Source organism: Cygnus olor, chromosome 23 (genome assembly GCF_009769625.2).
Source record: "Cygnus olor isolate bCygOlo1 chromosome 23, bCygOlo1.pri.v2, whole genome shotgun sequence".
NCBI lineage: Eukaryota > Metazoa > Chordata > Aves > Anseriformes > Anatidae > Cygnus > Cygnus olor.
The window spans coordinates 5,502,861-5,574,195 of NC_049191.1; the positions used below are offsets into that span (position 1 = coordinate 5,502,861).

Below are 71,335 nucleotides of genomic sequence, written 5' to 3' on the forward strand. Positions count from 1 at the left end.
GGAGAGGCAGGAGCTCTTTTGTTGTTTTAAGCGAGGAGAGGCAAAAAGGGAGGAAAAATAATTGTTAATTAGCTTAGTTCTGCTTTATCTGTAACACAAAACAAAGTATTAGTTACAGAAGTAATTCTATGCCTGATAATATATCTTGGCCCTCCCATCACTGGAGAGCATTGGAAAAACTTTCCTTTCTGTTTATACTTGCAAATTATTTATGGCCCAATCCTATGTTGTGTTCCTTGAGGAGGATTTTACTGTGTGAGGTGGGCCTGCTGACACAAAAAGGTTATCTTGGGTTAAGGTTTTCCATGAGTAAGGACCATAGAATTGAGAAATATGAAGATAAGTACCTGGATGCTTGGTTGGTTGGTTGGATAGTTGGATGAATGGACAGGAAGATTCTAGGAAAGATAGCTAGGGAAAGATATATAATGATATGTTTTCCATAAACACTGAAAACAGGAGCTGCCGTGTCTGCTTGTAGGGGCAGCATCTTTGCAGCATCCAGGAGAGCTGCTCTGAAACACAGAACCTGGTTGTTTAAGACACCGTGTCTGCTAGGTCCTTCCTTGAGGTGGCTTGCAGAGATTTCAGAGTGATGCTTGGTATCTCAGCCCTTCATGGCCCAATTTGAGTTACTGGCCCCTAGGCATGGCCTAGAAAGAAAAGGGCTGGGGCTGGATTCAGTCCCAAAGACATGAACAATATTGAGTTTTATGGTGCAAGTTGTTGGATTAAACTGGCAATGGGACAGATTAAACTGGCAATGGGACAGGATGCAGTTTTCTGTGCAGGTAACAATCCAGCCCTCACTTTACATACCTTTATCCCATTACCAAAGAAATCAGCCAAATGGGTTAAACTGTGGAATGACAATGGTAATATTTAATCACATAGAGATGTGATGTCATGGGTGCTGTGACAGGAATTCAAATCAAATCCATCTTTTAGTTCCTGAGACTGCTAAACTTAACTTTCAAGGCATTTAAAGAATAAATAGGCATGTAAGAAAATTAAATACAGGAGCTCATTTCCATGATTGGCAAACTGATTATAGCTGGGGGAAAAAAAAAAAAGAGAGAGAGGAATAATGGTGTCATCATCAGGTGGAAGTGAATTGCCTCTGATCAGCTGATAGATTGAAGAGACATAGCAAACTAAAGGGGAAAAGAAAAAAGAAAAAAGGAAAAAAAAAAAAAAAAAAACACCAACAGAGTAAAGAAAATGAGGCTCAGAAATATGTCAGGGGTCCTGGCCATTGTATTGCTCAGGGACTAGATGAGTGGCAGACTGTATGAAGATGACAGAAACAGCAGTTTTACTGGCCAGAAAGATCCTATTCTCTTTGAAAACCTGTGTCTCAAGGCAACAATTTCAACATAGCTACAGTCTCATCTGGTTTCTGAGAGTAGTAAATGAGGCTCCAGTTACCCCCAGTGGCTTCATCCCCCACCTTACCTGTTGAGATCAGCCCGCCAAGCAGTGAGGTTTCCAGCCCCTGAGCTGAGGTTTGCCTTGCTTCCTCTGCATTTCTCAAAGCCCATTTTTCCCCTGGATTTCTCTCCCCTGGCCAGGGATTGCTGTTACCTCTTCCCCTGACCTTGCCATGTAAGAAAACCACCTCTGACTCATCCCAGGATATGTGGTGCTGGGAGGGTTTCTGAGCCCAGTCCATTTCCCAGTGAAGCCAGTAGGGGTCATGGTAAGAATTGTTTAATATTTCCACAACCTTTGATGTTTTCTGGTCTATATTTGAAACCTAGTTGTAAACAGAGAGGGAGAGATTAGGATCAACAGCTCATTAAGTGACAGCGAGAAGAACTGAAGCATAGCCTTGTTCATTTGTCTGCGACCTCCAGATCTTCTCAGCCACAACCATTATGGGTTCATTATTCCTGACTCTTGGAGACGAACCTTTATAGCCCTGAATGTTCCCCCTTGTTTTCACACCTGCCGCCTGGATTGCTACTCACTCGCTTCCTCACCAGCAGCTTGTTTGTGTAACACTTTCTATCTGCATGAATACAGGACCCTGGCTTGCAGATGCTTTTTTCTTGAACTAACTGTAGCACCATGCTGAAACACAATGTTATTCAACAGCAAGGTGAGATTCTGAACTGTCAGGAGCTCAGAGCAGGCAAACCTTGGTGAAACAAGAAGATGAAAACCAGCACACGCAGATTCTTTTCTTCTGCTGACTGTGGCGTTTTTTTCCCCCGTTATAAATATATTCTCTTTAAGATGGAAAGTGATTCTGCAAAACCAGGAAAAAGATTCCTCAGATGGCAGTAGAGGAGGCTCAGTTGCCCCGGGTGAGGTGTTTAGACGTTAGCTGCATACATCTGAAGGAGTCATGATAAACTATAATGAGAAATAGGCTCCAGTGCTGCTTTGTCTCACTAAGACATGCACATTTAGACAACCCTGACAATTATGCCCCGTGGTGTCTATTTCTATTGAGAAACAGATGTAACATGAGAAGCTCAAGCTCAGAGGTCTAGATTTTAAATGTGAATAATTAGACAATGGAAATCTTATCCCTGTAAGTACAGGAGTTGCTAGGGATTACTCTGGGATCTACAAGCTGTACACAATTTGACTGAGACAACTAGGTTCGGCTATCAAAAACTGTCTGTAGTCCTTGAGATAATGCTTGGGAACGTGTGGCCTTATTCCTCCAAGTCCATGAGTATAATGATTGATTTTTGTTGTTAAATATTTCTGTTCTGAGAGAAGGGTCTCAGTATCTCTATGGACCTGTTTCTTCTCTAGCGTTAAAACAAAAGGTTGTGGCTTGAGACGGAGGCTTTCCTACCCACCACCAAGACTATGGAGAGGTGTTGTCAGGCAATTACATCAAACTTACGTAAAGAAATATGTTTAAAATCACTTTTAAAAATTTCAGCAAACTTTTAATATTTACTCAGAAAACATCTGCTATGGTTTCATTTCTGAACAGGCCAAGTTATTCTGAAAAGCTTTTCACATAGTCTCAAGTATAAATATTTTGATACAAAAAATAAAAATAAGAACCCCTCCAAACCCAACCCCTTGTGCTCACATTCAACGGTGCGCCATCGTGGCATGCATAACCATGGCCTCTTCTCTCCTCTCTTAGCCAGACTGCAGCTCTAGAAGACAGGCAGCATTAGATGCTTCTGGCCCACACCACTTTCTTTTTCTTTATTTTTTTTTTTCTTGTCAGCATTGGGAGTCCAGGAAAGGCAGTCCAAAATGTGTTGAGATGAACTTACTGGTTTTGAAGATGCTTAGGGCTGTGGGCTAAGGAAGGAGCTGTGAGCCTCTGGTCACCACTGCGATGAGAGCACCCTTTCCATCAGCAGGCAGCAGCTTCAGCAACAGTTCCCTGTGTTTTAGGTGCTAAAGACGCTTCGGAGCTTGAGTTGTGGATGTGGAGACCAGAGAGCTGAGGAGGAGGAGCACATCTCCTGGGGCTGGTGTTAACAGGACTGCCTTTGATCTACAGAGCCATGGCCACTGGCTCATTGCACGTTATCTCAGGACTTCACCAGAACTGGCCTAGCTTGGACAGCTGCTAGTTCATCGAAACATTGTGAGGGCATTTGCTAGTTAGGAAAGCTGAGCTTTTGTACTTTCTGTATTTTACAGTAGCTATGGATAAACCCAACTAGCAGCAACATCCTATCCTATCCTATCTGCAATGCACACTTAGAGATCATTACTATATTTCACCTACTTACAGACAAATGCTTCATGTTTATAATAACAAGACAATCAACTGCTAGGATTGACTTTTTACACTCATCATCTGAGTTGATTTTAAGTCACTTTGACTTTTAAATTAAATTACCTCATGCATAGAAACAAAAGATGCAGAAGAACACAGCAAGGATTCACAGAACTCTTAGTCAAGTACCTTTAAACACACACATATATATATTAAGCTTTAAATCAAAAACAAATCTTCCCAGGTTTTTATATATGCACTCTACATGATGCAGTGAACATTAGCATGGTCTAGCTCTCCGTCAAACACAGTGCTCTGCCTGTTATACAATGTCTGCTCTACTGTTATACTTTTTCCCTTTTAAACAAATGCATGTAGACTAGACTCTTTTAAAAATACAAGCTGGCCATAGCACTGTGGCTGAGCTGCCCTCCATACAAAGGAAGGAGTTCTAGTTTTGTTACACTTGGAAGGAGAGAAATAATACTCTTTCGGGGTCTTAGATGATCTTGTTCTCCAGGGCTTCAATCCTTTTTGCCACAGCTTCCAGTAAACAAGAGTTAAGGAGAAGAAATGACAACGCACGTTGGTGTTTCATGGCCCAAGTCCTCCCCTAGCTTACAGAACAGATACCTGAGCTGCCTGGCTGGGAGCAGGTAGCAGAGGAATCCCAAAAATCATCTCTCTGGCATTTCTCCAACTGTTCAGGCTGAACAGTTTTGCTGTATGTTTTTTTTTTTTCTTTCTCCAACTTTTACTGAAGTTAAAACATTCACACATGCACACATACTCACATGCACCTATATAAAACACTATAAAAGGAAGAGTAAAAAATACAGGAATGGTTGGAGTGTCTTTTGAGAGGTTGACAGAGAATTCCTGACCTGGATCAGAATGGGTTGCATGAAGAGTGGAGCAGGGTGCTTTTCCTGGAGTTATACCGTGTCGCAATTTTCTGCTCTTTTCACTAATTGCTTTTTGTGATGTGCCTGGGAGCGGCAACCCGCTGGGTGAGAACTGCTGATTTACTCTGACCTTTTGCATAATATAAGTCACGGATTTCACTCAATTTGACTTAAAGAGGAGAAAATATACTGTGTAACTGACATAACAAACCACAGAAATGTGTGTATAAATTAGAACATTGTTTTTAAAATGGTATGTAATGAAGATTGTCCCTAACCCTGTTGTGAGTTGCTCCAATGTTTCACTAATTCCTTTCCTCATGAGAAGGTTGAATCTTACTCACATCTCTTTTGCTTTTCCTTATTTCTCTTCCCACCACTTATTTCTGGCCTTTGTACAATATGACAGAACCTGGCATGACAGAATACCATCCCAAAAACTCAGTTCAGGTGGGATCCTACCCACCTCCCCAGAGATGTTTGCAGTGAGCAGTTATGTGGGAATTAGTCCCTCAGGATGGAGGCTTAGCCATCTGAGAAAAATTGGACCTATACAATGCAATTTGCCTGACTTTATCCAGACCACCAACAGTATCGACAGAAGTGTTGTGCTGTAGATGACCCTCCTTCCCTCCAGTTCTGTGGAGAAATTCAGGCAGCCAGCTCAGATGCAAGCATGGTAGCCATTTACCATCATATAAAAAGAATCCCACCCATGGAGCTTTAATGACTTAGCAGCTGCATGCATGCACCAGTGTTTTCTTCTGCTCACAGTCCAGTGTTAGCTGCTGCTGCTCTCAGCCCTCACATTCTGGCCTGCTTTGCAGGACCTGCAGCACGCAGAGGCAGCAGCATTATCCCATGCAGGAACCATGCTTCCATACTTCTCTCATTGGCATCATTTAAGCATCTTCCTAAAAACTGACCTAGGTCTTGGTGCCTGCAGTTCATTACTGATCAGCAATGGGTTGGCATGTTCTGCTTTGGCTCTATTGTTTTCAGCCTATTCTTATTTTGTGTCAGGACAGAAGCTTGCACTCTGGTACAGGGACTCTTCCTGGTAGACACTATCAGAACCCAAGGGTCTCACTTTCCAGCTTTCTGACCATGTATCTGAGATTCCCCACGTGTAGGCTTTCCCCACTGGTCCCTCCAGAAAGCCTGGCCCAGCGCACTAGGTTCTGAACAAAGACCGCTTCCAAAGGATATATTTCCTTTGCAATGAATTGATGAGTTCTTCTACTTTTGTCTGGAACTTCACAATAGATTTACATTCACATGGATCTTCCTCTGTGGACCAGAGCATCAAGAAGAAGTGTTAAGTGGTACAAAAAAAAAAGAATTAAAAATTACTGAAATGTGAAATAAAGCAAATCTTATATTCTTTATCACAAACACAAATGAAATCAAAATACCATTCCTTCTAATTGTCTGACTGATCACTTCTGTCTTTAAGCTCAGTAGTCTAGAGACTCTCACATTTCATTGCTATATAGGGCAGGCTCTGTGCAAGAAGTCTTTCCTGGACTTCCAGTTTCTTGAAAACCCACTGATGCTTAAAGTGTGCCCCAAAAATTTGAATCTGACAAAATACAGGGCTCCTCCAGTGAGGATGAGATGCCTGAGATTTGTGGGTGGCTGGGGTTCAGGTAACCACCCAAATATCAGATGTCTCATGACCTTTCTGAGTAATCTGCAAACTTGATACCCTGAGAATGGAGCGTTCATTGTAACAATCATCTGAAAGGGGATTTTTGTCCTTTTGTTTCAATCTTCTAGGCCTTGTTGCTCTCTAAATGCTGCGACTAAATCCTCCTCTCTCCCAAGTCCCCCACTCTCACCAATGCAGATTTTCATTTGCAGCTTCTTCCCGATGTTGCTGATGGTTCTGAAGTCAGCTGTGTAGAAGTAGTGCTCAGCTACTGGTTCTGAAGCGATTTCCCTCAGCTCATCCTCCACTGCGTTACCAACTCCCACAGCAAACATCCTAAATCCTGCGAGCAATAAGAACTGGTCAGTTGGACAGCCGTGGAGCATCGTGCTGCTATGGCACCAATCCCCATTAGTGTTTACATCCTTGCCTTCCTTCTGCACCCCCAGCCTCCCTGAAACTCTGCAGATGTTAATTGGGAAACTAACTCCTTTACCCTCTACTTTTACAGACTTATTTCAGGTCACCCAGAGTTCCAAAATATTTTGCAGGCAAAGTTTTACTAGAATTATCCAGATAATGACCACTATCACCACAAGAACGATGTTTTAGAGACACAAGAAAGGACAGATCATTATAACACCTTGACAGCATCATGCATCCAACTAATATGGAAGCAATGATACAGCAAAAGGAAATGGTGGAAGTTTTCATAATAGCCTCCAGCCATCATTATCAGCCTATGTAGTGGCAAAGTCCCCTGTGCAACAGAGACCTGCAGGTTCAGTAAAATTGTACCTGGATGGCTTTCTAAAATTGCAACTCATATTTTCTATCACGAGCAACCCGTACTGTGAGTTAAGGACATGTGTCCAGGTATTGTGCTTCACTGCCAGAGGCTGAGTACCACCTCTGGTTTAAATCCAGTTTCTATTGAACTGCAGTTTTCCCCTTGACTTGAATGATAATGCTACTTAACACCTGTTTAGAAATATTTGTCTCTACTTGTCCAAGTTTAGGTCTAGACTTTGGTAATGCTTTCCTTTCCTCCCCTTTTTTCATAGTCTTTCTGCCTCTGATTGTGTCCAGTTATTTTTCCCAGAAGTTCAGTGCAAGGAATGTGTTTGGAATCTAGTTGTAAGTATCTTGTTATTTATCCCAGTGAAATCACTTAGTAGCAGCTGTTGGGGATGTCTGCGTGGGGAGAAGAGAAGAGGAAGAAACAAGGCCTGAAGTCTTGTTTCTATGCATGCAGTTTAGAAGGACCTTTTGTTTTATGAGAGCTGAACAACCACATAACCTGTCAACTTGTTTTGTAGACATCAGCTTTTCCTAAGCTTGTACTTGACCTGCATTGGCTATGTGCTAGCCCTTAGTCACATCCAGTGGTTGAGACCAAACTTAAAAGGAAGTGAAGGATTTAACAGTTCATGAAGGTATTCATATGGGCTGCATCCATTTAACAGTGATGGCAGAAGACTGTGAACCTGTTCAGCAGGAGGTCAGCAAAGAGGCAGATCTCAGATATACTTGACAGTATTTAGACATATAACTATATCCATATGTAGCCGTTGTACTCTTTTAATGTTCCAGAAGAAACTGAAGAAAATTTCTTATTAGCGTGTCTGGGTGTGTCTAGGATTTGGGCAGAGAGTCCACATTTTCTCCCTCAATATGTGTTTCTGCTTTGTTTATTTATTGTTTCTTCTTTTTCTTTTACAGGCCTTAAGGCTGATACAGCCAAACCATGCTTGGCCCTGCAACTCCTGTTATTCTCCATGTGGCTGTCTGCTGGTTGTCTTTGCCTTACTGTGGGTGCCACCGATGGTGACTTGAATTTGACTAATAACAGCAGATAGATCCTCAGCTTTCCCCTGAAGTTTCCTTCTCATTTCTGTGAGATGCTACACCAGTGTGTATCCCATAACAAATGTATGAAACCCCATTCTGTCCAGCAGAGAGACATCCTGCAGATTTAGATCAGACACAGAGGAGCTGTGGGCGCAAAAAGCAGCTGCTGGCAAACCAAGGTTCATCTGAAGCCCCAGCCGGAGCTGCTCCAAGTTCTGTATAAGTGTGCAGGGACAGCCAAGCAACATCTGGGAAAAGTTGCTCTATGGTATCCTGTTTCTATCCTAGGTAAGAGACACCTGGTAATGAGTGATGCCTAGATTGATACTAGATACAGTGCGTGGTTCAAAGGGAGAAACAAACCACTAAGAATTCAGTAGACCTACCTAAATCTTTGGCTTTCTTAGCAGCATCGGTGATGTAATCTTGTGACCGTCCATCGGTGAACACTATGCCCACCTTCGGGACCCCAGGCCTTGCGCCATTGGCAATGGAAAAGGAGCTGTCAATGAGGTACTTCAGAGCCTGGCCAGTCATCGTTCCTTTCTCCATGTAGTCCATTTTCTTGACCGCTGCTTTGATGTCCTTCTTGTTCTTGAACTGCCCCAGAGGAAACTCCTGCCTGACAGAACTGGAGTACTGAACCAGGCCAACTTGGGCCTGTTTTTCTGACACCTCCAGTGACTCCACGATCTGGTTGATGAATTTCTTCACCAGCTCAAAGTTCTCAGGCCTTACACTCTTGGATCCATCAATCAGGAAAACGAGATCCAGGGCAGATCCTGACCCACCACTGCAAGCTGAAGCAAAATGTGAGAAGAGGGAGAAAGAAGACAGCAACTAGGACTGCTTAATTATGTAGGAAAATATAAACCTAGTACCATTTTATTGCTAATGAAATATGTTTGATCAATCAAAAATCACCAACAGTTCACATTTGTGGTTTCCTTCCCTGACTTTTCTGAGCAGAACATGTCTGCCATGTCTCAATCTTATCCCTACCCCACCACTGCAGATCGCAGCTCAGCTCAGTGCAAATGAAAGTCATTACGTACCGCTGCAGGTCTTCCCATCATTGTTCAGCGTGAAACCCTCTTTACAAGCGCACTTGTATGATCCTGGGGTGCTGATACAGATCTGCTCACAGTCGTGGTCTCCAGTGGCACACAGGTCTGACACCACTGCAAGTAAAGGTGCAGATTAAAATCAGAGACCTTGCCAAGGCTTCGCAACCCAGAGCCGACATAGCCCATGAAGAAGGCATGATATTTATCCTATACACTGAGTGATAACTAAACCCACCCTGCAGCCATACAAAGCAGCAGGAAGTCATTACTCTTGGATAGTAATTGAGATATAAGAAGGAAGGAGAAATTGTGACAAGTCTCCCGACTCCAAGACACAGCCAGGACTAGAAATAGTCTCCACAACAAGGGCAAAAACCATCTGTCTGTCGGGCATATCATAATCTACTTCAGTCTCCAAAGCTACAGGATGAGATTTGGTTTCCAAACTACCATCCGGGCTGGCCAGTACCCATTTTCCCAGCTACATAGTACAGTTATGATTAGTGAGTTCAGTGCCAGGTACAGCTGTCATTCCCGGATGGGCTTCATGTCCAAACATACTTGGAATTCACTTCAGAGCTACCTTCACACATACAACTTTCAGATTCACTCTTTACAAATATTTCTGCCTGCTGATCTTAACCTGGATCTGACTCCTATAAGATGCTGAGCAAACAGAAGCTGAACTGCAGCAGTTTGAGCCAGCAGCACTCAGTGACTGACAGCACTGTCATGGCTACAGCAATGATGATGGAAAACAAATCTGAGGCTAAACAGATCTGGTTGCAGCAAATTTATTCACAAATACCAGGGAAATCTGTGCAGAAAATGGAGCACTTCTGGTTTTATTGCAATGATGGGAGGTGGTGTGAAGTCTTTCAAAATTAAGGGGATACTGCTCATTATTTCTTTTTGTTTGTGTTCTGCTCTACATGTATTTTGTACTTTTGGCCTTCCCAATTCATGCACCTGCATATTGTGCCATATAACAGTAGCTGATATAATTAGGAATATTATTAGCTATGCAGTTGGCTATAACACTGGGCTCTCAGGTTGAGTTCTTTGAAGGCTACAGAGATCTTATCAGTCTAACTAGTAGCTGGATCATTAAAGATCTCCCTTTTTCTCATGTGTTTGTTGAGCATTATGGGAAGCAGCTTGGACAGTGCTGCACAGCTCCTCCTGCTTCCACTGCACACTGCTTCCACAAGCTGTGCTTTGCAATAGCAGGTGGTGTTTGGGTACATCTCCAAGGACAGTTTTGTGCAGCTGCTTGCATAGCATGATAACAACCAACTTGGCAGTTAATATGGTGCTGCTGTCTGTTAGCTGTAATAATCCTTAGCACAGTGCTTCCCTTGGATTCATCTCTGAGGGTTTTTACCATGGGGAGAACTTTGTCAGCTGCATGTTACAAATTTGAAAAGCGAGGCCCAGAAAGGATTTTTTTCCCCTCTCTTTTTGAATGACACCAATGCCAGAACTTCAAAACACATTTTCAGGCCTCTCCGTCTCTGGCTGACTCCTGACTCCAGGGCAGCCAACACAAACTCCCACGAATATTCATGGCCTGGATTCCACCTTCTTGAATATTGCCTCTGCTCCCCTTAGTATGTAGTATTTGTTCCCTTCTTTCATGAGCTTCTGCTGTGGTGACACCTCATTATAATATATGACTCACTTTAAATTCAAAGTTTTCCTCCTTCCTACAGAGGATGAAGTTTTCCTTGACAAAAAGCTGCTCCCCCCCATCATTTGCAGGCTGAAAGTTGAATCATGAAATTTTACACCTCTTGAAGTCAGTCTCAGAGAGTTTTACAGGTCCATCTGTGTGTACGTGTTTACAATGCTCTGCCGTAGGCACTGTGGTGTATTGCACCTTTTAAAAAGTGTTGCCACACGTCTGTGCTTTGGCAGGATGGGCGTGTGAAGCCCCCAGGCCACTCTTGCTGACACAAAACGGGTATTTATAGACCACCTCCTACAGCTTCTGGGTATGTTCGAAAGCAATAAAGCTCTCTCATTCCATTCACTGGTTCATGTAGGAGTGAATATGTGTTTGTAGGATAGTCAGGCTCTTTTTATATACTATGCAGATAGGTATTAGGTACTGTACCAACCAGGAGAGTTTCCTGCTGCACAGGGCTTGCAAAAATAACAGCACAATCAGGCAAAGGTGGCTCAGTCTCCAGCAGGCAAGTGAAACCAGCCCTTGCTTAACAGGGAATTCAGAAGATACTGGCAGGGGAAATTACCAGCCAGATCATCAGCACTGCCCAGCTAGGTTTAAACATAAGGGCAATGATTTTAGCTATTTAAAGCTCATGTTTTCCAGGTTCTTTTTCTCTGCCTCAAGCAGTATATGTGTACAAACTCTTGGGTACAAATGAAGTCTGGAGACTTCTGTAAACAAAACCTGAAATTCCCTAAACAAAGCCTCAGACTCTTGAAAAGCAACCTCAGAGAGCACCTCTCTGCCATACTGATTTGTTCTGCAGACCCAAGTCCTTGGAAAAAGGAAGCAGATGGGTGAAGGATGATCACATGTGACATTTCTGTGAAAAGCTTGCTGGCAGCCACTTGCACTTCTTGGCTAGGAACCCGGGGGTTGTGGCAAGGACTTACCACAGAAAGCTTCTTGAAACTTGTGGGTCAGCTTCTCTATAACACTGTAGCTCTCCACATAGTCCACGTGGTCATCCAGGGGCTCGCTAGCAATTTGCCGCAGGGTGTGCATGTCCACCCGGCCAACCCCGATGGCAAAGATCTCGATGCCAGCTGCTCTGGCCCTTGCTGACACATCCTGCACTCCATCCTGGGGACGTCCGTCGGTCACGACAATCGCCACCTGCACAGAGAGGGGCAAAGACCAGTTGTGTGTGTGAAATGGGCTCAGTATCACTACTGCTTGTGGAACAGCCTGGATTAGTAAAGAAGGGTTCACATTTCTAAAATTAAAGAAAAAAGGAAATGGCATCTCCTCCCCCTCTTCCTGTTCTTCCTGAGATCACACAAGCCATTCTTTTCATGTGCAGTTTGTTTCTTCCTGAGCTGGAAAGGTTAAACTGCCGTGGACCTGACTTTTAATTAAGGGACATCTGGTGCATCTCGGCCCTAAGGAAACCAAAGTAAAGGTTACATTCTTCATAAGCAAACTAATGCTCAAGCCAAACTCTAACTATTTTCATGAACCCCCAGCTGACACTAAGGGCACCTCTGGGACTTTTGTAGCATCTTTGTCCATCTAGGAATCTCAGAAGTATGGTAAACTAAGGAGGTTAAGGCTTTTCCCCATTTTATGGTTGGAGAAACTGAAGCAGAAAGAGGGGAAGTGATCTGTGTAAGGCCACACCATGTGTCGGTGCCAGGCATGATTTCTGATTTCCCATTCCACCACAAAAAGCAGTGGTGAAATCCTACCCCTACTAACATCAGCATTAAAATGACAGCTGATATAAGTGGGAACTGGATTTCACCATGGATGGTGACACCCTAAACCAGTGGAAAGCCTCCAAGAGTCCTGCTCCTGTTGCTAGATTGCCTGTTTTCCTCTTTATTCTTCTTCTGATAAGTGACATTGTCACAGAACCTTCATTTCCATTCTTTGGCAATTCATCTGCTCCTGCCACTTTTCCTTACAATTGTTTTATTGTGACACCGCTGTCAAGTCCCAAGCAACTAATTGGGATGTAATGCAGTATGGAGAAACATAATGAGCAGTAGAAAAAAAAAAAAAAAAAAGAGAGAGAGAGAGAAACAGAGAGAAAAGTCCGTCTAGCAGCACCAATGGGTTTGAGTGAGCTATCGTCAGGTCACCAAGGTGGTATTTGCTGTTGTCCTCTAGGCCATATATGCTCTCCATCTTTCTGAAGATGAAATCAGGAGACCCATCAGCTGCTCAGCTGGGACAGCATGATGGCTGTTTTGCACCCTTGGGTGGGAGAAGAGTCATCTTTGTAAGGTCAGGAGTGGAGTTCCCTGCCCCCTGTTCCCATGGGGCCCTGGCCATGCTGCTGAAGTGGTTCCTTGCCCTCTGCCCACTCGTCTGCAGAGGGATGGCTGAGCGCTGCACTCATCTGCCCCAGTGCATTTGCAATGCTAAAGTAACCTGCTGCCCATTCAGAGCTTTCCTTCTGTACAAAAGATGGGTGAACCTGGAAAAATGCAGAACTTTCAGTCTGGTGAAGGGCTGCAAGCTCAGGTGTTCATCTACTCTTCCTAAGGGCTACAAGATTAAAAAAAAATCATGGACACTAGGATTCTGCAATTGAATGCTTCTAAGAGAATAAATAAATAAAATACATGGAAGTATTTCTCCTTTGCTCATGACCAAAATAGGAAAAGAGTCACCTGTGGCAGCTGTCAGTGCTCATACAGGCGAATGAACGTGGCAAACACAGACTGATCAAGAGGAACAATCGTGTTATTTCAGGAACAGCAGCCATGCAGTCGTGCTTTCTGCCAGGAGAGAGAGCCCTTGGCTTAGCAGCGGGCTGAGCAGCTCTGAGATGGGGCTGCCAGTCGGAGCTTAGCAAAAGCCTGTCAGAAACAAGATGTACCATCAAGTCGCAGCTGCGAGGAGCTCTGCCCTGTGAACAGGTCTCGGTCAGCAGCTGTGTATTCTTCTTGCAGTGTTTGTCACAGGACAGAGGTGTTCCATGTCCTCCTGGCATTTCTCTGTCTAAGTAAAGTGATTCTCCGAGTTTAATCAGTTCCTTAGGTTCTTCACATCAGGGTGGAATCTCTACATAGGCCTGAGCCCCAGATACAACCCAGGAGATGTCCGGTAGCAGCATCCACATCTGGATCTGATGGGAAAGATTTTCGTAACGGATCTGTGTGAAAATCTACAGTGCAATCAATATTCATGCTGCTTTCTGACCTGCTGTTGGAATTTGGAAAGAATAGAATTTGGAGGCACAAAGAGTCTGGCACTGGGAATTTAGCAGCAAGCCTATGGCTAAAGTGACTAACAGGAGTCAGACCCAGCACCAGCCAGCCAGGGAGACTTTCTGGGAGCTTGGACAGGACCAGGTGCTTACAGAAAGAGTGTGAGAAATAGAAACAAATTTAAAGTGATTTTGCTATTGTATATATTTATATATATATCTTGATAATCAGGAAATCCTGATTTTTCCCAGGATTCCCCTTCTAGACCTTTGCCCTCTCTGCCAGCTTCAGGCAGAGTTCCAGCATGAAAAAAAATCACATCCTTTTGTTTTAAACCTACCTCCAAATGATTTTCAGTCACAGGATCTCTGTAATTCTCTGTGTTATGACCTTGTCTCATTTAAAAAAACTGGAAGTCCTGATATGTGCCTTGTTTGGAAAAGAGCACGATGGGTCAGAAGCAAGGAGAAACCACCACGCCTGCAGCTGAGGTTGTGCTGGGCTCAGCTGGTGGCCGTGTGGGAAGAAATAAGAAAGGGTGAACTCTCTTTTCTGTCCCAAATAGCTGAACAGGATCTCCAGTTTTTCCCTAGGGAAACTCAGAAACTTTTGCTTTTTGAGGTCAAATTTTTATTCGTTTTAACACCACCTTTCTTTTTTTTTTCTTTCTGTGAATTCCTTACTTTCTGGATCCAGAATCTCCGTCTTGTGTTACTTCTCTCATATAGAAATCTCCTATGTTCTCATGACACAATTTATTCTCGGTTAACTAAGACACTAGAGTGTTCACGGGCATCCCTAGATATTCATATTTCAGGGCAGCCATGTGTAGGCAATCCAGCAGCTAATGAGGGAGCTATGTCTCATTATGCAGTGTATTACATGAATGTTGTAACAGCAGTGAAAGGGGAATTGGGAAGAAAGCTGAATAAGCCCCTGATTTTCTCATCAATTTGACAACCTATTTGTTGTTCTTCCTAAAGAAAGATAAAAGTAATTGGGCACCCCTGTAGTTTTGATAGAGGTATAAAGAGAGTTTACTTTGAGCTCTTGCAGAAACAAATAGTGTTTTTCCCCATCCTGCAGTGACATTTGCTGCACAGAGCACAGCAAGACTAAATGATCTTGTGATGCGTTGGCCAGCCCCACGTGGTTGAAAATCCTCGCGCCAATTTTCACAAGGTCTTGCTGGATTTCTGCCGTGTGAAGGAACAAGGACTGTGCTCAGCATTTCTGGAAGCTTCCCCTCCCTAAATTACTGCGTGGTCTATTCATCATCCCAGCAGATGATGGGGCCATCCTGAGAAGCAAGAAGGTCAAAGAAGGGAAAGAGTTTGCTGGACTTACTTTGTCAAGCTTTCCAACACCTTGGTCTGGAAGTACTGACCAAGAATTAATGGAGAAAAAAAATAAGCTTTAAGTAAATGGCCTTTTTGTCTGTCAATACTCAACAACTGAAATGTTTCAGTGGTCTGGCATTCAAACTGTTGGGATTTTTTTTTTTGTGGAAGGCGAAACATTTTCTCTGTTCTTGTTTAACTTTTTTTTTTTTTCATTTCAATCATATTAAGAATTTCTGAAAAGCAGAAATAGATATTATCACCCAGATAGTTTTGTTGTTGTTGTGGTTCAGTTGCCTAGTTTTGTGCTAAACAATACCCAGAAAAGAAGATTTCCCATAACATTTTTCTTCTGGACAGAAAGTCACTGTTTGTATATGGCCATGGATAATCCTTCTTAGAGGAGACCTGCAGCCCCCATCTGCTCACATTTTCCCAGCACAGGGTGCTCTGGCCAAGCTGGGCTCTCGGCGAGGTGGCAAGAGGGCTCTGCTGGGGAGCTACCACCTTCCCTTCATCTCTCCTGGAATGGTTTCACTGGAGGAAAACATCTCTTGCACGCAACATCTGAAACAGCTCTTCAGTTAAGTGGTCCATGGAGAAAGAGGGCAGCCCCGAGCTCACTGAGAAGTGAGTCTTTTCCAAAGCCTGCAAACGGTGGGAGTGGGCAGCCTGTACCACTGCTGCCTTGCCTTGTGGCTGGTGGCACGGTTGCTGCTGCTGGGGAAGTGGGGAAATGCAAAACACACCTTGGCAGCTGCAGGAAGTTGTTTGTACCTCCAAAAACCAGCAGATTTGAGTGAAAGGCTGATTCCACACTTGATTTCTTTGAAGTAGTTGAATGAGAACAATTAGTCTTGCACCTAAAGGATTTTAAAGCTCTTTACTAAAAATTAATGACAATAGAATATTAATAATGCCTTGCCATATTGCAATAATTTCTTTCAGTGAACCTCAAACCACTTGACAAGCAAAAAACATTACTCCTTTTGAATAAAAAGCCATCAGGCCCCTGAGCTGCCCTGTGAGAGCTGGGTTATTGGATTTTGCAGTCAGTGACTCCTAAGCCCAAGGAGTGATGTGATGGTCAGATGAATTTTGCTGAGGCTGATTGCCGATGAAACTTAGGGAAAGCTTCTCGAAGTGTAATTTTCTCAGGTTATCACTCTTGGTTTTCTTCCTATTGTGTGAAGCCAGATTTAGACTAAAATACAGATAATTTCCCCACTGTGTGCCCCACAATGAAAGACAACATGAGGATGGATTCATTCACATTTGCGAGTTGCCTGTGGTTCAACAGGGTGAAGGAGCACACAAGAAAATTAACTGGATCATCTTTTGGGGTGATGGTCTCATTTTTCAGGGGTGTCTTGTGAATTCCAGTCCAGTAAAGCTTTCAGGATGCTGTTTTTTGGAGTTGACAGATCATTATAGGTGCCTGTTTTACACTTTCCAGTATTATTTTTAACTTGCCATCCCTGGGCATCTTTCCATGTACTGCTCTGCCTTCCCTAGAGCATTACCAGCAGTAAGGAAATGGAAAGCGTCCGACGTTCCAAAAATGTTGTAATCAGGAGAAAAATCCCAAGCTTCCTCGCTCCAACAGCTGGGCTGCTGTCCAGCTGGTGGAAAGCTCTCTCTACTTGCTAAAGCCTTTGCTTATTTTTCTGGTCTGGTCTTATAGTAGAGAGCCAGCGGAGCTGGCACAGGACAAAAAGGCCTAGGAGGTTCATTTACGATGTTTAGATAAAACATATATTGAAAATAATATGTATTTTCCCCATGCTCAGAAGAGAGTTTTCCTGATGACTGTCACTGGGCTGAGGTCTGGTTGCCTTCAGGGCCAAATCTGGAGGGGGTGAGTGAGGTATCTGTAGAGTATTTTTTTTAAAGGGTGAGCTTCCTGAGCAGGGAAACTGGGTCAGGAGCAGTGATGGAGCCAGGTGTGGAATTAATCTGATCTTATACCACAGCCTTAAATGCTAAATAGTCATTAAAGCCAGTGTACAAGAAGGAAATACCCAGAAAGGAAAACATAGCCATTAGCCAGCCTACGAAGAACTGTGAGAGCAGTGGAGGATACAGAAACAGCACTTAGCTTTATATATGCAGCTGAAAGGGCCCATTTCAAAGGAAACTTTCAGAAGGTTGTCTCACTTTTCACCATGGTGGATTCTGAAGCGTTTTTATTACAGTGCATTGGGGAAGATGACTGATAATCTCAGTACGTTCAGGCCTAGGAAACCTGGCTGAAACGAGCATTTCACGGCAGCATGTTTTGGAAGCCGGGAGCCATGTCCCACAGCACAGACACTCCAGTCAGGGCGGAGAGCTGGTGAAGCTGGATTAAATTTACACCAGCAACTTCTGGCCAACTCTGCGCCCCATGCAATCAAAGCATTTAACATCTCAAGGATGTCTCAGTATCTTCCCACACAAACAGAATCACCTTTTCTCCTCTCTGATTTTTCCAACCATACCCCTTGAAAGAGGGAGCTTCCAAGCAAAGGATAATCTCCTTACCTTATTAATATTGGGAGACCTCAGCCTGGCCCCTTCTGAGTCACTAAAAGCCCGGCTGATGGCAAACTGGATGGCCAGGCCAGTCATAGTCCCAGTGGAGAGCGGCTCTATCCTCTGGACCGCCTGCAGGAGCCCGGCTTTGGTTTGGTGTGTCTTGAGGGAGAACTCGTTCTTGACGGCGCTGGCGTAATTGATCACACCCACCCGTGTGGAGTTGGGGCCCACGTCCAGTCCCTCGATCACCCGGGACATGAAGACTTTGACTTTCTCGAACTCCTGTGGGCGCACGCTTCGAGAGCTGTCGATGACGAACACCAAGTCGGTGGGTTTGGTTCGACACAGGGTGCCTGGAAAGGATGAGGAGGGAGGAGAAAAATAAAAGAAAAAGAAGAGAAAAATCTACCACGAGGGGAAAAAAAAAAAAAAGTCTTCTTACAGCTGAGGACCTGCAAGCTGCAATCTTTTCTCTCCTTTTCTTAGAGAGGCCCACTGAGACCAGTTAAACCTAATGTTTCTAAATGTTCTTTTCCCTTTCATAGAAAAATGTCTGGAAGAACAACACATTTACCGGTTGACAACATGTACTTCTACAGCAGTGAGCTGATGAGATACCAGCTCTGCGCTTGTGGGAACAGGTTGCCCACTTGTAACACCAGGCTGCTGCTAATGTCGACACGAAACTTAATTCACTCACAGCAGCACGGAGGGAGGAGGAAAGCTGTGAGCTGGAGCCCGTTATATGCACTTCTGCATCAAAGAAAGTCTCAAAAGAAGTTACTGCGTTTCGGACATGTATAAGCAAGCTACATGGACATTAATTAATGAGCTTGTGCCTTTGTCATGCTTGACCAGAAGCAGGCATTAAACTCAGCAGTTCAGTTTCAGTTGTGAAGCAAGAGTCCCAGATTAACTAACGAGCATTACACAATCCAGTCTCATGTTTTTCAGCTAGTGGCACTAATAAGGAAATTCTGTAACACAGCAAAGACCAGCACGGTTTTGTTTCTTTGAGCTGGTGAGGGAGAACACAGCAGAGATGTAGAACCACATCATTGATAGGTAATCTCTACAAGCCCATAGTAAGGCATGAGTGTCCACTGTAAAAAATGAATGGATAAACAGGAAACATTAGCAATGCAAACAGCTGACTAATATTTTTCTTTTTTAATTCCTCATTTTCATGCTTTTTTCCATCTTAATGTTCAGCTGTGGCAATGCATAAAAAGGACTGATATTTTTTATGAATTTCTGAATGAATTGCCCCATTTTCCCCACTAGACCTATAACATTCTGATATTATTATTATTTTTTTCCTATCATTTAGCCTGTCTCTGCAGGGATATCAAGTGCTCTGCTAATATTTGATTTCCATAGAGAGGGATGATATAGGTTATACCATAAAAGAGGTTTCTGTGGGCAGATTTTTAAATGCGAGCTTTTGGGCCAACAAATCTGTTCCAAATTATGGCATAAATATTATAGCTAGTCCTCAGTGTGAAATCTAATGTGGCTTTCAGTCTTTAAGACACATGAAAATAAATACCCTGTGATATATCCATAAAGAATATAATCAGGTTAGTTTCCTGAGAGACACTAATGCTGAATCTGCTTCTGGCTCCCAGAAAAGGTCCCTCTAAATGATGCTGCGTGTAGAAGAGAAGCAGGCAGGGGTTACTTCATCAGATGCTCTAGTTTCAACTAAAATGCAACAGAACCTTTTCCTATATGTGTGACTTTTGCTTTGCAATAATAATTCATTGCAGAGGAAGGAAAAACTCAGATGGCAGTCCATTTTCTACAGTACTGCAAATCCCTTTACCAGGGGTTGGTTATGCCCATTTTACAGGAGATAAATGAAGATACAGAGAAAGGCTCAAGGTCCTGCAGTCAGCTCCTCCAGAAATAAACTACAGATTCCCCTTTGCCACTGTAGCTAATGCATCACATCCATTTTTAGGGACAAACCAAGGAACAAAACTAATTTTTTCCCTTAGGAACAATTGGATCCTATAGAAGTTTTGAAGTATATTTTCTTTTAGCATAGGAGCTCTGTGATTTTGCTCTAAATAACATTTTAAACCTCTTTTTATGGGAGTGAAGTATATTTCAGGGAAATGAAGAGAAAAAGAAGTTATAAGACATCAGGAGCTTTGGGATTTCAGCCTGTCTGGTCACAGCTGCTGTGCACATCTGGATCTGCAGGACAGGCCTGCGTTATCTCCAGGAGGTGACAGTCAGGCACGCTTGTTCCGAGTGACATCTTGACTCAACATAGTTTATTTTAAAGCAGAATTAAACCAGAAGTAAAATCCTCCTCTAGTTTTAAAAATGTCCACACTTGAAGTTATTCAGGAATAGCTCAACTTCATGCACTGATTTAGCAGAAAATCTCTCTTAGGGCACCTTTCCCCTATTGATTAAGAGAACACGACTCTTGCCTAGTAATTCAGAATGGAAAGATGTTTATTTTAGAAATAGTGATGGCTCACAGTAGGGCTGGGCTGAATGGCTGCTCTGTTCAGGTTTTGGCTTCAGTAGTGCTTAGTGGTTCCACAGCAAAGATAACTCTCCCTTTCCAAGTTTGTAAGAAAAATCTGGTCAGTATATCAGCAAACTCCCCTTCATAAGCCACAGCCTGCCCCTATCAGAGATGTTTCCTCAGTACCAGGCCACCAGCACTTCCCTTCTGAGTCCAGCACTTGCTGACACGAATTGCGAGCGAGGATTTAGAGACACTGGAGCTGCACCCTGCAACCTCAAAGAGCCGGTGGCTCCTCTCCCACCTGGCTGCTTTACACCCCACTTGAAATACAAACAGAGACTGGTTTTGCTCAAGGATGGCTGAAGTAAAACCTAGGAAAGGCCTGGCCTCAGGAACCCAGCCCAGACCTTCCAGCTTGGTGAGGTTAACCAGAGCTGGGGGGGTCTGGCCAAGTCCTCCGCAAGCTCCTGGCCAAGCCAGCCCTCTGCAGAGCTGCACTGAGGAGAAGCTGTTTCGGGGGGCATGGGGGAGCCTCCTCCAGCCCAAAGCAGTGAGCCCCAAAGCTGCTGCAGTGCTGGGGCTAGGGCTGACCTGATGCCACCTCTGCGCAGCATCCCACTTTTACTCTAAAGCAATGAAAGAGGCAGAAGGAACTGCATCTCCAGGTTTTACTGCCTTGGGAAAACACCTGAGAAAGCTCCTCTGCTTCCTGGACTGATGTTGGGTATTGTTTCATCCTTCTCCTTGCCAACAAACCCGTCCCAACCCTAGGCAGCTGGTGACCAGCAGCTGGGGACAGACCCCCCAGTTCCCCAGGAGCTGCTCAGCTCCCACTTACCTCTGGGCTGCGGAGGTGCCCCCCAAACTCCATAGCTCTGGAGGAGAAGCAGCAAAGACAGCAGCACAGTGGAGAAAATCCTGTCCATGGCTGCGGAGGAGCCGGAGGCTGGATGCGGAGTGGCAAGCAGGAGCCTTGGCCCGGAGGTATTAACCTGCCCTTCCTCGGGGAGGCATGGGGCCAGCCCCTGACACGTGTGAAGTGCCGGGGGGGCACCGAGGGGCAAGCAAGAAGGACTGGGAGAAAATATTGCACGAAGGTGGGGAGGAGGTGGACGTCCAGCCCTGCCGGCCCCCAGCCCCTCCACAATGGCTCCATTGCTCGGCGAAGGGGATGGGAGGCTATAAAGGGACCTGCAAGGGCACGGTATGTGGGGAATCTGGGACTGTAACAGTGGGACCAGTGAAACCAGCCCTGGGGAACTGGGGTTAGCCTGTCAATCACCAGCTCCCGTCTGCATTTGCTGAGCTTTGCCACTGTAAGCAAACGCCCTGCGGTGTGTCAGGCTCGTGTCCTTCCTGCAGCAGAGCCCGAGGAGGGGGCGGCGGAGGGAAGGGGGATGCAGGGAAGGGGGATGCAGTCGCACAAATCATCGCTCAGTCCCCATGCTGGCCAAGAGCAGGGCTGGAAACCAGCCTGCGGGACCGGGCACTTTGCTTCCCTGCCTTAATTTGTGGGTTAAAGCCCTGTTGAGGGAAGGGGGAGAGGAAGAGGAGAGTGAGACTTGGGCAGGCACAGGCAAAATGCAAGATGGAGAACAAATTTCTTCCTGCGGGGAACAGTCACTTCTCTATGAGGCTGTGCCCCTGTGCCGGAGAGCAGGGGGAGAGAGAGAGAGAAAGAAGTCAGTAGTCTAAACTAGATAAATAGACAAGGAACTCAGGATAGACAGGCAGATTATAAGTTTGATTTATTTTTAACAGCAGAGCGTTCAGGTCCGTACACACGAGGGAGATACAGCTCCTGCCACAAGAAGCCAATAATCTGAATCAACAAATAAGACCGATGATGCTGCAAGTGAGCAGAAATCCAATGTCTTCTTTATGGAAGAACAGCAGGGAGATTTTGTACTAGAGTAAGATGAATTTAATGATGGATCCATCACAAAGCAGTGCATCTATTTTCATTTTATTAACTGCAGTATTACACTGCTGTCAGCTGATTAAAACCCTTCCACTGTGATGGATTAGTCTTTGCTCACCTTTCAGCTGCACCCTTGGAGCACTCATCCATTGCATCTGCATTGTGTTAGTGCAGTGCCATGGCAAACTACCTGTAATTCAAAGGATAGTTTCCCTTCCCTTATTCACAGTCTCTCTATACTCCAAAAGTGCTTCAACAGAGACTGAGACTTCCCGGAGAGAAGGGCTCTTGATTAGGAAAGAAAAGGACCTGCCCTTAGTGCAGTTGCCAGACTATTCTTAACTCTTCCAACATTAAAAGTGTTAATTAAAATATTAAAATATGGCTATGTTTTCATGCAAAATCAGCACGGATTTGACCCACTGCTATCCCAGATACACACAAACACAGCCAGGGACATGCTTTCCAGCCTCTCTGGAGCTGGCTGGAACTTTTTAGCCTGGAGGAGCAAATGCTTCACCTGAACTTTTTCTTGCTCCCATTTCACCTCTTTCTGTCACTGAGGTCCGGAGCCACCTTCCCTTTTCCAAGCTTGGTGGCATCGTGTTTCATTTGGTTCCTACTTCGGAGGAACCCCTGGGATTAAAAGGGCTACTGTGTAGGATGTGAAAATTGCAAAATATGAGCATGGATTAGTATAGAAAACACATGCAGACCTTCACATGTACATGTGCATGTACAAAGAGCCCTGCATAAAACCTTGACGTATAAATGCTTACATATCATATATATATATATGAAAATACATGCAATACATACATTATTGCTTGTGTGTGCTTATATATATACAATTGTATGTGACATATATGCAGACATGTAAGTCTCTTCCATTCATGCTTTTTGTGGATGTGTTTATACATACATGGGTGCAAGTAGGCATAAATCCTACGCACTGATATCACTTGTGTGCTCATATGCATACAGACACATTTGTCCCTCAAATATACAAAACAGATAGAGGTACACACACACATTTACAATTAGTAGGGAACAAAGTGAAAAAAAAGCGTAAAATCCTGGAGATTTTGCCTCCAGCCATCTGTGATGGGGTTTTGCCCGTTGCTCTGCCATGCATACAAGGCCCTGTTGGTGCAGACAGTACTTGCTTGCCATGAATAGGGATCATTCAGAGCCCTCCATAAATGAAGTCTCTATGGCTGTTCTTGCTGAGGAAAATATAAAGTTTCTCTGTGTCATTTTGCTGCTAATTAGCAAAGAAAGATAAATACATTTCAGGTGAATATTTTCACTAGCAGAGGTTGGGGCACACAAGCAACATTAAAGCTTTGAAAATAAGGCAAGAGGCAAAGGTGTGCTGGATACTATAGGTCTGCATTTATACCTCTGTAAAAGCAGTGTTTATTTTTAAAATATGAAACATAATTTTTCCCCAGGCCTCTGAAAATGAAAACACTGGGTTCAATATTTCAACAGGAAAATATGCATTTAAAGCTCTTCCCGAGCCCGCTTGCAACGTAAACAGACGAGCCATTAACGGCTCACGCTGGCCCCAGAGCAGCCCTGCCCTTCTGCAGAGCTGCAGTTGGAGGCTTCTCGTGTCCCAGTGCGAGGAAACGCCGCTCTCCCCACACCTTCTGCATGTCCGAGTCCCTCGGCTGAAGGAGCACTTGTTGTACAGCCCAGCTCCCTGCTTCTCTTCCTCTGCTGGAGAATCCTGGGCCTGGCTCGCTCCTGCCAAAATCAAGTGCTTCAGCCTGGTGGCAAACTGTGTAGCCAGGGAGACTTTTTCCCCCCATGGTCCTGTTGTGTTATTATCTGAGTGCAGATGGAAGAGGAAAGGCACGTAGGTGCTTTGTGTCATGGCAAGGAAGGGGACAGGGAAAGGCAACGCCTGTACCCACGTGAATTTTCTGGCTTGGGTTTGCAGCATGTTCCCTTGCTCTTCTGTGCTCAGATTATGGCCCTGCTAGGACTATTCTCAGGCTGGAGGTGACGAATGTCATTTTTGGAGAAATCTCCAATACATGACATCTCTCTACAGGAATGATCTGCTGTGCTCCACCAGCAGCGGCTGGGCGGAGGGGCTGGAGGTGCTGGGGCTGTCTCGTGACCGCTGGAGTGAGGCTGTGCTCGCTGATGCCCATCAGGACTCGGATGTGATGAGTTGGCTGCAGAACCTGGGTGTCATGGCACGGATGAGACACACTTAGCAACACAACAGTGTGAAGCTCACTGTCAGTGCTTGAACCACTGGGAGACTTCAGCTGGAAAATAATAAAATTGGAAGTGCTTAGCCGGGTGGAGAGCTTTGCACTGCCGTAACAAGTGACACAGCCAAGCTATAGCCAAGGCTTCTGCTTGCACAGATGAGACCGAATTAAAATCAATGCCTTTCCAGAGGCAGTCAGGGACAGCAGGAAGAAATTAGGAGATACAGCTTGTCTTCCCCAGTGTGACAGATCAGGAAAGGCAGCATCATCCTCTGCACCCAAGCAGGAGATAGGTTTTCCTTCAGTGCCTGGAAACTCTGCATGATGCTCCAGCACACTGCAAACTCATTTGTGGTTTGCTCCTTGCGCTGTGCTCTCCTCCCCATCGTCCCTTTTTTTTTTCTAACTTCTTTTCCTGTTTCCTAAAATTCCAGTCCTATACTACCCTGCTTCTTGGTGCCTTCATTCTTTCTCTATCAATATGCGCATAACATTTCACAGGAGTGTAGATCAGATGGAAAAAGCCAAGAAAAATGACATTTTAGTTCTGATAATGCAGAAACACTTTGTTTTGATTTGGCATTTTACTTTTCCAATTTCTTTTGTTCAAGTTCTCTTGTAAAACGGTATTTTAGTTTTATATTTACATGTTTCCAATAAATACACCATTAACACATTTAGTATGGTAGTATAAATGTCACGCTGCAATGAATGGAAATGACAAAATCAAAATGAATCAGTCCCTAAGTCACTTCCATGTAAATGACCCAGTAGAAGGGGGTGGTTTTCTGTGCGAAAAAGGAAATCAGACCTCTGGGATGTGAGGACATTTCCAAACTTCCGCTAGGGTTCAGACAGAAGACATTTAAAATGTTGGATTTTCCTTAAAAAGAAAGCACAGTGTTTGTAGCCCTGGGCTGTAAATTCCTAGAGGGAATCTGGCGATGTGGCTAAGTCTCGCAACTAAGTCACGCCAGTTGGCCATGGAGGCAGCGGAGCAAGGAGAGCACTTGGGAAGAGACAAGCAGCCAAATCCTGAGTAGTTTACTGTTGAGTTTTATTTCACTCTAAACAAACGTGGTGGTTGTAGTAAACACAGCTTTCTTGCCCGCCAGCCACCAGAAAACTCCTACGTTTAGCAAAATACTCAGCAATTTTTCTGTCTTTTTCAGGTTTCCTTTGATGTTCCTATGTGAGTGTTTCTGAGATGGATTCACAGCCTCCATTTTTCAAATACTCAGAGAAACAGTGACAAAAGCTGCCATTTAGTTAAAGCTCCGGTTCCCATGTTTTATCCCCACAGTGTTTCTGTATGAGTTACGGGGAGTGGAGGACTCCCTCCCAGTCTGCTTCATTATCAGAAAAGTTATTTACTGCACCACCACTGTACTGCAGAAGTGATATTTACAGCAGTGGGATCAGTATAAAGTATAAAACAAATGATGTAAAGGGTGAAAGACTTTGGAGAAATGAATGGCTTTAAATACAGCCCTTTTGACAACTCAAGATCAAAAGAACCACTGTTTATCCTTTAAGCTGCAAATGGCTGGCAAATATCCTTGTGCTCTGATGCTGTAAATAGTAAATGCTGTTTATGGCTAGTCAATGTTTATGTTTTATGGGTCACATTTATTTCAGAGGGATTGTTTTCATTTGCCATGTTAACCTTGCCCACATCCCCCTGAGGCCAACATTACCTCCTGGGCGCTATTCCTGGCTCTCTTGGTGACCACCACCTGCAGTGCTTTGGGCAGATCCCTTCGTGCCGTGACTTTTCCACCTGGGCAGTGCCACCTATGCTGGCCTGGCCCAGAAGGCTCTATCTGTCCCTCTAAACTGCTTGAATGAAGCAGCAGGATGAAGATGAAGGTCACTCTGTGGGCAGCTTTTCTTCTCCAAGGTGAATGAGCCAACATAGCAGCTGGATTAAACGAAACCTTACAATTGGACCAGGATAGGGATGTGTAGTAATAAAGACTGTGGGATCAGACGAGAAGAGCTTTATAAAATAAGTTTCACCCGCAGAAATGTTGTGAAAGATCCTGTGGGCAGACAGAGGGATGACGGAGGTCCTCAGCTGGAGTCCATGGGGGCGTCTGGCCTGATGGATGGATGGGCACACAGACAAAGCCAGAGACAGCACAAGGATTTGGGCCGATGCATGACCACGCTTGTCAGCGTCTGTCATTCTGGGACACCACCGGAGACTTCAGTTGCAGTGACTTCGTTCGACTGATGCGAGTAATTACTTTAATGAACTGTCTGCAGGAAAGTTAAGAAAAAAACACAGTCTTTTAATGATGTTTGATTAATGCAATTATAATGGCACCTGTCCCAGGCCCTAGGGCCTGATCCTGGCAGGTTTGTAGGTGCCACTCAAAGCAGCAGGAATGAAGGCAGGGAGAAAACCCAGCCGGGCAGCCCCGTCCCCCCACGGTGCAGGGCGGTCTGTGGTGACAGGGTGCTGGAGAAGCGCCACGCATCCATCACCAGGATTCCCTCGGCTGCTGCGGAGCCGGTCAGCACACGGGCTTACATCAGCCTGAGGAGGTGCCAGGGAATGCCTCCAAGTTGCTGTCTTTGCCCTCTTCAAGGTCTATTTATACCCTCTGATGGACATCAGGATACCCTTGGGCTAGGAGAGCCCTTTCCATCGTAGTGGGCGCTATGACTAGCTCTGCCTGGTTTTGAGCGCTGTAGTTCCCATCGCATTATGCACTGTTTTTGCCAAGTTGCTAGCAGTTACATCACGTTTCCAGGTGCCATTTCAAAGTCTGATAGCAGCCGGCACCAGAAAAATGCTTCCAATCCTCCCCGGGCTCTACAGCCCCTGTACCACCTGCCAGCTTGGTGCTATTTACCCTCCAATGCGATTTGTAGAATCAGAACTTTTACTGAATTTCTGTGCCAAATCTCTGAAAAAAATATGTGGCCTGGATGGCTGGGGCAGCTCATGCTGGTTTCCCTCACCAGAAAACACTCCCGAACACTGGACAGGTTTATCAAACATTTCACTACGAGGCTGTGAATGGCGGATGGGAGGACTTCCAGCACTTGTCTTGGGTTTGCAGCATCGTCTCAGCAGTACCTGTGCAAGCCTGAGGAAAGGAGCCTAAAGAAGAACTACCTTCTGTCAATAAAAATAATACTTCAAATGGCCCTGTCTCTTCCAGCCATGAGGATTGCCTGCAGGTAGCCTTTAGGGATTTGCTTGCACCTTTAGAGGTCTTTCTTTCAGACTCGGGTACTGAGCCTGGTTTTGAGTAGCCCAGGACCACCCTCACCCGTTTTGCAGTTTCCTTTCCTCCTCTGAGTGGGCCCATTATATTGCGGGTGTTGTTTCCTTTTCCTTCATGCTTCAGTTTCCCTTTCTGTGGCACAGGGAGAGCAGTGAGGTGTGTCTGGTTTAGCTTCTTTACTTCAAGCAGAGTGAGAGGCCTTCACTGACCGAAGGCAATGGCACAGGATGCCAGGAGAAGAACAGTAAATTAAACCCAACAGAAGTGCTCAAAGCAATGTGCAAGACAACACACTTAAAACAAAAAGCCCTTTTCCCACTCATGTCAAACACATTTCCAGCTGCCAAGTTCCCTAATTTTCAGTCTGCAAAAGGAGAAATGGGAGAGGGGAAACCAAAACCAAAAGCTTTTGCTTCAGGTCAGGTGGGGGAAAACCACAGTCAGACGGGGAATCCAACGGGCATCTCTGGAGTCCTGGAGCATCTCTGCCTCCATGAGATGCCGCTGTTTCTAGAGGTGGTCCTGTCGCTCTCACTTATCTGGCCTGCCAGTGCTGACATTATCAGCTCAATCCTCTATCTGTAGCAAAGTATTGCTGCTCATTTCTCTTCTGCTTTGGAAAAAAAAAAAAGGGAAGTGCAGAGCAGCATTAAGCATATCTGTGTGAATTGGTTCGCAACCTATTTTAGAGAGACTCACATCCATAAATCAGTTTAGAGGTGAAAAAACAGTGCAACAGTAGCATATTAAAAAGAGTCTTTTATCAGTCTCAAAAACAGCATTGATAGTGCCATCATCTGACTTCTTAGCAAACTGGTGACAGCTTGTGTTTGGTTTGTATTGGCCAAATCATCTAACATTTCAGAAAACCAAAACCATTTCCTGTCTAGAACTCAGCCCTGACCTGGCTGGAAACTCACAATAAATCTATACATTTTATCAGATTGTAGGTTTTTCTGAGCCAAGCTTTCACAGGGAGCTATTCTGAGCCCCACGGAGAACACACTGCACGAAGCAGAGATCGTCTGGCTTGCTAAGAGCCACAAAACACCAGGTTCATTTAGAAGATCAGGTGTGTACCTGAAGGCTTGACTACTAATGCACTTTGAAACAAACCCCACCTCGGTGAGATGCTGAGTGTATTTTAGTTACTTCAGCTCTGTTATCAAAGTCAATTAACCCAAGAGGCTTGGGGCATTCCCATTAATGGGAATTTAATTAGGAGTAGAATTTGAGCCACTTAAAGAGATGAGAAAGGATTTTTAACACCGTTCAGTTGGATCACATTGAGAAACTCTCTTCTGGTTTAGAAAACAAGTAAAATTATCTGCATTTCTTCTAATGAGGCCTTGGGCAGACCCAGTCAGCAGGCTCTTGGTTGGGCCTGGTCAGTGGCAGGCAGTGGGGTTTACCCATGTCCTGGTGCCGTGGTGGCTGTCACACCCCACCTCGGCACCTACAAAGGGAGGGACTGTGCTTTCAAATACCTCCCTAAACTAACGAGGGGGGACGCTCCACACAGGTTTGTGCCTTGGAGGTCACCCAGCCCATGGCCCCTTCCAGACCTGGCCTTGAGGACTGCAGCCACAGGGGCTGGTAGCTGATGGGATGGGAAGTGGCCAGTTTCGGCATCCAGCCTGGATTTCAGGACTGTAACCAAGAAGACGGACAGGTGATGGCTGGAAGGTGTTGCAGACTAATGATTATTCATATTTTCAAAATCAATCTTTTCTCTCTCCACCTAATTAAGCAAGAAATTGGGTTGGACCTTGATGCAAGAAGCTGGTTCTTCACCTACTCCAGAGAAGTTTCCTGGCTGAATTTTGGGTTGGTCTCTTGCTCACTGGTCACAATTAAACAAATGCCAAATTTAGGATCAGAAAGAAGTTCTTTTCTGCTTGTGACTGCTCGATGAATTTGATGGGTCTATACTTTTGAGGGTGATTTTAAGCATATTTAAAATCAGTAGGGATGTTAAGATGACAGTGCACCCTTCCAGATTTCTTGTCTTTTGTTGAGTATCCTGGTCCCCAGAACTAGGGAGAAGAAGCACAGAGAAGGGAAATCATCCTTTTTCAACAATGAGAACAGCAGCTTAAGTATAAGGTCAACATCGTTATCTTCATCACCATATACTTTACTCATTCTCTGAAAAGAACATGGGCAACACTGATATTTATTTATGCTTTGACAAATCTTTCGTTGAAGTTTTTGTTTTGTTTCAGAGCAGAAACAAAACCAGGCCATGAAAAGCTAAGGCCATGGCCCACACTGTAGATGATATTGGAATAGTTACTATTCAGCAAATCACACTTTCATATGAAAGTCATTTTAAAAAGCAGGGAACCATCCAAAAAGGTAAGCAGACGCTAAATGCCAGCTACCTCTCACCTATTGTTAGCAACATTATTCACTAACATCTACGCAGACCTACCTGTGCAGTGTGGGTCATGGACGTGCCACAAAAAGCATGCCGAGGACAGGATCTTTATCAACAGTGATAATGTGCAAGAGGAAGGAACAAGCTAGATTTTCAGATGAATATGCTGGACTGGCTGGTGGAAATACCATATTTTTGTTTGCAAACAGCATACGCGTGAGCTGATACCAATGAGATGACATCAACCTAAACCCAAAATACCGTTTTTTGCTAACTAATTTTTCAAAAAATGAATTATTGCTCCCTTGTGACATGCTCCACACAGTAAGGACAGCACCCCTTCAGAAATCAGACAGCAAAGGATTGAAGCTGTTAACAGTTTTTCATTGTTTTATTGAAACTTATCTTTCAATTCACACTAAAAGCAAAAAAATAAAAAATAAAAAAATTGCAAACACTCAGATATAAAATGGCAGAGCAATACTGTCACAATTCCAGCATGTTCTAAATTCTGAAGTACACACTATTAATCATTATCGTAAGCAGACAGAATGAAAGCTGCATCGTTGTTCATTTGAGAACTTCATTTTTTTGCTGATCACTTTCCCTTAGGTCCTCATTAAAAGATGCTGGTTAGCATAGCATACTTCAGGGTTGGGCTATCTCAGAGAAAAGGTTCTTGCTTGTTTTTCCCCCCATTCCACTTCCTAAATGCCTCATCTGCTGGGTTAGAGATGTAAGACAGATGAGAAGCAGCATCCTGCCTGACAAGGGATCCAGGCCAATGCCTCCATTTCCACATTAGGCAGATGTCAGAGGCCAGTGATGGGAACCTCTGATGCCTGGTGCCAAATTTGTTACAATTAGCACTGCAACTCAGTAATACCAGCTCAAAACTGCCAGTGTAGAATGAAGCACCAGCACCAGTGGTTCACCATCACTCTTCATAGGCTCATAAAGTGAGCTGGAGTGTAATAAGCACAATATGCTATAAAGTAAGGACTTCTCAGTGAGGCCGAGTATCTGACAGAAGGGGTAAGAGGCACCAACAGCAGTACAGATGTCTCCTCTCCAGGACTGGATCTTAGATTGCTACGTAGGGCGGTGGGCATTCCTTGGAGGGCAGCTCTAAGGCTTCCTCATACGATGGCAGCACAGCCTGAAAGAGAAGAATATTATAGTCATGCTCTGGGTATCACACGAAGGGTTCCAAGTGAATTTATCTTGGACATGTTTCTCTTCCCAGTTCAAAGTAGGGGAGAAGAACTGGGTGGGTTGTAGGAGATGGAGGGCAGAAATCCAGAAAAGTTGGAGGTGAGCAGCACTTTACAACCACTTTGCTGCCAGTCCCACCTCTGTGTCCCAAAGCATTGCCACAAGTGGACCAAAACTCTTTAATGCCCGGAATATAAGGCTCATTGCCTAAACAAAGAAGCTAAGATCAGATCATTGCTGAGGGCCTTGATGCATGCACAGCAGGGGCACACACTGCTGGCAAGACAAGGGTTATATTTGCCAAATTTCAACGAGACAAATGCCTAAGCTTAGCATTCCATATTCTTCCTCTTTACTTCTCATCCCTCTTTACAGTATCTCTCATTTTTGGAAAGTCTTCAATATTCTTCCATTGTGTCAGGGCAGCTGGATGCTACTATTAAAGAGATCACCAGTAATCTAGGTATGGACATTGATTAATATAAATATATATGCACACACTACACACATTTTAGCATACTTAAAATGAAGGGCAATGCACCAAATCTCTCAGACATTGATCCAGAAAAAGGTGAAGACAAACTTAATTTTAAACAGGAGTAGCACTGTTAGGCACAGAAACCAAAGTTGACCTGAAATTAAAAACATATCTGCAGATCAGAGATTAAAAGTGATACATTCCCATTTATCTACTTTGCCTGAAGTCTGCGTATAAGCTTCCTTGCTGATACCATTTGTAAAAAATATTTTATAAAACCTTCCAAAGGCAAATTGAATGAAATATTACATAATTGTAAACTGGTTATTAGTACCTGTCAATGAATATTTGAAAAGTTGAACCATCTTTCAGACCACCAGAGGAGCAAAAGTAAGGATCATCATACATCACTCCATTTAAACCATGGCTTTTCATGATAAACTTAAAGCAGTCTTCACTCACCTTTTCAACTGCTTGTTGGTCAACTTTCACACTGTCTCTCTTGCTGGCTTTAATATACTTAAAGCAGCTCAGGACACATTTGAACATATAAGCCTGAAAAGGAAAAGGAAAGGGAAGTCCACCATTTTACTGCATGCCAACAAGAACTTTTCCACTCTTGCCATCAGCCTGCCACTGTCCTCTCCTTGAGAGATGTCTGGGACCGTATATCCCAAGGCCTTACATCAGTCTGTCTTGATCCTTCACTAGAAAGGTGAAAACTCCATCTATTCAGAGCAGCCCACTCGTGTGGGAAGTCAATAGGACTATTAATGTAATTAAACATAAAGCACACGCTCAAGACTGCTGAGTGCTCGATGTCATCAGGTGGGAAAGAAAAGCATGTCCTGATTTTTGTGTTATTTTTCTTAGCAGGCTACAAAGCCTGGATGTCTCAGAAACATGTGGATGGGCACGAAATCCACCTCTCAGAGGTCCAAGGCCCCCTGGTCAATTAAGACTGACCTGAATGGTCAGCTCATTCGAGAAAATCCTATGTTTTCATTAGCTACACTTTTCTGAGAAGACTGCCTTGCACCTCACAGAGTTACAACATGCAGTAAATACAGAGCTTTTCTGAGAAAAATGGATCGATTGACAGATTATGGCACAAGAAAATAAGCAAGGCTTGTAAAACATACCATATTAAATAAATATTTTCCCTACGTTGTGCAGTGAGGCGAAGTCGTGTGCCTCTTATTTTTATTGGCGTAAGACCGTACTTTAAAAACAGTTGACATTTTCAAAGGAACATAGGGAGTTATATGTCCCAAGAACAAGGCATGTAGCTTAGGATTTCCTAGAACAATGAGGACTGTTTGTCTTGACACAAAGCCAATACAAAGAATGAGAACAAGGAATGAAGTATCTGTATTAAAGGAATCTGCCTCTCAAACAGACTCACAGAGATGAGGAGGTAAATCCAAACTTTAAGCACCTTCAGGGAATACTGCAAAAAGTTTCTCCTTCTAAAAGCCTCTTCACACAGAGAGCAAACATGCAATACACTGAAGCCATCATACAAACTGTACCAAAAAAAAGCACTCGACCCCTAAAGAAACTCCAATAAAGTAAAAAAAAAAATTAATAACAAAAAAATCCTTTTTTTTTTTTTACTTTGATTTTTCAGAAGAGTTTGCTGCAGTGCCTATCCAGAATCTGCACTGAATTCTGTAAGAGTTGGCTTACATTAAGGCTGCTGCAAGCAATAGCAGGTTTGAGCAGAATGCTGTAGGACACACAGCTTACGCAAAGGGATCCAGTGATCTTGGGATCATCCCATTACTGGCTAACTTAGAAAACACTTGAGTTGGTGCAGGATATCCTTTTCCACACTGAACTGAAAATGGAAGACATCACTGGTAGCCATTGGCATTACAAGTGGATGGGAAGCTTGTCCTAAACGTCAGGAGGGAACAGCAGTGAGCTACTTCAGAAGTAATTAAATAGTTTCTTTCATCTTCCATCAGAAATGTTTTACTTCCTCTTGGTTTCTGCATTCTTATCATGATGGTGGTAGAGGGGATGATTTAGATGTTATCTTGGTGGGGGCAGTCAGTGAATTGGAGCTGATGGGCCCTAAATTGGTCAAATGGCTGTTTTAGCTATAAAATATTTCCTGTTCTAGCCTTGTTCCTCATCAGATCTAAATCACTGGGAAGGAACTCCCATGACAATGGTTTTGCTAGACATAGAAGATGGAAGGAATTGTCACTAAGTTTGAAGGATGGGTTCCTAATGATTTGTTTTGGGGACTTTTGAGGACCTCAGTAGACCAAGGAGTATATGTACCTGTCCACTTCATCTTTCAGATTGATCTTCCCCAATCCTTCCATCTGCAAACTCCAGCACAAAAACTCATTGTAACTAACTCGGTAGAAAATTCAAACCAACTGATTTGCCAGGTCAGGGAGATTTCTGCTGAAAACCCACACAGCCAGCTGGGTTTCAGGGTTATCTCCACTCCTATTGCTCAGTTTATGCAAATACTAAAATATATGCTCAAATGCAATCATACAAGAAGCTCCATTCCACACTGGCTTTTCTGGCCACCTAGGAAGAGTCTAAATAAAAAATGCTTTCCAATCAACAATTAGTGATTTTCTCTGTGACAGAATCTGCTCAAGTACCTGGAGAAAGATGAGATTTTCTTAGCTGGTCTGAAACCCCTTGGTGAAAAATCTGTTCTGTGATCCAGTGAAGCAGGAAGAACAGAAACCCTCTCACAGTGAAGTTTTCTAAGATGTAAGCAGAATCTAGCAGCTCATTGCTTTTAATTAAGTTTCAGAATATCAGCGTGCATTGCTCTGTTTACATCAGTACACATACAGAACTTACCCAAGTGGAAGATCTAACCTGCTGTTTAATTATCTAATTTAGTTTGTCACACAATAGCAGAATAGTTTACAATAAGTTGTTTTCAAACATCTTATCCTTTTAGAGATGAATGGGCAGTAAGAGTTTTTAAACATGAGAGAGAGCTTGCTTTATAACTCACACTTGCAGAAGCATAAAAACAGAGATCTGAGGATCAGACCTACACTGAGGCATATGTCCTATTGCACCCAAGGAGAGACTGAGAAAGCTTTCCAAGGCCTTGGAAGATTTGAGAGAGAAGTAGAACCAGTTCCTCCTGTCCCTCAGGCAAGGCAGCTTTATTTCAGCCTTCACTGCTCACCACACCCTGCAGATATTTACCTTCAAGAAGAGGACAGCAATGAATGCAATGGTGAAGGTGACCATCACTTTGGCATATTCCTCTGTTGGCAGCTTCTCCAGGGTTGGCAAAAAGCCCTGTGGAAAGAGGTAGAGGGTCTCAGTCAAGCACTTGTGCCCTTTCCCAGGGTCACATAATGTGTTGGATATCCCAGCAGGTTTGTCAGCCTGCCTCTCAGAACGAGCACATCTCCAGTTACTTCTGGGTATATCATTATTATTGTTATTATTGCTGGTAACACTCCTTTGGCAAAGATCTTCAGAAGACTATTTAAATGAGAACTCAAAGTGTGACTGTTTAATAAAGATGAAAAGTTGATGCATTTTCAATGTATGCAGGCAGGCTCTATCCAAATTATTTTGCTCTGCAATTTGCATCCATAAGATTCTTACAAGAAAAACAGAGTGTACTTTTAAGAAACACATGCATAAGCAAGCTGTCAGTCAAGAACACTGTGTTGGTGAGAACATATGGAAAATCTTCTTTATCATCAAACAGAGCAGTTCTGGATATGCCATAGAGATCAGAGAAAGTTTACTTTGTCATAACAGCCACTGAAAGAAACTTCTTAGCAGTTCACAGCATGACAAATCTGCTGGGCTTGCTCACCACCTACCCCATTGTCTGAAGACTTGAAGCTGAGATAGGTGGGGACCTCCATGTAGGAGCTGCAGAGGGTGAGAATACTCAGGCAGAAATCCAGGAGCTGCAGAGCCAGGAATGGGATCTTCGAGCGTCCCTGCTGCAAGAGCAAGAAGGGCAGGGAACAGGGTTTTGGTTATGATTACAAGATTGTGTCACGTCTATAGATTTCCCCCATTTACACAGGCCTCTGCTTTCATCTCATTTACAACCTAAGCTATTTAATTCACTTATACAAGCCAAAATGATTAGCAAACCATCTTGTTGGGTTCGTTTATACTAGCTCCTCTGAAGAAGCCTCTAGCTGGTGCAGTGATATTCCTAGCTTATCTTCAGCACACTCACAACAACCTCCCCAGAGCCCTGAGACAGAAAATAAAATCAACAGGAAGACTCCCAGACATGGGAAATTAAACACTATCCCAGCTGTCACTCGTTTTCCTTGTGGATTCTCTAACCCCTAAGGATTGCATCCTGCCTGCAGCCAGTGTAGGATCCACCTCTATAAAAAGCTGTGGTCCAGGGCAGTGACCCTGTACCCCTACATTTTGCATGGGCATTCATCCCATAGAGGACACCAAACACCATCCCGACAGCGAGCTGTGACCTACCATGTGGCTAAGGGATGACATAGAAATGATGGCTGGGACTTGTATGTAGGAACTGAACATCGTTAGGAGGCTGAGTAGAAAGTCCATGATTTGTAGAGCAAGGAAGGGGATCAGGAGACGTTCCCTATTCTGAGAAAGAAAAGCAATGCCAGTTATTTCTGTTCTGAGTGAGAAAAAGAGACCAGCTATCGACACCAGAAAGGACATGTATTAAGGTACTTTGAGAACAAATCCTCTCCTAGAATTTCTGCTTCTAATTCCAGATATTGCGGTAACAATTGCTTCAGAAACAGTGAAGAGTATCAACATGGATTTTTTTTTCAACCCCCTCAGAAATTTTCCATCAACTTTCACATTGTGACCTTGACACTTGATCCCACCAGAGCTGTTGTTCAGCTACCCCAAGTTTTGTGCTACAAAGAAAGCCGAGTTCCCAGACCAATGCACAGTCATCTCTTCTCCTGAAATAGAAAACGAATCCTCATGTAATAGGGGAATTACGGCTCCCCTCCAAGACCTGACTTGCAAAAGAGCAAGGAAACGAGGCAATACAGCAACTTTTCCAAATCAGAATATTTCCACCCCATAACATAATAAATAGCTTTGATTTAAATGTCACTCAGTTTTGGTGAATCTGGCAGTTAGCAGCCTTGCAAATGAGCCTGAAACTGCAAAACCAGTTGCCCTCCCCCTGTTTTAAAAGAGCAGAGATATTTACCTATCATTTTGGTCTTACTTCAGCATTTTCAATGAGCATCCTCCAGCCCTTCCCCCAATACCTCCCCTAACACAGTGAGGCCCCGGCAAGCGGCTGAATGTTATCTGTGGAGAACATACCTTCACCACACCAAGGAGCAGGTTGAAGCTGATGATAAAAAGCATGATGATCAACAGGAAACTGGTGATGACATCAGCTAAAAGTAAGAAAAGTAATTTCCACATTACTAAAAGCTGGAGTCTAATGTACCTATTCAACTGTACCTCTAGGGAAGAGTTAAACTGTGATAACCTGGCAGAAACAACTGCAGATGTGACAGAGTGAATGCTATGCAGCCAAAGTGCTGGAGATTGCCCTCTTTTCACTTTCTGCACTCACTTTTTCATCTGTCTTTGAAGTTTCTGTTACTTTAGCCCTCTCCTTGTGCAGGCTCTAAGCTCAGGCACATGGAAGCCAAAAGTCTTTATTGCTTGGACTGAAATTTTAAATATCCTGGGCTACAATATTAAGGTAAAACAATAATAATAATAATAATAATAATAATAAAAGGCAGAGTAGTTTTAGGCATGCTAGATTAATAAGTCTGAGCAGGAAATTATTTGAGACTCACACAGATAAACAAACCAACAGCAAAAGCTGTGGGACAATCTGCAAGATACTTCAGCAGACAAGAAGCACAAATTTCAACCACCCACCACTAGCACGGACCACAGAGTTTCAGAGTGAAATACCTCGCCTCCATCCAGTCTCTGTAGTTGCCAAATGCAACATCCTCCTTAAAAAAATGAACATGCAAGGAGAACAACATGAGGTAGTTCTGCCTACAGGGCCAGGTAATTGTTGTCAGCCGTTGTGGGCCCAGGAAGGCGATCTCTGCCATGTGTGTAGCTTCCTACTGAACAGTTCCCAGGAAGCAATTTTCCCTCTTGGTATTGCAGCCTGTCCTGATAAGGACTACCAAAGTCTTGCTTGCACCAAACACTATACATATTTGATCTCTAGCAGTCTACACAGTGTCATTTTTTTCTTAAAAAAAAAGAAGAAAAAAAGCAGCTCTCTTCAAAGGCAAAGCACTTCTACTTTCTTTATCCACCTCTGCATGATTCATAGTCTTTTGTAGTGCCTCCTCCAGCTCAAGCCTGATTTCTTTCTTATTGCTTTACCTGGATTTAAAATAGCAACACATTATTTGGGTCTCCAATTCCAAAATGCTTGAATAAAGGGTTTAGACTTATTAGAAGAGAGCCAAACTTCTAATTTTTCTGGCTTTTTTAAAGCAACTGATGCTTTCCAGAGGTACAACATCCCTCAGACATCAGAAAGGTTTGATTACTGGTTTGTTTTCCCTGCAGACAGCTGCCCAATTTATTCCATGACTATTGAATAAATCCAGTCCTTAACTATATTTTTCCATTACCTCTTTAAGCCCTTCCACTTGCTTTCATAAAGAAATATAGAAATTATGTTGTCATATATTGGATTCCTTATCTATTCCAGCTGCAATGAAATCCTTTCACTGCTCCATATTATACAACTCCACCCCAAACCCTCTCTCAAAGACACCGTGCCACCTTGGCCAGCTTCGAGGATTTTTGCCTATAGCTTTGATACCACGTTACATTTCCAGGGGACGGGAGAGTACATTAGTGTTTGGGCATACACTAAATTATCCTTAGCTCAATTCTTATCTTTGATAACAACAGTTTTTGTTTGTTTGTTTGTTTATATATATATATAACACATATATACACATATATAAATGTTGAGGCAGAGAAGTCCCTCTTTTTCTGGCAGGTAATCCCAACACTGCTGTTTGCAGCAACAAAATATTTGCCCCAGAGCAGTTGCAGCTATGCCATAATTTGGCCAGTTACTCTGAGGAACTGAAATTCACTCAGCTGTCCCCAGTCAAAGCAAGAGCTGTGCTGGAGAAGGACAGACCTTCCACCCAGTCATGCCCGTGACATCTGGCAGGAGAGGAGCATCCATGAGCTGCAGGAACTGCAACATACTCAAACTGTCAGGTGTGCGTCCAGCTCTAAGCAGTGTGGGTACGGACAAATGCCAGCTACAGAAAGGACTAAAAATGATAGCGAGAAGCTCTGGAGCACTTCCAGGGTTGTAGAAGACCCGCCTGACAGCTGGGCTGAGCCACAGCTGGCAGCCAGACAGGGCAGGTGGCACCAATGCTCCTCGCTGCGCGGCCTTTGCTAGCAGAGGGCACCCACTTTCATTTAAACGCATTGATACAGCAGTCAGGTATTCTAACTTCCATTACTTTCTTCTCAAGTAGTTAGCAGCGTGCTTCAGCCTCCTCTAGAGACAGCATTTGCTGACAGAAACCTTTAGCCTGAGAAGAAGCTCTGACCAACGCTTCCTTCCCCGAGCATGAGAAACTCCTTTCCTTCGGGAGCTCGAAGGGAAAAACCCTCTGAGGAGCCCACATCTCCCGGAGGAGCACAAGTGGCTTATCTGGAACAAGAGAGGCAGCAGCACTACAAGAGCTGCTGCACATGCAGGTGTCAGCCAGGAAAGACCTAAGGGAGCGATAGAAAGTATCCAACAAACACTTAAAGTATATCAGGAAAAAAGAGAGGTTGACAGCACAAAATAAGGGAGCAGCTTTTACAGCTTTCACTTCTATTTTGTAAAATAAATCCTGTTTTTTTTTTTTTTTTTTTTTTTTTTTTTTTTTTTTTAAAAAAAAAACCATAACACTACAAAGTAACGAGAATTGAAACACATAAGAAGAGAAAGAAGTCTTAGGCAACAGCAGAGAAAGGAAACCCAAACCGAGCAAGCCCCAAACAAGAACAGAAAGGGGAATGGAGACGGAGCTGTACTGCAGAAGAGGCTGCTTGCAGCTTTGCAGCTCACGAGGGTCACGGAAAGAGCCCAAGCTTCAAGGCAGAAAACCAACCCCACCTCTCAGAAGCAGGAGAGTAGAGACAAGGTTGAGATTTGGTGCACAGAGAACCAAAGGTTAGCACACGGACAGCATAAACTCCAAATAAAGAAGAGCTTGACAAAGACAACACGCTCAGTGTTTGCAGAGATGGATGAAAAAGCAAACAGCCCTAGCCCCACTAAACTCCATTTTCCCTTGTTCTCCTCCCAGAACCAGCAATCAGCTGCCTGCCCCAGAGGTGATTTCTCTCTTTAGCATGGTGTTTCCTCAGATTTAAGGCAGCTGTGTTTTTCTGCCTCTTTCTGCCTGGTCTCATGCTTCAGCTCTCTCGGCAGGCTCGCTAATTAATGGGATAACCGGCCTTTGGTTCTGCAGGCTAATTGTCCAGCTGAACTTCCCAAGCAGAACCTAGATTAAAGAAAAAACACAACACAAACAAAACCCAAAGAAACAAAAAGTCTGCAACCTGACAGGCACAGAGGGATGGAAAGGAAAAGGAAAAGCAAGCAGAAGCAACCTTCCACCCGCTGCCTGCCTCCTGCTTCTTCACAGCAGATACGCTCGCCCTTTCTGCTGGCAGCACATCTCTCCGTTCCAGGGATGTTTTAGCACCAACAGACATGGCCTCAGTAATCAAAGATTTTGCTTTGACAAAATGACTTCTTCCTTTGTGAGAGCACATCCATTTTTTTTCTCATTTTTTAGCAGAATGCACTAAAGGAGTGAACCCTTGGAGAGTGGTAGCTGCTGGCTCTTACCCTGCCTATGCAAATCCTCCGTGGGATGGGAACACAAGAGCATGTTAGAGAGGCCAAATGACACCTGAAATACTCCACAAGGGCTGGCAGTGTGGCAGCTTGCCTTCCAGGACCAGCAGAACAGAAACAGGGTCCCTGGGGTTGGAGGCACTCGGCCACAGCAGACCCCGCAGCCCGGCTCAGCATCACTAACAGGCTCCTTCCATGCCGAGTATCTGTGGTTCAAAATGTTAAGAAAGTAATTTTTATGTCCCTTCAGTCTCTCCCTTCATGCTTAGTTGGCCTTTGTAGGATGAATGTTTGTCTCCTTTGTATTTAAAGGGCTTCAGAAAATGGCCAAATTTAGGTCTCTTATAGCAAGGCTGAGCACCTGTATAATCTCAAACACAGGGGCTTCACTCCACAGTTTTCTCCTCCGCTCTTCTCACACGTTCATCTGCTGCCTGTCTCGGGAATATGCTGTTCTCTTCTGTACCACCTTAAAAAATACTGAAGTATTCAGAGAATACCAGAGTTTGCCCCTGTAGGAGGTACATGGGCTCTTCGAGGGCTGTTATTGCAAGCAAAGACTCAATTGTCACAGTAATGGAAATTCCATAGAAAAAGAAAAAAAAAATCTTACAATAGGTGATGCATCCTTGAGCAGGGATGCAGAGAGGTTATGGAATCCTCATTTTTTGGAAATCTGCAAACAGCAACTGGCCAAAGCCCTGGGCTAGCTGCCCCAGCTTTGGAGTCAGCCCTGTTGTGAGCTGAAAGTTGGGCTGGAGACCTCCAGGGACCCACCTTACTTCTGTTCTGATTTTATGATTACAAAATCAGGCAGGGAAGAAATGTTACTCCTCACAAAACCTGCTGCGCTTGTTCGGCCCTAGAAGACTGTACTCTTATTTCAGTTCCACAGCCACCTGCATGCTAGCAATGGCACTTCATTGCTGGCAGAGCATGGTGAGAGCTTGTCCATTTTGAGGTGCCTCTTCTTCCAACAGCATAGAGCAATAAAAAACAGCAAGTAAATAAACACATTCTGCCTTATACTTTTTCTTGTTCAAACTCTCTGAGACCAGCTGAGTCTCCCAGAGATCCCAAGGAATTTCATGAGAAGGAATTTAGATGCTGTGAAATAAATGACATTTCTCTTGGGGAGGTGGTGTAACCTGAACGGGTTGCATGGCAGAGCCTCTGCAGTGCTGCACTACTAGCAAGTAGTACCAAATAAGCCCACCCAACAAACGGGAAGGGAGAGAATTTATTTGCCAAATGTCTATTTTTGATTAACTTCACATCAGGCTTTATGTTCTGGATATAACCAGGAGGGACTTTGAGTGACTCCTCATATTTGCCATGGATGCAGAGAAACTCCTTCCTATTTTATGGCCAATAAACTGGCTTGGGAAATACAAGCAAGGCTCATAAAGCTGTGGTTTAACAGTTGTATTCACAGATTGTCGAGGATGGTTGTGTGCTGCTGATAAGCTGCAGGGAAATGTTTCTGGACAGCCACATTCGAAGGATGGGCAGCGCTAGCAAGGGAAAGAAGCCTCCCAGTCCCTTCAGCTTGATCCGCCTCCGATCAGAGCAGGAGGGACTATTTTCTCCATGGGATATGGGATATACATGCACACAGGTCCAGGCATACCATGGTATTTTTCTTGGCTGACAGGGCAGAAATTGAAACAACTTTTTGAGTTGTACTTTGCCCACAGTGATGATTTTTATATAATCATTAATGAAAAATAAAAGTGATTAAAATTCAGGCATACGAAAAGACATGCATTGAAGACATACTAAAGATCTGAACTATGGCAAGCAGTGGGGCGTAACATCTCCAAGACAGAAAACCAATCATGTAAGTGGCTTAGAACTCGTAAGGAGGTTTTAATTGAAATGTTTTGGGGGGATTAGTTTTTCGTTTCATTTTTTTCCAGCAAGAAAAGCTAGTCTGCCAAAGCTCGTATTTTTTTTTAAAGACTGAAGCACTGCCAAGGAGACTTTTGCTAGAAACACTTCTCAGCTCCAAGAGGAGGTTTCTAATAGCATGGAAATGGAGGAGCTGCATGGGAAATGCACACCCAGCTTTCTGCTGTGTGTGAGACAGCCTAAAAATGTGAACTTGATTCTTCCAAATTGCATGCAAATGCCCCAGATCACCACACAGCAGAGTTTATTTCCTGTTCCCTCTGTCTGGACAAATCAATCTTGTGTTATTGCTTAAATATTACGTAGGTAGTAAAGTTCAACCTGCTTTAGACTAGCTAACATCCTGGCGTTAACCCCACTATAGGTGGGAAGTTCATCCTGAAGGGTTCCCAAAGGACAGAGAAGAAACTGGGTTCTTCTTCCCATTTTAATATAACATTTTTAGTAGGTCTCCTATTAATCTCTTGGTCAACTTTAATTGAAAAGCATATTTCAGAGGAGTGCTCTAGGTCCCACCCTGCCTGTGGCACCTTGTAAACCAGCATGGAGTGGCAGGCTGCTAGGGACAGAGCATCCTGCTTCTGAAACATACTGCTGAGAAATCCTGAGCGAGCTGTCATTATTTATAAAGAGCTATCTGTATTTTTTTTTTGTACCATATCATTTATTGGTGGAAAGAATTTTCCCATAAACCTTGCCTTGTTTATACTCTTGGGCTGTGACTACAGTGTTAGCATTATATATTCTGAGACGTGCTTTAATCTGGCCGAATCTACAAATAGAGCAGCAGATGCTGAGGGCATCTACAGAACCTCTCCCCAAATTGTCCTCCAACTCTTCCATCTGGGTTTTGAAGTCGTATTGAACTTTGTGTACAGCTTAGCTCTCTTACTTCCCTGCTACTTTCTGGAAATAGAAGGGTTGCGCTGTGTTTATTCCAACTATATTCAGAAAGCACTCTCAATCTCCCAGGCAGAGCCCTTTGAAAATGCTTGGGAAGAGAAGCCAAGTGGAAGTGCTGGGGATTTCATTATGAAATGTTCCTTTTTGTGTAGGAGGCAGTGTAAGAGGGGGAGGGGGAAGACCTGTCATTTTGATTGTGTGGGAAGAGGGGGGGCTGTTAAAAACAGGGCCAGTTCCACTCGGAACGGTTCTGTTCTTAAAGAAAACACTCCAGATTTGCAAAAGTGCACATATTGCTTAGAAAGCATATAGAGGTTTAGTATGGAAATTATCTGGAAAATGTGTCTTAACAATTTGATTCTTTTTCTTTTAAAAATTTTACTTAGATACTGGAAGATAAGTGAAAATTATTGGCCTCAGATGATCATTCTGCAAAAAAAAATCATGAAAAACACTTGCCATTTTATGTAACTGTATCTGTGGGAAAGTATTCTGATCTGAAAATATCATGTTCAGTTTTCAGCACTTCAGATTACTGAATTAGTCAGAATGCATGTGTGTATTGTACCATCAGGAAAAAATATTTCCCACTGTGCCCATGTCCATGCCAGGTGTATCAAAACAACAAGAACAAACATACAAAAAAACCCCACCAACAACCAACCAACTACAAGAAAAAAGGAAGAATTTAAGGTAACACTTGCATCATATGATTTTTATCTGTAAAATTAAAACTGGAAACCTATATTACAGAAATGGACAACTGGGTACTCCTACCTATGTTGTGCTGATCCCATCAAGGAAAGCAGCAGGGCTTTAGAGCCTGTTTGGTGCATTGCACGTTGCCTTAAGGAAGCCTCTGGAAATCTCTGCAGAAAGCATTTTGCAAAGCAGTCATCATGCATGTCTGCCCTGGGTATTGAGATGAGCCACAGCTGCAGAGGTGCCCGTGTGGACCACAGCCAAGCAAAGTAGCCTCCAACCCACCCAGCCTGGAGTTGGTTGGAAATAAAGCCCCATGTGGAATATGTGAACCACGAGAGCAGACCTTTGCTCCGCGCCCTAGTAGCAGGACTCACCCAAATTTCCATTCTCCACTTAATGTTGATGCCTGTCAAAATAGCTGTGGCGGATCACAGTAGTGCCTCCTAAAACCCAGATGGATTTTTTGACAAATGCAAACCCATCTGTCGGCAGTAACTTCGCCCAGGCAGCAGCTATGCCTGGTGCTTTCCACAGCCTGACCCCTACCACGGGGCAGGTGAGGTTGGGATGTGCAGGAGGCTGCTGGGCTTGGTCTCCTTTTCTTCCCCTCTCAGGGGTCTCTCTCCACATTTCTGCAGCCTGGGGAAGGACACGCTGGAAAAGGAGGGAACGGGCAAGTCCTTGCTGCTGTGGGTTGTATTTTTTATGGGGCTCCTTACGACTTCTCCACAGGGAGAGGCAATGCAGGCTGGGGGAGTCTGGTTTCCGTCTTTCTGAGCACAGCGGGGAAGGGTTATCTCAACTTGTGGTTTTACACCGAAAAGTGACTAAGAAAAGGAAAAAGTACCCAGGCGTTTGTTGTCTCCAAACAGCTTCACGCCAAATTAGCCTGGCTAAGTAATTTTTGAGGCTTGGGGAGTTATTTTCTTCTAAATGGCACCCTACATGAGAAATCTGCCTGTCTCTGAAAGCTAAGCTAGATCCTCCCTAGCTCATGCAGTAGGAATTCAATCAGCTGTGATGAATGTGATGCTTGTGACTATTTGTGAGATATGAAACAGACTAGCTGCGTCTTGCAGACAGCTCATTTTCTGAAAAAAAGAAACAGGAGGGATTGGGGGCAAAGGGATGGGAGTGGGAAAGTGTATTGCAGAGAGAAGGAAAGCTGGAGCAGTACAAAGGCACTGGTGAGTTTGTGCTGAGGGCCTGATCCACGCCCCTCTGAAATAAAGAAATAACAGCTTCACTGAGCACACATTTGGTCTCCAAACACCAAACACAGCCATGGACTAAACCAAAATCCAAATCTGTAGAGGCTAAATTTTCTCTCCAAGTCTGAGCTTTTGGTCCATCTGCTCTGAATACCAATTTCCATTTCCCTTTGATGAAAAAGAAAACTGACCCCATGCAGAATTTTGGGCTCCCTCTCAAACCCACTGCCCCCTGCTGCTTTCCAGCACCCCTGCAACCTACCAACTCTGTAGTAATCCTTGTCCAGGTCTTTGCAAAAGCCTTTCCCGCTTGCCACCTCCAGGGAATACTCGATCAGCAGCAAAATGCTCATAACCTAGGAGAACAAAGGCAAAAGACACAATTCAGTGGGCCACAGGCCAACTTCCCATCAGCAGATTTGTTTCCAGAGAGCAAACAGCGGCCACAGTCCTGAGTGCGGGGTGGCTCTCCAAGTGAGACAGCCATGAAGGATTTAAAATCCTTTACAGGCAAACACTGAGGGAAAAGTTATCAGTTTATTAATGGTTTGGGTTTAACTGCCTTTTTCTGCCAGCTTCTGAAATAGGATGGAGGAATTATAAAGTTATTAAGTTTTGTTTCAGTATTTTTTATCACAGAAGTCCTGGCTTTACATTTCGAAATTGCATTTTGCTTCGGAACTGAACTAAATGTAACAAGAGCATTTCAAATTGCAAAAAGTAACATAAAAAGAATAAAGATCTCTCTGTAGGTTTGGATATACTACTTCATTGACAAAAATATCATTTTCCTTCTTTTATTTATTTGAGAAAAAATGGAAATGTGCTTTTTTACATTGAACCAAAATTATTTTCTCTTCTCCACCAAGTTTCCGAGCTATACTACCAAGCTGCGGACTCCAGGGATGAGCTCAGTGGGCTGTGAGATGGCGTGAGGACAGGAGCTGTGGTCTCAGTCCTAATCCTGTACTTCTGCAGGGAAAAAATAATTTCTAACCCCCAGGTTAGAGAGAGCTCCCGGCTCACACGTAAGGTGCTGGGAAGTCAGGCTGCAGGTCTTTAAGGCTAGAAGCCTCACCACGGAGCACCTCAGACAGCAGGTCCAGGGAATTTCCATGCACATAAACCCAGAAAACAAAGAGCCACAATGCCAGACAGCCTCACCACAGCTCCTCCTGGGGACAATCCCACCCTGCATGCTACAGACAGCACATCCCAGGGCATCACACCTGCTGTGGATGCAAGAACAAGAAGTCCAAGGCCACAAGAGAGCAACAGTCAGTGCCCACATAGTGTTGTCAGAGCAAATACCTCCTCCTGGGGAGTACTGCCCTGATGCCATTTATTGCTCCTTCATCACCTTTCTGATACTTTCAGCACTGTGTAATTCGAAGGCACATTTCAGCACCACCATGCCTCCCATATTGTTCATCACTTTCTTCCTCATCCTCCATTCTCTGCTGTCCTCCCTCATGCTCGCTATGTCCTTCATTTCTTCTGCATTTTTTAGGCAGGAGCAAGCAAGAGCACAATATGGTCTGCCAGTCCTATACACACAGCTGCACCTTCCAAAAGCAGCACAGGGTGTGCTGGGTTATTTTCAAATTGGCTTCACAGCACGAGGAGCTGGGGAGGAAGGCTGCTGCTACGTTCCCTGGGGAAGCAGGAAACATGGGCTTGTCATCCTGCAGCTCCATCTCTCACTGTCTGGACAAGCTTTCTGACCTCTCGGCAGCTTGCAAAGAGCTGCACGTCTTCTCTGCCTGAGCTGTACCTCTGTCCAGGAGGACCTCTTGCCACAGCAACAGCCTGAGAGCAGAGCAGGAGTCAGACCAGCAGAAACGCAGGGACCATCGTGCCCCGTGTGATTTCCTGCAGAGGCATGAGAACTGAGTCTGCAGGAGAGGAAATCCTGCACTGTGCAAAAATGTGGGAACCTGTGCAAACGTGGCTCCGTCTTCACCCCACCAACACCGGGTCCAGCTTTGGGAGCACCCATTCTGCACGCTACATGGGACAGGAGGCAATAAAAGGACCGTCAGCAAAAAAAAAGAGGTCACTGTGCAGAGGTGAGAGAAGCCATTTTACGTGAACTGCACCTCTGTCTGGGAGTTATCTGACCCCCGCAGTGATGCAGGAAGCCAGTATATCTGCCACCAAGATCAACACAAGCTCGCGTACCGTGTAGTTGAAACAACTTTTCCGCAATAGCTGTAGCAGCCTTTCGTTTCAACACTTGCTTGAAGAAGTGATGCAGGCAGGGAGGAACCGGAACAGCTGTGGTTGTGCTATGTTTGCAAACGCCGCGTGTGGGAAACAGCACAAAACAAGCAACTGCAGGGAGATGAGACAAGCCTAGCTGTTAAGCAAGCAGAAGAGAGAACACAGTTTGTCTTTTGAAGAGCGGTGGCTTGAGGTGCAATGCAAGATCTAGGCAAAGTTCTGGCTGGAGTAATGCAGTCAGATGCCTCTTGCGCTATGCTTGACATTGAAGGCAAGCAAACAAAAGAAGCTGGAAGGAAAGGCTTTGCACTGGCCCAGAAATGGGGAAGCAAGGCTGGGAGGGCAGCAGCGATAATGGCCTGTAGCAGAGACAGGAATTGAATGCAGACTCTCCCACCGTCTGCATTAGCTGGAGAAGACTAGGAACTATCCTCCAAACCAAATTAATCAATTTTCTTTGCCATAAGCTGCAAGCACAGTTTCCAAAAGAACTGGAGCACGTCCACAGGGTACCTGGGAGCCCTTCACTTCTTGAAGGAGCATCCACCAAGCCATGCTTGCTGCAGTGGGGACTGTGGCCCGGTGTCCCACCCAGGACATTAGCCTTCCCTTTGAATGCAAATACTGTCTAGAGTCAGAGTTGGATGTGTCACATTTTCTCATTTTCTTCTGGATTGTCCAATATCCCACAGTTTTTTTTTGTTTGTTTGTTTTCTTTACTTTTCACTGTACAGCAAACAAGCATTGCAATTTGTTTGTGGGGCTGACAGGTCTCCTTACAGGGGCACAAGAAAATTAACATGAACTAAGCTTAATGTAATAGTGTTTAAACTCCTGTGGAAGCGCTGAGCCTTGCCTAGGATGAAATTGCAGCGATCCCAAGTTTCTTTACACCTGGTCTCTCCTGAGATGTAAAACACCTCTTAACTAACTACACATGGAGATCCCGTGCTGACTTGTGTCTGCCCTAACTTTTCTTAGGATTCGTGTACATGCTCCCCAAGAGACTTTGCTTTCCTTATTGCTGCTGTTGGTCAAACTCCTCGACTGTCAGCATGGGAAATACAGGAAGAAATTGCTTTTTCGGGTTTCTGTTAAACAGAGGCCTACATATCAGACAGGAAACCCAAGCACAAGCAGAAAGATTGATGAGAAGATTTTTTAAGCGAAAGTTGGTTTAAACTTTCCATTTAAAAGGGTTTTTGCATAGAGAGAATGAGCCACTGAACACACTGAGATAAGAGATGAGGCTCCCTGGGCCGTTCCCTTGGCTTTCCATCACAAGTGCTGAGCCTGGACCAGGAGATGTCTCCATCACCCAGCCCTGGGTCTGACACCGGGTCTGACACCCCGCTGCCTGGCGTGAGACGATCAGATCCATTCCTGCAGAGAATATACTCCCCAGGGCTACGTGAATGCTCTCACTCGAGATACACCCTCCATCTCCAGAAAAAACCAAAAGGTTCCCATTTCAGACAGACACAAGAACTCTGAGCAACATCCTGTTCCCTTTTATTGCTATGTCATGATAGCAGAGAGAGTGGTTTAAAATAGGAAATTTCACCTCCCGGCACTCATTTCACAGCCTGCTCAGTGCGATGCCTCGCCCAGCCCCTCCACCAGCCTCCACTTCTTATCTTCTCTCCTATGGCCACATCCTCTGGAGGACACCCCGCTTCCTTCTCAAATGACAGCTGCAAACTGGCTGGTAAAAATCCAACCCCTGCTGCGGGGCTGTTAGATCTGTAACACCGGGGAGTGATGCAGGACTAAGGTAGAGCCAGTCGTTAACCCAAGGCAGCTAATTTAAGCAAGCAAGGGGGTGTCTTGCAAGGCAGAAAATTAATTGCACGATGCATGCAGCCCCTGTTCCCTGGGGAATAATTCTTCTGCAGCTGCAGTGGGGTTAAGCTGCTGTCAAAGGCTGCGTCATGTGCCTTCTTTTTTTTCTGAAATCTGTGCCACTTGACTAATCTCCAGATTATTTATATTTACGCACGTGGCCTTGGTGTGACAGCTGCTCCTTTTTTTCACACCCAGCCTTTTCGGAGAAAAGAGCTTGAAGCTCTAATGAGCAGGGGCCAGTGGGGATAGTGACGTGCTGCTCTGGCAGTGCACTGGGTGCTGCGAAGGCTCCTGGCAGTGGTGCGTGCAAGCTGGTGACACGTGGCACTTTGAAGGCAAACAATACCACATATAAATGCTGTACTTTCAGTGCTTCACCTTTTCTTACTTTAATATAAAAGTGGTTATTGTGGCGGGGTAGTTGAGGAGTGTTTTTAGCTCCCATTTGGTTTCCTTTCAGAGCATTTCATCTTTTTCCTTTCTGCTGCCTCCTTTCCCCCTCTAGTTTGTGTGCTGGAGATGCTCCAGAAGGGCGAGGTAGCAGCACAGGGGCTGTGGAATATCCTGAGTCAGCCACAGCCTGGTGAAAGCACAGCGAATTGCAGCTCTGTGCCATCAAGAGCCACATCCACAGGTGAGGACTGGACCTGGAGAAGGTCCCAGAGACGGACTCTGCTCCCCGAGATACCAAAGAGAAGAGCACAGCTGTGGCAGAGGCCAGACCAAGCTACTGAGATGCTACTTTCCAAGACCTTTGTCTCTAATCAAGAACTAGGTGCAAATGAATTGCACCTTTTCTGCCCATGCTGTATGCACAGCAGCAACTGCCAGGCCTTGCTCTTGAAGCCGATGTCAAATAACCTGAAATCTCTGCAGGAGCCAACAAGCAGAAGGACAAATTCCTGCACATGCTTCCTTTGAAAGTCACCTGCAAGTCACCTCACAACACCTTGTGAAGCTTTGCTAACCACACGACTGTCCCCTCCTCATTCCCCTCCTTCTTCTTCCCCACTTGTTTGAGCACACCCATGATTTATTTCAACTGCCTATGGAGAGATCAGCAGTAAGACAAATCCAATTTATAGGAGGACAAGACATCGCCACAAAGCCTGAGAGCTCGTGTTTGATGGCATTGCTATCACCCAGCACCACTATGATTCATCACTGGGACTCCCAGCAATAATTTACACCGATACAAACCAACAGTATTGATGTAGCAAATCATCCATGTCGCTGCTGAGTTATAAATTCCCTTTCTCTTCCCCTTCCCCTGTCCACCTGCAGCAACATCATCGAAAAGGTGGAGACGAGGTAGGAAATGAAAAAGGTTGCTATTCTTCTGTGTTAGCTCATAAAGCAGGAAGACAAAACAATCTACTCCAAAAATCAAACTGGTTTTCTTGGGGATCTGTGTAAAAGAAACTGACTGAGATGACACAGTAGGTACAGACACATGGGGACCAGGAGGGACTTGGGAAGTTACAGGATCTGGGATTGCAGTGACAGTCACTGTCAGGAGCCAGCAGCAGCGGGGTCGAAGGTTCAGACTGCCCCTGCACATTCCCCAGATGCTTTCATGGGTCAGCCCACATCTTCAAGAGCATCTCTGGCTCCTTAATCTAAGCCCCGGTTGCATATTAGCTGCTAATTCTCCCTGGCACCACATACCCTGCCTTGATCTTCCAGAAACCAATGTTCTGCTTTTGTAATGCTGTGCCACGGAGTTTCAGAGGCTGACCCTAACCCCTCCTGCCACCAGCCACACCCAGCCAGACACCGTGGCAGCAGCTGAGCTGCACATGAGTTGTTATTTTCAAATGGCAGCTTCCTACCCAGGATACCAGCAGCTACGGGTGGGCAGAGGGAGAAGGACCCAGCTGTGGCCCTGCAGGATCTGCTCCCAAAGCGTGGTGAGATCCCACGGTGTGTTCGCGTTGCTTGTGATATGTCTGGTGCAGGGGGGAGCCAAATTATGTCCCAGCAGAGCAGAAAGAGGGCACATGCAGATGGCTTTGGCTGAAAAATGAGAGAGTTCAGGCCTCATTACAACATGGGTTATCCTGACTAAGTCCATGCCTGTGAATGGGCTTAAGACACAGGGTGAGTCTGTTTCATAAATATGCTCAGAGTCACATTCAGCTGCTCAGTGCAGGCTTGTCCTACATAAAGGAGGGTCAATGGGTAGCTCCAGCACTAGATCTTGATTGCCCACACTGCTTAATACTTAGCTTGTTCCCTGGTTCTGGTTTGAACCACTGCAACTAGTTTCCTTCAAGACCAACCTGCTCTGAAAGGGACTGACCCCAAGCCAGACAGCATCTCTTGGCTTCAGGACCCAGGATCCTCCTTTACACCCTTTTAGCAAGCAGTGCAGAGAATCTAGGTGTCTTCTCACATAAATCTATCCTTTTATTTATATAGGAGAAGCTATAAACTACAACTATGCGTACCACACAGTTTCTGGTTTGAATCATGTCTCCATTGCTGACAGTCGGCTGAGGGATAAAATTCACAGCAATATAAAAGAAGTTGTAGGAAACAACCTCTGCTCATGGAGAGCCCTGTTATGCTAAGATTTGTCAGACTTGGAAAAGAAATGATTGAAAGGGAAATATGTGCACAGCAGTGCTGGAGATTTTTTAATGCAACAGCTAGAAACTATGAGAGTTTTGATGTAACCCCAAGCAGTCTCTCTTGTACTTACTCTGGAGGATGCATAGGGCAGGGATCACTTGTCCTGCTGCCAAGACCTTCTTCTCCAGGCAGCAGTGGTTGGCTGCTGTTGGAGACCAGTTGGGAGGCTGCTGGACTTCGGGGCTGGCTCGGGATGTCTGTCTTATGACTTCTGCCTTTGCCATCTTGCAAAGAAAAGCAGCTTTTCCTGCCCACACTGAGTGGCCTTTGTACCTCTTCTGTAAAGTCCTTCCTGAGAGCACTGCAAAGCCTCACGCCAAGACTCTGCCTTTTGCTGTTTAAAACTCATCCTGTGTCTTCAACAGATGTACAACACTTTATTCAAATAACACATCTTTCATATAATGTCACTGGAGCTGAAGGTTTCTCTGTTGGCCACCAGCACCATGAGCTGGTGTCTCGTTCTCTGCCATCTCACACTGGTGAAAATCAGGAATCTCTTCTGTTAGGGGCATCACAGCGAAACAATTATGAGAAAATTGTGCCTCATTTCAACACGTTTGCAGACTTTGGAGAGAGACAAAGGACATTTCTTTATGATTCCCCCTCCCAGCTAGGAAAAACTAGCTCCCTTTCTCTCTGTGCCTGCTTCTCCACTGACACCAGGCAGCTCACATCACAAGGCATGCTTGTAGCTCTCTGGAGAAATCGTGCCGTAGCTCCCTGTCATGCATTTCCTGCCTTTGCACAGATCTCTCATTTTGCCAGTTCCTCTTCAAATCTTGGGTAGGCTTCCTATGAGCTCCCATTTCTAAACAGTTCGTGACCGTCCCTCTGCGAAGGCTACATGTTTAATTGGTTGTCAGAAATTGTTAGTGCTCCGCTGCAAACCCTCTGCTTTCATACGGCTCAATTTTTGTGTCTTGGGGTCATCAGACTGCACAAGAAATTCAGCAATTTCCTTTTCTTTAAAACAGAGAGATTATAAGTTTTGAGCTTGTGGTGAGAAGATGAGAAGCCTGCCTGGGGGGTAATCTAGATGCTCAAAAAGCAGAAGGCAAAAGAGGCTATAAAATTGCATGATTCTTTAAACCAATCTCATAATATTTTGAGGTCCCCGAAAGATTAAAATTTGGCATTAGAAATGCCATTACAGCACCTGGCTTTCGAGTAATGCCAGGGGGAAGATGTTGGCAGCTAGGCTGCACAAAGATGTGGTGCAGACCCAAATGTCTCTGCTCTCCTGCTCTGGGGTGGCACAGGGCCACCTCCTGCCCCACGTCACAGAGCTGCCAAGACTCTGCTCACCCAAGCACAGCCACTGCCTTGCTCTGAGCACAGCCACCCCCTCGCTTGCAGCCTCCAACAACCCCTGGTGCTGCTGTTCCTGGCATGTTGATAACCCCTTATCCTTCACTGAAAGCTTTCCCTTTCCCTTACCTTACCAAAAGCAGCTAAACTGATCTTCAGATTCTGTTGCCCTTCATTTTATGAATCAAATCCTCTCTCGATGTATGCAGGGTTGGCATTATGGGAGTCAAAACTGTTACACCAACACATGCTGGACCCCAGCCTTGGCTTTGTGTGATTGAGGAGGGGACTATGGCACAGTGAGGGCATGCCTGGTTTGCTCTGGCTGCCCCAGGAAAGCTGGCCAGCCCTGTGGCAGGACTATGGCACATCCTTTTGTGCATGGCACAGCTGCCACGGATGCCAAGCTGCGAGTCCCCGCTAGCTGTTATCACTCTGTGGGCTCCCAACCTGTGACTGTGCGCACTGAGTGCAGCAGAAGGGATTATTTAAAGTGCCTCTGCTGTACAAGAAACCACATCCTCAGCATGACTCAAAGCCACCTGAAAGCACTTCTCTGCCACCGGGCTGGGGGGAAGAAGCGTCCCCCCCAGACTCTGTTGCCTCTTCTCACTGCCATCTGCAACCACCCCGAGCAGCTCACCAGCTGCTGGCAGCCGAGCACAGCCGCATGTCAAAACGGAAACCAAAAGGGTGTGTATTGGCTCCAAGTGGCCGTACAGAGGGGAACGAGGTCACTTTGCCCACCCAGACATTGCTTGCCCCAATGTTTGCATTGCCCTGTGCCGCCCAGTTCCTAACCGACAGGTCCAGGTGGCCCTGCCGAGCCCTGCACGAGCGAGAGCTCCCACATTAATGCTCCTGCATTAAGCTGCAAGGGAAATAACAGGAAGCAGAGGTAGTTTCCACGATCTCCAATGGGTATAGCTGGGGAAAAATAGTTAAAAACTCCTCCCAGGACAATAAATTTCTTCCTTTCCCCCACCTCTCTCCCACCGATCCCCTGAACTTGTGCATCCCTTTAAAATCATTTGTCTTTCACTTTTAGGAGCACAGAAGTATGAACGGTCAGGAAGCCTGGTGATCTGCAATAATTACACCTTCTGCAAGGATTGCACCTCTGCCTCTCCCTTCTTGTTTCCCCCTCCCTGTCCCCCCTTCTGTAACTTACCATGTGGAAGATCCCTAGAGCGACTGTTGCCGTCTTGATGTTGAAGAAGCAACATTTTGGGGGCTCGGTGGTCGTTTCGGCGGTCATGTTCGGATTCCTCTGCACAGCTGGGAGTTAGAGGAGTTGAATTTGCAGCAGCTGCCCCACTGCAAAGCGAAGCAAGCAGTGCAGTTCAACTTCCTTCCTGGTCTATAAATGTGTTAAGTCATCTACACAGTCACATGAGGTCTTTGATTTCTCAATAATAAAGAAAGCAAAATTGTGTTGCTTTTCTGACAGATCTTTAACTGCTTGCACATCCCAGATGGCAAATGCAAGCACGAAAGCTGCTTCGGGCAGGTAGCGGCCAGCAAGCGGGATGTATGGGGAGAGGCAGGCACTGAACCTGGATGCAGCTTTGTCCTACAAAAATCATCGGAAACAAAAGCAGGGGGCTGAGAATTTCACCTTAAACTTGACCCACTGTTTTTGCAGTGCAGCGTCCAAATTCCTCCATCTGAAGCAGCTGCTTCCTTGCCAGCAAAGTCACCATTCCCTGGAAGTGCTTCTGGGAGCTGGTGCATGAGCAGCCCCGGCCTCCAGGCCCAGCAGGGCTGTGGGACAGCGAGGGACAGGGTCCTTGGCCACGAGATCCACAGGTTCAGGATGGATGTGATTTGCATCAGTCAGCCCTTGGATTAGAAAGGTGAAGCTGCAACGAGACCTGAGCCCAGGTGACTTAGCCCCCATGCAGTACATCTGTGCCTGCTTGAACTCATTAAAACATGCTCTTCGCTATATATTTACCATCATTCTCATGAAAAACATTTTTTTCCTTCTCCTTTCCCCCCTTGTTTCCTTTCCTTCTCTTTTCTGTCCCTGTCGGACAGGGCTTTAGGTTGTGCTTTAGCCCTCCTGTGGAGCAGACCGGCTTGAGTTTCTGGCTTCCTGAGCAAGGCCTGGCATGGCCTGGTGTGGGGAGGGGACACTCACACAAGATCTCCGTGGACTTGGGCACCTTCTTGCAGCATAGTAAACGCACTCTCCAAGCTCCTTGTGTCACTCTCCCAGGTACTTTGCCTAGCCAGCATAGCCAGCCTTACCTGCTTTGGAAGAGGCTTCTCTTGATTGTTCTTCATGAACCTACAAGTACAAATTCCACCTCAGTGCCAGGGAGTAGCTGGCCTGTAGCCCTCCAAAGCCGTAGGGAGTACTGCAGGTCCATGGACGGTATGGATGTGCACTGGAAACCTTCAGCCTGGCTGAGTGGATGCTCCCAAATGCCACGGAGGTCCCACAGTGACACGTTTTTAGAGAAAGTCAGGAGTTCTGGGCAGCGTGAGTACAAAATACAAGAAGCTGAACGCCCCTGGAGACACTGCCGCTGAGACAAGCTAAACTTATAACTTAAATCATCCGAGCCATAAAAGCTTTTATGTCCAGCTCCCCCTCCAGAGCCAGGGATCTCTGCAGCACAATGACACGCCAGGGCAGGGCAGGGGCAGTGCAGCTGGGCCCCGTTGCATATTCCTATGGTTTTCTTTGGACTTTTACCAAACTTGACAGTTTACTACTGAAGTCCCAGGTTTTGGAGTCACATGCCTTTTTTTTTTTTTTTTTCTCTGTGTTTCTCATACTTGCATTTTTGGAAAACAGCTTGCAAATGACAGCTAAGTGCAGCTGGGGGAAGAAGAAAATGGAAAGGACTCTATTTTTTTATTATTATTTTTTTTCTGTTTGGTGATTATAATAATGAGGTGGGGAAGAAGATGGACACATATTCTTCAAAAGACCGATGACAGTAGCACAAATCCTGCCCCGTGGCCATCAGGAAACAAAAGGCAGCCTTGAGGTCTCCCTGGGACCAGCTGAGAGCCAGAGCCTCACCCAGCCATGGATAACTTGTGCTCTCTGCTATCCCACTGCTTCGACAGAAATGCTCAAAGCCTCCAAGTCTCCCCATTGCCCTTTCACCATGGGGCAGCAGCACAGCCCTGCCCGATGGGAGGCTGGTGGGTCAGGGGCCCTTGGGAGGGCTGCAGACAGCCATGGAAACCTGTAACAAAGGTAGGATGGAGCCTATTGCAATTACACTCCCACATATGCTGCATTTCTGGCTCCCCAGCAGGTGAACTGCCCGCACGTGGGCCATAGCCTTGCTTTTTTGAGTCAGGAGAGCACAGATTGAGCAGGGCCTCGTGCAGGGATCTTCCCTTGTAGGTGTGCCTGCAGCCAGGGGTTCTCCATGCCATGCTGGAGACCCTGGCAAGGGAAACCACATCCGACACTTGGCTCCATTCACTTCTCATCCCTGTTCACCTCCACGTCACTGTGGCTCCCATACACACCATAGCACCTGCAAAGGGTGCTGTAAGATCCCTCTTGTCTGGAAGAATTGTCTGGTCTCAGCAGACTCTGCAGAGGTGGGCAGGCATCACTACCCCTTATCTACAGGTGGGGAGGTGAGAATGCAGAAACGCCCCAGTTTGTGGCCACGCCGCTGGCCAGAAGGGAGCTGGGAAGGTAACCTGTGCTTGCAGATTCCCAGGCTGCTCAATTTACAAGGAGAGAACTCTTTGCAAGGAAAACATGAAATTTATAGACTGAAATTACAGTGTTGGCAAAAGATGCCATCGCTGTAAGCTATATTTCTGCAATCCACTCCAAACCTGCCTACCTCCAAATTTCAAAGATACATTTTTTTATACAGAATAAATTTGAAATATGTTTGGTCTCATTACTTCCTGGTATGAGCTTTTACAGATTCTGCCTCTTTTTCTTCCAGGATGGGAAATAAGTAACTTCTACAGAGTATAGCTATGGGTGTCTCGCTACAAGAGACCTCCTGTGTCTTCCTGCCTTCATATGCAAACGCAAACCCATGGCAGCAGCTGGGAAATGCTCCTTCAAGGTAGCTTTTGCTTATTGACAGAAGTAAAGATTTTATCATGCAATATCATTGTGCTGAAGGGTTTGGGCTGAAGCCCCCAAGATGGGATCTTTAATCACTGAAGGGGTTTGTCTGCATTTGCTTCAAGTGCAATTGCTGTAGATTTTTATTTGTTTGTTTTAATAAACAAAACAGAAGAGCAGCCACATCTCCTGGAAACGCCCTGTGATCTCAGTGCTGTTGGTGAATGTTTACTAGCCTTGAGAAACTGAATGTGCCTGCAGTCTTGCCTGTTGTTTTAATTCCCATGCTTTGAAGTGAGAGGAGGGCTTGTCCAGGGGTCAGGGCCTTGCTCTCCAGTCCGGCCCTGCACTGAACATTGCCAAGGACAGGAGACATTTCTGACACCTCCCCCTGTCCTGTCCTGGGATTACGAGCTCTGAGCAGGACATCGCCTCACTGTCTGCCCCTGCCCCTGAGCCCTCACCCTGACCAAAACCTCTGTGATATTTATGGCTCCGCAAAAACTTTGCCTTCCTGAGGTCACTAATGCAGCGGAAGGAGTGCAAAAGCCTAATATTAGTCCCCAAGCCTAAAAATTGTCTCCGTCCATGAGACACAGCTCTGTCCCAGATGTGTCTCCATGGGCAGAGCTTGCACTGAGCATAACACCAAGCGACCACCATCCCTCCTGGCCTCCGGAGACGTTCAGCGCTGAGGCAGCAGACACCTACAACACTACTTTAAACACAGCAAGAAAGCTCCCTACTAGGGATGCAGTTTATATTAGCAAAATGAACCCTTAATGGAGCACAACGTCCGCATTCCTCATCAACATCACCTGGCAGAGCAAAGCAGCTCTGTGAGGGTAGAAACTTCAGCTCTGGAGATGGGGAGAGACAGGTTGCTGGAACATTATCTCTGCCAGGAGCTTTTTTTTCCCCTCCAGACACACTGGGGCAATGTTACAAAGACATACAGTTTTCTTGTTGCTTTAATTCCAAGCAGCATTATGAATATAGACTCCAGTGTTTCAGAGCTCCTGCTTCCTAGCCTCCAGGAAACTGTCAGGTGAAAAGAGGAAGGAATGGGAGATATACAGTGAACAGTGACTGCATGTTTAGTGTGCCTCAGACCAGGTTTTGGCTAAATCCTGCCACTTTGGGGTCCCTGTTGAACCAAGCCACTTGTGACAAATAACTGGTAATATTCTGACACCATTCTGTTTGTCTCCATTCTGGTGGGTGATCTTTGGGCTAAAAATGAGGCTGTTTTAGTGCATTTCAGAATAGATGCTATAATTCGTCTAACTACTGGACAAAAAAAGAAAAATCCAGCTGCCAGCATTCACTGGAGGACCAACTGTAGAGCATGAAAATGAAATCTTTTCACGCTCAGGGAAAGCACAAAGCCTTAGATGAGGACTGAAGGCACCACAAGCTTCAAGCCCTGCATCTATCAGAACCCCTGGGGTACCTAGCGCTATGTCAAACCACAATAATGTCTGGGGCATCTCTGCGGGGATACAGTTAAAAATAATATTTGGCTTTAAAAATTGGCCTGTTTAAACATCTTTCATTTACAAATCAGTTGCAAAAACAGGCTTTGCTTTTCCTTCTCCACATGAAGTGTATTTTCTTTGGGGGTTGCCTCCCCTCAAAGCCAGCTTGTGGGCCCAGCTGAATGAAGGTGCAGGAGGATCAAGTATTTCCTGCTAATATGAAAAGCCAGTTCATAATTTGAACCTGACTTTCCTTGAAAAGTGTACTTTCCTTTGCAATTCCCCCATCCTTTTAGAGGCAGACAGAGGCTTGCTTGTGTGTTTGAGCGTACCATACCCAAACTTAGTGCACAACATGTAAAAACAAATAGAAAGTGTGGCCCAGGCTGGACTATTGGCTTCAAATAGTCCTGCACTGCCTAAATGCCACTGCATACTTGGCCTCCAGCATTATCCTGAGTGGCCCCTTTCAGTGGTCTGCATACCAGGTCCTTCAGACACCCAGACTGCTGCTGAAAGATCAGCGTTGTAGGAAGTCAGTCTGCTCTGAGGAACACAGCCCTAGTTTTTCCATGAGTTATGGACATGTGTTATGTGCTTCTCGGAGCCTTGGCCCTGGCTCCTTCCTGGAAGCAATCCCAGGCAAGATCTCTCATTTGAGGGGTCTCAGTGCTTCAGCACAGGGTCTCCAGCTTGATTCACAGCCTGTTGCAAACAGAAAGTATCTTCCATCAAGACATCTCCTTCAGACAGAGCACAGGAAGAAGCTGAACCCAAGCCATGTGCTGGGCTATTTTGCTCCCGCAGTGGTGAAGACCTAACCAGGTTAGGTTGTAGTGCTTCTCACTGAGAGCAGAATCATTTAGGTTGCAAAAGACCTCTAAGACTATCAAACCCAACTATTAACCTAGCAGTGCCAAACAGGACTGTAGGACAGCCACTGTGAATAAACTGGAGCCACCAAATTGCCCAGTTTACTCAGAAGGGTGTCAGCACAGCTGCACTTTCCCTGTCTAAATCTTTATGCCCCATTCGCACCCAGGTTCAGGCATTCACTGCTCTATGTAAGGACAATTACTGAAGACGTGACAACCCTGCAAGGGGAAGGTCAGGTTAGAAAGATAAAGCTTTCAGTCTAGATGAGGAAACAAAGTACAAAGATATTAAGAAACTTTTCCCTGTGAAACAACAAGCCTACAACAGAGCTGGCTTGCACATCAGCTTCCGATGTGCAAAACCCCTAACATCCTTCTGTAAGAGTCTCCCAACTTCCATGCAGCCCTGATCCTGGTTAGTCCTGCGCCTGGCCCCAGCCAATGGGAAATGTTGCTTCTGTCCTTCCTAATTGGCTTGCTCCAAAGCATCGCTTAATGTATTTGCACTTTAGAAGCAGCCAAACAACAATGTGAGAGCCTTAATGAGAGAGGTGCTGCATGCCAGCAGAGCAATAAATCTCCGGCAGAGGCTGGCATTAGGTCTGCTACCGCAAATTCCTGTTGCAAACCAGTTGGGCTGAGGCATCTGCTGCTGCCAGGAAAAAGGGAGAGTTTGGTTAAGTGGCTGACAAATGGCTTCTGCTTGTCGAGTCTCCTAATTAAACTAAATGCACTTTCCTTTCAGGTCTGTTTGCAAAAGAAGGTTTGTGAAAATGCAGCTTGCAAAGGATGCAAGAGAAGCGAGAAGCTGTGCAGTCACTGAGAGGCTGCTGTCAGATTGCAGGTAAAGGCTCTGGAGGGCCAGGGGAGCATGCTGGGCTTTCTCCACAGGTCAGGTTTGCAGCTGCTTGTGAGCTACAAGCAGAGCTCTGTGTCATGGGATCCTACCTTGGATCAAGGTGGAGGGTGCTTACAGCTTAAAATATTCCCCATTCAGTGAGCTTTGCCAGTCTGGGCTTTAGTGACATCTCTGCCTGAGTCCATCCAGCCGAACCCCACTGCAGCTGTGCTCCCACAGTGGCAGGTAGTAGGGTGCCTCCATTCCCTCTGCAAAGCCTCCTAGCCCCCAGCAGTGCTTTAGTGGGAAAAAAGGTGAAACCTTGTGTTCAGAGAGAGTCGCAATACAACATGTGAAATACATCAGCATGATTTAAAAAATGCTTTCAAATATGCTTTGAACAAAGGTGAAAAGCAGTGAGAATGGCAGTCCATCTGTGCTTTTCTGCCTACGTCTTACTGAGCAGACTGTTTCGTCAGGGATATTTGGGGAACAGATCTTTGTGCAAGCACTGGGGACGTGGCCATGGATGGGCTCATCGCAGCAGCAGCATTGCTGGGTTTCGGCACGCTCCAGCCTGGCTCAGTGTGTCACGCTGACCTGCCTCCCCCCAGCTCCCCTTACTAAGCCCAGCAGCGAAGGTTTTTATCCTGACAGATTTCTAGACCTGATGATAATATCCAGAGAAAGGTATTTGCAAGTGTCAGGTATTATTAATTTCTGAATATGAAAACTGGAACCCCCTCCCGGTAGTCCTGTGTAGCCAAAACCTCTCAGTGCTCGGAAGACAAAATGATCACTTTGCTTATCCAGGGTGACAAGAGTGATCTATCCATTAAAGTGACTTTCATCCATCAGTTCATTATGCTTTATGTCTATGCTGATGCGTGTTTTGCCATTTGCTACTTTTTATCGCCATTATGTGACATGCTTTATTCATTGCACCAGGATTTATATCTGCCCTGTTACCTGCTTTATTCTTTCATTATATTTTATATCAGTTTTGCTATGCTAGATGTCTGTACAGCCTCCCTCTAGATATACCTTACCATATTTTATACATTACTTTACATGCCTTCTGCTTTATTCAGACATAAAAAATAATCATCTTTGAGTATATTTAAGTGCTCACAGAGGTAAAAGACTATTGTTTTGATTCAGCTGGATAGAGGAAGCTGCTGTGTTAGCTTTTACTTACAAAGCCTCACAAGAAAAATGCCATCCTTTGGTTTTAAATAAGGCAGCAGTTTCATCTAAATCAGTCAATGAGGATAAATTGATGTGCCAATATTTTTGTTCAATTGTTCTTCATATGCAATCATAGAATCATAAAGGTTGGAAAAGCCCTCCAAGATATCTGGTCCAACCATCTCCCTATCACTACTATCACCCACTAAACCATGTCCCTAAGTACCACATCCAACCTTCCCTTAAACACCCCCAGGGTGTTTATATGATTGATTAAAGGAGAGCTCCCTCCCACATTGACCTAGCCCTATAAAATTAAATATGGGATTCAATTCCAGATTATGACACTTAAGCTTAGATGTTTCCATGTGTGCCAGATGCCTAAATTCCCAACACATTTGGTAAAGATCTGGCCTGACAGTGGGAGCTATTTAGGTCACCTTAGAGCAGACACCCACCCAGCACGCAGAGGCATCTCCAGTTAACAACCAAAATGCTGCTCCTTAATCTGGAGCTAAACCCCACCTTGGCTGTCCAATATAAGATATAGGATATAAGATATAACAGGCTTGTTAGCAGAGAGGAATCCCTTCTGCAATGGCAGCTGGAGCTTTCTCCACAACATGGTGGAAACGATGACTGAGGAAGACTCCAAAATGGAAAGGATAGCAGGGGTACAGGAGGACTTTGAGATGTGTCAAAGTTCTGGAACAAAATGTCCCAAACTTGTGCAGCATCGGCACATGGATGTGTGAGCATCCATCGGACTCCAGAGGACTGCGGGTGCTGCTGAGTGCTTGTCCTCTTCCAGCACAGAGGCCAACCCAAGATTGGGTCTGGCCATGAGACAGGCACACTTCACAAGAGCAGTTCACATCCAGAGCCAAATTCACCTTATTTGAGGGCAAAGGAGAATCCTGTTCCACAGTTCAGTCCTGGACCCTGCCCATTGCAAACTGCAGGAGGTTTGCCCAAGTAGTGGCTTGCTGCTTGCCACAACAGAAAAACAACATATTTCAAGAACTTAGTCACCATATAAAAATCTCATCCTTTTTGCATTTTCTATCCCCAGGTTTGTTCATAACCTGCCCTTGCTTCTCACTGTAAGCATCTGCAATTACCTCCTATGAATGATATTTTTGTCCCTGGGCCTGATTTGTTCAGGAAACAAACAAACAAGCAAACAATGGATTATTTACCTGGAAAAGGGAACAAATCTGCCTGCTGCTACATTTGCAAACCCCAAAAGATTTATTAGGAGACACCAAAAAAGGTGAGTGTTTTCTGCACAAAGCTGGCAGAACATACTGTATGAATAACTGAATGACCTTTCAAATATTTACACATACCTAGGATCCTGCATGGAGGCTGCTTCTGCTCCTTCACCCACTCTCAAGCTTTTCACCCAAATTCCCTTGCAGCACATAGAGAAACACTGATATATGTTTTTAACAAAACAGCCATGGCCAAGAACAATAGCTGAGAAATGGAGGAAAACAGTCAATTTGCACTGTAGAGTTAAGCCTTTTCAGAGCTGTGAATGTCAAGTGAAGTCCCAACTGAGCCCAGGAAAAGAGAGAGCTTTTAGCAGCTGGTCACACTGAGCAAGGAGTTGCAGAGAAGAAGGGAAATGGGGACCATAAAGGCTACCGTTGGCCTGGTTAGAAAGAAACCCTTGCTGCGTTAAAGACTAGCATCTCAATAAAATTTACCTGGTTGCACTTCCAGCACAAAGGGTGGTTGCACATATCTGACTAATTCCCACTGAAAGTCAGCAGAAAGGCTGTGGAGGGAACTGTGCCTGCTGGTAGCAGAGGAGGTTACCAAGGCTGTCAGCAGGAGAGAGGGGACAGCCCTGACCAGGAGTGGTGTGCTGCTGGGACTCAGGTGCTGAGCTGCTGTTGTTCTCCAGATAGATGGCCTGTCCCCAAAACTGCCCTGCAAAAAGCAGGGTGGGCAGCAGGTGCATGCAGCTGTTGCCAGTGTGTTGCAGATCCCAAATCTGTTTGGGAATGTCATCACTTCAAGAGACTAACCCATTCTGACTCCTTAGATCATATTTTTGGATAAACATGATGACTAAAATTAAATTACCTCTTGAATAAGAAATCTCACAGGGAATAACTGGCATCCTCAGCCTTTGGCATTGTTTCTATTGTTTAGCCATAAGACCAAGCATGTGCTTGGCAGGAAAACAGCAATTTTTCCTCCCCACAAGCATATGGAGAGTTGAGGCACGGGATTATCTCTGACACCTGCATACCAAGAATTCAACCCAATCTGGTCCCCCTGAAGCACCTTTCTGTGAGCAGAAGGAAGCTGTCCTGCCAAAATGCTCAGCTGTCCTGTGGCGGAGGAGCCACATGGACTTGGTTTGTACCAGGCAGGGGCCAGCAGGACCCTCTCCCACATCCCAGGGCAGAGGCCACCGTGCTTCACAGGGGGTACGTACGGAGTAGCACAGCCATGCTCAGCCCTGCATACCCCCAAAACCCAGGTGCATGAAGCTAGTCTCCTGGGAGCACGATCACACCACTGGTTCAACAACAAGGGGATGAACAGGTCTCATTCTGCTTCGGCTTTTAATTGATTAATTTCTAAGCACTTTAGACTGCTACATATGGAAAGTAATTGTCCTAATTATAATACTAATTATATTGTTCAAGTTATGCTGTAGTGCTAAGAGATTTAGCAGCGCTACAACTAAAGAGGGTGTCTGCATAGTGCAGGTAGCGTCCTCTGTGCAAAGAGCTGCAGGAGATGGAAAGATGGGGAGCAAGGTGTGGGGTGGGTTAGGCAGGGAGCCAGGCAGAGAAGGGCCTGGCAGGTCAGTGTCAGTGCTATCAACACTCATCTTCAAGGAAATAAAAAGAAGGATTTGGTGGCTACTGTGTGGTTCCCTGCAGCAACACCTTCCTGTTTTTCTCAGGAAACCCTGTGTGAAGGTGTTTCGGAGGCCTCGCTCATCCCAGGCCGCAGTGGGCCTGGCAGGCTGTCCTCAGGCAGCATTAGGCCTTGAACCGCCCTGCTTGGGGAGGGGGGCATTAAATTAAAGCTTCTGGGTGACTTTAATAATTATTTAGCTCTGCAAGCTTTTAGCCCTGAAAGCCTGCCTCAGTTGCAGCATGTGCTGGAAAGCTCAGGACTGGGAGCCAGGCTTTGGGAAAAGGCTGTGCCCTGGCACCAGAGAGGGCCCTGAGCAAGCTCCTGCTCTCCCCTAGAGCCCCCCTGTGAGCTCTGCAGAGCAGCTGTGTCCCCTGCGGTGGCCTCTTGATGTCACTGTGGTAACACCGATCAGATCCATGGCTCAGGTGCCTTTGGATCAGGCCGGGAGCATTTTTTCCTGTGGCAGAGAGAAATCTTGCGTTTTGCACCCATTCCTGAAAGGAAGCATCAATCTTGCAGGGTTGCAAATAGTCTTTTCTTGTGACTGTCCCCAGTACCATTGATCTTAAGATATTGCTACAGTTTGTGCGCATAGATTTCAAAACATTCATCTTTTCTGCCAAAATGAGAACAATCCATTTCCCCTTACATGGCCACTATACCTGCCCTCATACAGACAGCCCCTCTTGTGCAAGTGCTTCACCTCCAGCAGTAGCATAGGAAAAGGGGCACAGAAAGCCCAAGCCAAATTTTTCTAGCCCAAAACTCAGATGAGGATCAGCTTGTACCCTACACAAATGTATTGCAACTTAGCAGAACTTTTTCCAAAAAACCTCCACCCCCAAATTATAGTATAAAAAATGGGAACATTTTGTTTTTGCCATTTTCAAAATAAAAAATTTCACCTTCTCAGGTTGAAAAAACATTTGACCTCAAAATATGTTTCAGTGTTATTTATGGAAAAAAATATGTTGCAACCAAACCAAAATGTTTCACTTGACCAGATTTTGAGTCTTATTATGCAAGACACCACACTTTTGGATACTTTCATTTCTGTTTGATTTTTCTTCTCCTTTTTCTCCAAAATTCAGAACTGCCTAAGGACAAAAAATGCAGTTATTCACAGATGTACTGTAATTAGCTAGAGCTTCTCTGTATCTCTTAAGAATCCAATCAATGATTACTCAAGTGAACTACAGAGGCCTTGCAGGAATTTAAGTAGGGTAGATTCCTTAAGCTGATTTTCTGCATAGAGATTAATTTCATCCTGGTTAGAAACAAATGGAATATATCCTGCTGTCTCTGTCCCCTTGTGACTGTCCTTATTAAGGACCTAAGCTTAAAATTCTCGGTTGGACCAGGCTCCCACTGAGTTAATGAGGTCTTTGAATGGGATTTTGAATTAGTTTTGAATAGAGCGGTTGGAGCTCTGCAGTTAGCACAAAGAGCCCTCCTTGCAATGGAGGCATAATATCCTCACCACCCATCTGTCATCATGCAACTCTTGGTAAAGTCCCTCTGCAAAATCCTGCAAGAAAACACAGTTTTGGTGAAATGGTACCACTCTCCCTGGTGCAGAGGGTGCTGACTCCGCTGATGGGTTTCAAGTCAACAGGAAGACCATCCTGGCACACATTTCACAGGACAAAGATGCTTTGCTGCCTGCAAAACTATTAATTCTGGTGAAGTTATCTAACCCAGCAGCTGAGCAATTTTTGACCTGATTTATTAAAAAAATAATTACTCTGATATGCAAGGTTTTCAGCAGTCAATAATTCTGTGGGACTGCTCTTGAGGATTCAGTCACCATGTCATTAGCTTTATGCATGACATTTTACTGTGTTCACCTAAAATAGAAAACTGAAGATGGAAGAAAATATAATTTGGTGAAGAATCTTGGGACAGGTCCTGCATAGACTTCATTTCGAGGCAGGCAAAGTAGGCAGTTCAGCTTAGATTCACATCTCAGTTGGACAAGAGATACAGAAACAAAAATAAAATACTTCATTGAATTGAATCTTGGGTTAAAATAAAAAAAAGCACACCACAATTATCACATGGAGTTTTATCACTGTAAGTGGAATGTATAATAATTAAAAAGTTTTGATAAAGAGATCTTTAAAATGTACAAGGGAAATTCCTGTCATAGTTTCTCAATGTGGCTGTTGCACTATAGAGCTGATTGAAATCTTAAAAAAAAAAAAAAAAAATCCAATCAAGAAAAAGAAGAAAAATAGCTGAAAACATTCAGCAATTACCAAACCATTCTTCTCAAGAAGCACAGACTAAGCACAGGAAAAAAAATGCACAGCAACCACTTTCCTCTCCTTTCCACGCTCCAAGAAAAATGATCTAAGCAGGGTTTTATATAGCCCAGTAGGAGAAAAGAGCAGAGATTCCATTAAATTCACTGACGACTTCATCTATTTTATATGGATACAGTTTGGAGGGCTGATTGATAGCTCTCAATGGGAAACTTCTATGAAACACAAAGATACAATTTTTACATATTAATTTGCTGTTCTCATGGATTTTAAAAGTACTACGTGGGTAGCAGCTACACGTTTAATAGTAGCTATAGAGGAACCTTATCAGCTGGGAGTTTCTTTGATCCTGGTAACCATCCAAAACGTTGTTTTTCCTTAAGGTCTTCAAAGTCCAGGCCAGGAGTCTCAGAAGAATTGATTGTGGCGGAATGGCCTCTTTCATGTCCCAGGACCTGAGGAGGGGCCTGTATTTAACCAACACTTGGCATCACAATCCAGCCTTTATGTCTGTTCCTTTCACTGCTGGATATGCCAAATGATGTGAAAATAAAAATTTGGAAAACTTCTCTTTAAATTTTGGATAACAATTATTTTGAAAGAAAAAAAAAAAAAGGGGGGGTTTTCCCCTCTAAAGCAGATGTGCAATATCTAGATGGGATTTACACCACTGCCTCCCCCCCTCCCCTCCCCACTTTGGGCTATTGGACTTCAGAACAGAGAGAACTCAGAACTCCCTGAAATGTCTCTCCTGCCACTGTGTACATGTTTACATCTATTTTGTGGATAATACCTCAGGATCCCTGGACAAAAGCTTTTCTTGTCTGCACAAGATCAATGCCCTGAGACATGAGCCCACAAGACTGTTTTCTCTGCTGGCCCTGGTTACTTCGCGCAATGTTTTGGATGCTTATTCATCCAACTGGCGTAGGGAACATCTGCTGAAAACATATATCATCCTTACAAGTCTGTTACTGTACATGAATTATTGAGAGGTGAAGGGAATGGACTGTGTGGTCCAGTGGTCGGGGTCACAGAGCCAAATTTCCCCAGTATGAATCGGCAGTGACTCCACCAGCTCCAGCAGAGCGGATAGGTGTAACGTGCAGCTTTCCTTGGAGGAAATCTCTATTTACACCTGCATGAGTCAGAAGAGCATCTGCTCAGAGAGCTCCACCTCTGCCAAGTCAAAGAGCAAGTGTGGGAATCCTCAACCTTGCCACGCTCAGGGGGCCACCACCCAGGAGCAGCTCTCCAAAACCCCAGAAGAGGACACTCCTGGAAAGCCCCACTGACACATCAGAGCAAGGATTAGAAAACCACATTACATGTATCTAAAGAGGAGGCCTGGCCTTGTCCAGGGCAGTGGTTTCCCACCATCACAGGCCCCCAAGCAACAGCTGCTAGCAAGGAGGACGCTGCTGCCTGTGCTCTCCTTGCTTGCTGTACGTAACCATGACTTAGGGCTTCAACTCATCAGAGGGGTATATCTGAGGGGTCAGATTCTACTTATTTTTTTATTTGTATCTTTTTAGTGCTTTTGTTAGCACTGTTTGGGTTCCACTGAATTCAGGGTTGTGAACGCAAAGCAACTCCACTTAATTCAATAGTGTAAAACCTTTGCTAAAAGGGGTTTTACTCTAGTTTTATGGCAGCATAACTGCAAGCTCAATATGAATGAAAGGAGAAGTAATTTATATTCCTGGTCAGCTTTTCTTTCCCTGCCCAGCACAATTTCATATCTATAATGCTCTTCTGCAGCAATGGGAAATAACAGAGAAACCTACTCCAAGGTAACAATGGTATTAGCTGCACAGTGCTAGACTTTAAAATGGGGAGATTAAAGACTGGCACTCTTTTATAGAATAATATAAAGAAACAACCTGAACTTTCTCCAAAAATAAATTAGCCTGTTAAAATGTTGAGAAATAAACATAACTCTTCTGCCCACAAAAGGAATAATGAAACAGGCTTTGTTTCCAGTCAGATTTCTTGATTGCAGGGAAAATTCTAATAAGAAAACCCAAAATAAGGCAACAAAGCAAAATTTTACCATGTTAAGTCCTTGATATTTTTCAGGAGTGCGGTTATTTTCCTCTCCTTATCTTGCTACTTGCGTTGGGGAAAAAGGTACAGATAAAATAAAACATTGTTTTGTAGAGAAGTTGTGATACTCTAGAATGTCAGAAAACTCTTAATTAGAGGTAGAATTAATTATACCTGCATATATAACCTATTAATTATAGGTTTCACCTGTCCTAACTTGCTCTTAAAAAGACTCTGCATTTATTCCTAATAGTCACATAAGCTCTGGGAAAAGGCACAGAAGAGACAAAGATGTTTTCAGGCATCTGTCCCAGTGGTGCAGGACTCATCCCTTACCAATGATGTGAGAAGTGCCCGAGATGAGACCTCCCACCAGATGAAAAAAGTCCATTTCACATCAAAATGAAAGCTTTCTTAGCTTCTTTAATCTCTCATTTTCACCTTTATCTTGCCTTTTTGTTATTAGATTCTAACCATAGCTAGAAACTGAAACAATCAAAAGCAAAACTAAATTATTTAGGAGGAGGTCCTAAATAGGTTCCCTGCCCTGGGAATGGTGCCTTAAGCTGCTCTTCATAGGCAGGTATGTCAGATTTCTTTTCCATAGGAAAAGACTGACTAGTTTGTCCACCTCCACTTGTTAGCACCTATGGGTAGCCTTGAAAAGATTCAGGCTTTGTAACTGACAGCCTGCAAATGAGATTTGGGCTTTTTGATTGCGCAAAGCTTGAAATCTCATCACCACAGCTGGTTTGGACATCCGTTTGTGGACAACGCATTGTGCAGCTGAACAAAGGAGATGTGATAAGCTGGGTTCCTTGCTTAGGAGGAAGGGTGGGGTTTTGTTGTTATTATTACAACATATTTTTTTTTTGACTAAAGAAATGAGAATTCATAAAAATCCCTAAATATAGGTGTATGGTTCAATTTACCTATTCCATTGTTGGCTGGTAGAAAACATGCTCCAGTTAAATACCAATTTCTCTCAATAGTCACGTGAAAATTATTAGGTCCATTGAAATAAAAGCAATAAAGAAGGGGAAGACAGGATCTTGGTTCAGTACCCGCTGTACTCTGAAGCAAGAAAGTATTCTAACAGAGCAAAATCTCTAGTAATTCCTGTTACAGGTTGATTTGACAGGAAGAGGACCGTGACAGTTGTCGGTGACCTTACCTTGAGAGAACAGCTCTCAGATCACACCCCTCAAATATGCCCTTCTATCTCCTAAAAGTACCCCAATTTACATATTAATTTATTACCTGTGCAGTGTGTCATCCCATAAGATGCACTTAGCGAGACCTCATTCTACTGGATAAGATTGCATTCATATTGCTTTGACCTTGACAGCAGCATTAAGACCACCTAATGCATCATTTTCAGAATTCACAAATATATTAAGAAGGCTTGGTTCACTGCAGCCTCACTTCACTAATGTCTCATAAGGACACTTGATGCTAAAACAGGGTATTATCTCCTCTCTGCACACTCTAGATTTACTAGCTAGTATAATACAAGATTAATTGCTTTCATTACTCTACCATACTCATTTTATTATGTTACAGTAAACATTATACACTTATTTCTATTATACATACAATGCTACTTCTGCTAAAGAATTTAGCAAATGGTTTGGTTAGGCCAATTAAGATTTTTCTTGTTTAATGCATATCCCTTCGTCACCATTATTTGTAAAGGACTTAATCTACAGAAATACATTACTACGGGCAAAGCCAAAATTGCATGATCCATGCTGGGGTCTAGGGAGGTTTTTATAGTGAGACCGAGCAGTGGGAGCTGGGAAGGCAGCCGGAGGCAGGCGCAGCACAGGCTCCTTTCTGTGTTTTAGAGCAGAGCAGAAACCTGGCTGCTTTCGAGGCACCGGATTTTTGCTGTTAGGCGCCAGATGATAATTTAGCTCTCCAGCTCCAGCTGTGCCAGACACACTTCATTTTCATAAGCAGTTACATCAGGGCATCGGGAAGTTTGGACAGACTGAATATAGAGTTCATATGTCTATGGCAGAAAGCATCTGGGACCAAACTGTGCTTATGTTCACATTAGATATAGCCATATCGACGGCAGTCCAGCCTCTTGTGGCTGAGTGTACAAAGCCGTCCTGCTTTCTTTGAAGGAGTTGTATTGCATTTACAGCAGTGACAACAGGCAGAGCCTGCCTCGCAAAATCCAGGCTGCAGGGGAGAGGTGCAGAGC

At 44.8% G+C, this 71,335-nt stretch overlaps 2 protein-coding genes across 2 annotated transcripts; both read right to left on the bottom strand.

The window, feature by feature from the left end:
- Positions 1-4,205: 4,205 nt before the first annotated feature.
- Positions 4,206-21,341, bottom strand: MATN1 (matrilin 1). Its single transcript, XM_040535259.1, has 8 exons — positions 21,254-21,341; positions 17,934-18,280; positions 11,806-12,028; positions 9,169-9,294; positions 8,500-8,913; positions 6,453-6,605; positions 5,821-5,901; positions 4,206-4,255 (listed from the first exon to the last, which is right to left on the bottom strand). The coding sequence occupies exons 1-8, from the start codon at positions 21,339-21,341 to the stop codon at positions 4,206-4,208; spliced, it is 1,482 nt and encodes a 493-aa protein (XP_040391193.1).
- Positions 21,342-30,549: 9,208 nt separating this feature from the next.
- Positions 30,550-54,925, bottom strand: LAPTM5 (lysosomal protein transmembrane 5). The gene is made up of 8 exons (XM_040534979.1): positions 54,657-54,925; positions 45,735-45,828; positions 37,187-37,263; positions 36,350-36,478; positions 35,713-35,838; positions 35,078-35,173; positions 32,342-32,434; positions 30,550-31,345 (listed from the first exon to the last, which is right to left on the bottom strand). The coding sequence occupies exons 1-8, from the start codon at positions 54,741-54,743 to the stop codon at positions 31,271-31,273; spliced, it is 777 nt and encodes a 258-aa protein (XP_040390913.1). The 5' UTR covers positions 54,744-54,925; the 3' UTR covers positions 30,550-31,270.
- Positions 54,926-71,335: the final 16,410 nt, after the last annotated feature.

What these genes read in the sequence shown, in the direction of transcription:
- MATN1 (XM_040535259.1), bottom strand. Translation starts at nt 21,341, where the DNA reads ATGGACAGGATTTTCTCCACTGTGCTGCTGTCTTTGCTGCTTCTCCTC. An exon ending in GGCACCTCCGCAGCCCAGAG is followed by an intron (nt 18,281 to 21,253) that starts GTAAGTGGGAGC and finishes CATCCTTTCCAG; the next exon opens with GCACCCTGTGTCGAACCAAA. An exon ending in TAAGAAAGCCAAAGATTTAG is followed by an intron (nt 6,606 to 8,499) that starts GTAGGTCTACTG and finishes TATTGCTCGCAG; the next exon opens with GATTTAGGATGTTTGCTGTG.
- LAPTM5 (XM_040534979.1), bottom strand. Translation starts at nt 54,743, where the DNA reads ATGACCGCCGAAACGACCACCGAGCCCCCAAAATGTTGCTTCTTCAAC. An exon ending in TGCTCCTTGGTGTGGTGAAG is followed by an intron (nt 36,479 to 37,186) that starts GTATGTTCTCCA and finishes TTTCTTTCTCAG; the next exon opens with AATAGGGAACGTCTCCTGAT. An exon ending in ACCAACAAGCAGTTGAAAAG is followed by an intron (nt 31,346 to 32,341) that starts GTGAGTGAAGAC and finishes CTTCTCTTTCAG; the next exon opens with GCTGTGCTGCCATCGTATGA.